The sequence below is a fragment of the Oryctolagus cuniculus genome, chromosome 12 (assembly GCF_051225735.1).
Source record: "Oryctolagus cuniculus isolate XC-2025 breed Fujian yellow rabbit chromosome 12, ASM5122573v1, whole genome shotgun sequence".
In the NCBI taxonomy this organism is placed as follows: Eukaryota; Metazoa; Chordata; class Mammalia; order Lagomorpha; family Leporidae; genus Oryctolagus; species Oryctolagus cuniculus.
The window spans coordinates 30,436,218-30,508,306 of NC_142878.1; the positions used below are offsets into that span (position 1 = coordinate 30,436,218).

At 38.9% G+C, this 72,089-nt stretch overlaps 1 non-coding gene and 3 pseudogenes across 2 annotated transcripts; 3 read left to right on the forward strand and 1 right to left on the reverse strand.

The window, feature by feature from the left end:
- Positions 1 to 2,485: 2,485 nt before the first annotated feature.
- Positions 2,486 to 24,209, reverse strand: LOC103351246 (calcium uptake protein 2, mitochondrial-like; annotated as a pseudogene).
- A 1,863-nt stretch (positions 24,210 to 26,072) lies between these two features.
- Positions 26,073 to 27,286, forward strand: LOC100343746 (CYFIP-related Rac1 interactor B pseudogene; annotated as a pseudogene). The gene has a single exon (XR_016217347.1). The product of XR_016217347.1 is annotated as a CYFIP-related Rac1 interactor B pseudogene (transcript).
- A 2,267-nt stretch (positions 27,287 to 29,553) lies between these two features.
- LOC138844794 (large ribosomal subunit protein uL6 pseudogene) lies at positions 29,554 to 46,627 on the forward strand (annotated as a pseudogene).
- On the forward strand, positions 41,260 to 41,363 carry LOC127483881 (U6 spliceosomal RNA). Its single transcript, XR_007910673.1, has one exon. It is a non-coding gene; the product is annotated as a U6 spliceosomal RNA (small nuclear RNA).
- Positions 46,628 to 72,089: the final 25,462 nt, after the last annotated feature.

The window sequence follows — 72,089 nt, forward strand, 5'->3', positions numbered from 1 at the left end:
GAAAGTTTTCTGCTAGTATCCCACTAAAAAGGCCTTCTAATCCTTTCTCTCTCTCTATGCCTTCAAGAACTCCTAGAACCAAATGTTGAATTTTTTAATAGTATCCTGTAAATTTCCAACAATATTTTTAGAATTCTAATTTCCTCTTCTTTTCTTTGTTTTGACTGTATACTTTCCTGTGCTCTGTCTTCTAAATCCGATATTCTCTCTTCTGCCTCAGTGACACTGTTTTTAACGCTTTCAACTGTGTTCTTTATTTGTTCAATTGAATTCTTCATTTCATTTTGATTTATCTTCAATATCTCAATTTCATGTTCTACTAAATTCCTCATTTATTTTGATTCCTCCTTAAGATTTCATTTTCACGAGAGAGATTTTCTATCATGTCCTGCATGGATTTCAGTAGTTCATGCATTTGTTTTTGATAACTTCTAAATGCTTTTAACACAAATTTTTTTAAGTTCTGTTTCTTGCATTTCTTCTATCTCATCATCTTCATAATCTTAAATCGGAGTGCATTGTTCATTTTGGGCATCATAGTGTCTTCCTTGTTCTTGTTTCCTAGATTTCCATGTTTTTGTTTGGCATTGTGGAGATATTCTTTGGTTTCTCCTTCTCCTTCTCCTTCTCCTTCTCCTTCTCCTTCTCCTTCTCCTTCTCCTTCTCCTTCTTCTTCTTCTTCTGCTGTGGTGGCTTTTCTCACTAAACTATGACTCTAGATTAAGTGGACTGTCTGCTTTTGGTGAATCTCTAGAGGCTTGTGGCTGGTGTGGCCAGAGAGCTCTGTTCATTTCTCCTGGGTTAAGGGTGTGCCAAAGGTAACACACCCAGGTTTGGCATGGTAAATCTTTCTCTCTCTCTCTCTCTCTCTCTCTCTCTGTTTTTTTTATTCAGAAGGGAAGTAATTCTGCTCATCTGAGCTCTTCTCCTCGATTGCCATCAGGCCTGAGTGCTAGCCCCAGTGGGTATAATATTCATCTTCCTTCCCAAGGACCACACAAAGGATCTGTTCAGTCCTCAGTGTAAGCTCAGATTCCCCTGCAACGTCTCTCAACGGTAGCCAAGGCGGCCTGAGCTTGCAGCATCTTCCAATGAGACTACTCACATCTCAGCCATACTGTGAGTTCTCCCACACACTCTGTTGTTTTTTTTTTTTTTCACAGTCCCGGTTCATAAGCTCCACACATTCACTACATCTTAGTGTCCTGTTATTACTCCCCACCAGAGTCATGTATTTCTGCTTGATTGAGGGTGGTCGTAGCCCCCAGCTGGCACAGCTGTTACATATGTCCAAAATGGTGCCTGCTCTATTGCCTCGCTCACCTTTGTAAGGTGAGTGCAGAGACAGAATTGTGTCTGTACCATCCCTTTTTTCTCTCTCTCTCTCTCTTCTAGTTAGGCTGCTGTACTTTCCCCCATGGGACTTCAAGCCTTGTTTCCTCTAGGCTCTTCCTGTCCCTTTTTTGCCAGTGTCTTGGACTACTACAGTTTTGCCTCACCTCTCTTTCCAGTGCTAGTTTGGAGGAGACTCTCGGCAGCTGGGCTCCCAAGCTGTGGGCACTCATGCCCTCATGTAGATCCACCGTGTCCCTCTAATTCCAGCAGAGTTTCCTCTGCCATTTTGTTCTCTAACTCTTCCCTGAGACTACACTATCTCCACTTTTGTTAACTATCTTTTCCTGGACTATCAGTGAGCTCCCTCCCTATTCCATCATCTTGGAGGCAATCATACAACTACTTATTATTTTAAGGTAACTAATATATAGATAAATTAACTGACAAATTATATGAGAAAGTCATATATAAGATAAATGGAAAACTATGAAAAGGTTTTTAAATGTTTATTTATTCATTTTTTATTATAAAGGGAAAGTGACAGAAAGAGACAAATCTTCCATCTGCTGTTCACTCCTCAAATGCCCACAACAACCAGGGTTGGACCAGACTGTAGCCAGGAGGCCAGGAACTCCATCTAGGTCTCCCATGTCAAGTGGCAAAAACTCGAGTACTTGTGCCATTATATGCTGCCTCCAAGTCACATTAGCAGGTTGCTGGATTGGAAGCAAAAGGGGGATTCAATCCCCAGCACTTCTATATGGGATGCAGGTTATCTCAATGGTAGCTAAACACACAGTTCCAAAATATTCACCTTGAATAAAAGGTTTTATATTTATTTATTTTCTTAGTAACATCACAACTTCTATAATTGATAAATGCCTTGTGTGTCAAGCACTTTTTTCCCTAAGTTCTTGTTTACCCTTCCAGAAAGTACAACATGCTCTTGTCTAAGAAATCACTGCATAGCTAGTCTTCTCATCCTACCAAAGCACAGAACATAACTTCAGCATCTTTATATTATAAAAGAAATCAATGAACACTTAAGAAAATCAGCTGTACTTAAAAAGTTCTGACATTCGGAGCAATATAGTTACCATATTATATTTTTTAAAAAAATTTTCTTTTTCAGCTTGTCATGAGATTTGTCTTACATATTTGATGCTTTCTTTTTTTTAGAATATTCCCAATATTCCTGCATACTTTGTTGGTGTGGTACTCCAAACCCTCAAAACATCCTATTCTTTAACACTCTAGGAAATACTCCGTAAGACATTTATCACTTACCAAATCACAAATCTGGCAGATGGTGTCCAAAATATTGTCTGAGAGCTCCTGTCCTGTTGCTCTCTTTTTAAAGTTTTTTAACCAAAAAAATTAGTTGACATATAGTAATATATTCATTTATGAGAAACAGATGACATTTCAATACATGGATACTGTGTAATTATCAGATCAGAATAATTGGCATATCTATCACCAAAGAAATTTATCATTTCTATGTGATGGGAACATTCAAAATCTGCTCTACTAGCTATTTTGAAATAGCTGATTAACTTTGTCAAGCATAGTTATCCTACTGCTCCATAGAACATTAGAAGTTATTGCTCTAAACAACTGTCCCCGTACCCATTAACCAGCCTCTCTACATGGAATATTTTCTTTCTTTAAAAAAAAAAAAAAAAAAAAAAACCACTCCACTAACCTAACCTGGGCAAAGAGCTAAACTAAACATTTGCATGGTAATAGCAAAGTCTTCCAATGGGGTGATAAAGTGGCAAATGACTTTAACTCATCCAAACTAATGTTCTCTCCTGCTGACAACTTCTCTCTGACATTTTTCAATTAAACGCCTTTATTTGTAGGGTTAGTAAAAAAGAGCCATTTTAAAAAGACTACTTTTCTCATGAAATGAGCCTTTAGAAAACTGAAAAAAGTCCATTTTGTGAACCTTCATTTATAAATTTTCCATAAATCTTCCATACATTTTCCATAAATTATTTATAATTATATTTCTTTTCACCTCTTTTTTCAAAGAAATTAATCTGAAAGTTTGTATTTACTCAAGTTCCTTCACTGTTCCTGACAATCTGTTTCATTAGTCTTCATTGTCTTCAAGTCATCTTGTTTATTTATGATCCCTGCAGCTTAAAAATATTCCTTTTTCTCAATCATCAAATTACCATCTGCATCAGCATTTTAAAATCAACATGAAACCCAGTATGGGGCTTGATGAGGATTCTAAACAAGAAAAGATACCCAGTATAGGAAACCAGCTTTTTAAAGCCAAGATCTGTAGGACATACACATAAAAAGTTGATTTAAGACTCCTGCCTGTGTATCCACCATATCCTTTTCAATTTCTTGTTTAAAATTTTACACTCTATTTGCTAATGTCACATGAGATTCTTCCTTCATGATCTAGTGAAAAAATGATATGAACCACCGCTTCAGAAGAAACAACTCCCTATCACTCCAGTCAACGTTCTTCTGTGCTGACAATGAGGTACTCTTTTAGTGGCAACAAGCAGCTCCAGCTCCTGCTGTCAAAGGCTCAGGGCCAAGCAAAGTGTCAACAGGACCCTCTTCAGATCCAGGAACTCCCATCTTTGCCAACGTGCTGCAGTACCACTACCTCCTAAGACATTAATAAATAACTTCTAATTAGTGAATTAATTCTTGCTTTTGGAATTATAAATAACATTCCAAGAGGTTGTTTCTCCTGTATGTAAAAAGGTAGAAGGGGAGGTAATTCAATAAAGCAAGAAAAATATGGTCACTTCTCTCTAGAACAAAGTTATTCTACATTCATCATCTCCTGGCCTCTTTGTTTTACATGCCTTTTCATTCATTTCATACAGCATCTAATGTGTGAATGGCACCTATAACATGAAGTGCCTTTCTTTTTTTTTTTATTTCTTTTTTTTTTTTTTTTTTTTGACAGGCAGAGTTAGACAGTGAGAGAGAGAGAGACAGAGAGAAAGATCTTCCTGTTTCCATTAGTTCACCCCCTGAGTGGCCGCTATGGCCAGCGCACTGCACTGATCCGAAGCCAGGAGCCAGGTGCTTCTTCCTGGTCTCTCATGCGGGTGCAGGGCCCATGCACTTGGGCCATCCTCCACTGCACTCCCGGGCCACAGCAGAGAGCTGGCCTGGAAGAGGAGCAACTGGGACAGAATCTGGCACCCCAACCCGGGACTAGAACCTGGGGTGCCAGTGCCGCAGGCAGAGGATTAGCCTAGTGAGCCACAGCACCAGCCATGAATTACCTTTCATAAACACTCTAATTTAATGCTGTCTCTTCCAAGATTTACATGGGTCCTCAATCAAATCATAAATGTCACTTGCCATTCTCTGGTTGCTAACAAATGCAAACAGAGAAGTCAAACAGTTTCATAAAATTATAAAGCAGGCCTATTTATCTTTAGTATTTCTCTACTTCCTCTATCAGAATACTTTTCATCATCTATCATAATAACATGGTCATCAAAGCTTACCTTGGTTACCTAAGACAGGTCAACATCTTAACCAAGCCTGATCAGATTTCACAGAAGTCACCTATGCCCATAACATCAATAAATATTATACTCCATGAATTTTAGCATTCTTAAAATTACACCAGGAAGGAGTATATATAGCTCACCCTCCTCACCCAGTTTGCATAATACTGAGCCTGTCACAAAAAGATCTTTTCTCATTAAGCTGATCCAAGTACAGCACAAGTTTTCTGACTAAACCTGTTACTTAGAGTACTATAAAACAAGGATACATGAAATTATATTACCAGCTTCTGATTAACCTCCATTCTGGTGATTCGCAACAACCATCATATTTCTCTAAGAGGAGATAATAATTTTTAAATGCTTATGACTGCTACTTTTATGCTGCAGTCTGTCTTGCAAATGAAACTTCCAACTTCAGTGAAACATTGTACATCATCTTTGACAATGCATAAACAATTCCATTTCAAATAGTCAAATATTAGAGAAGTAACATCAAATTGTAAGTTATCTAGAGCAAACACATGGACTCAATTCTCTTTGCAATTAATTTTGCCAATACAATTTTTAAATGCTAAGTAAATTCTTCAATATGATGAGGCAGTTTCCATTAAAACAAAATACTGAGCTAGTTGCAGTGGGAAACAAACGTAAGCATCCAACTTACAGAGGAAGAACACTTTGCCCTAACATTTAACGATTGTTGAGAAAATAAAAGCTCTTATACACACTAAGAAAGGAGTTTGTGTTTTGGTAAAGTTTTTGTATGCATTACAAAACAAATAAATAGAAAATGTTAAGGTGAAAAATAGTGGAGGAGTGGTTCAAACTATTGGGTATGGAATGGTTTTAAAATTCATTTCTAGGGGCCAATGCTGTGGCATAGCTGGTATAGCCTACAGTGCCAGCATCTCATATGGGTGCCAGCTGGAGTCCCAGCTGCCCTACTTCCAATCCAGCTCCCTGTTACGTGCCTGGGAAAGCAGCAGAAGATGGCCCAAGTCCTTGGGATCCTGCACCCATGTGGGAAACCCTGAAGAAACTCCTGTATCCTGGCTCCTGGCTTCGGATTGGCCCAGTTCCAGCTGTTGTGGCCATTTGGGGAGTGAACCAGTGGATGGAAGATCTCTCTCTCTCTGTGCCTCTGCCTCTCTGTAATTCTGCCTTTCAAATAAACAAATAAATCTTTTAAAAAATTCTTTTCTAAAAGAACTGATTCTTGAAAGCATTAAAAATGGATAAGTTAGAAGCCCAAAACGTAAACTATAATTTTTAATAGCTGAGTTGTTTTACAAAAATACTGTATCCCAATAGATTAGGCTATAGATATTGAACATTATCACATAAAGTGTCACATATCACCAAAAGAATTGAAAGGCAGAAAGAGATCCACTCAGTTAGCTCATTTGATAAAAAAGGACATTTTAATTTCATTTGATAGTTTTGATAGTTAACTTCTGGAAGACTTAAAAGTTAGGAATCAGGCCAGCACCGCGGCTCAATAGGCTAATCCTCCGCCTGTGGCGCCGGCACACCAGGTTCTAGTCCCGACTCGGGCACCAGATTCTGTCCCGGTTGCCCCTCTTCCAGGCCAGCTCTCTGCTGTGGCCCGGGAGTGCAGTGGAGGATGGCCCAAGTGTATGGGCCCTGCACCCACATGGGAGACCAGGAGAAGCACCTGGCTCCTGGCTTCAGATCAGCACAGTGTGCTGGCCACAGCACGCCGGCTGCAGTGGCCATTGGAGGGTGAACCAACAGCAAAAGGAAGACCTTTCTCTCTGTCTCTCTCTCTCACTGTTCACTCTGCCTGTCAAAAAAAAAAAAGTTAGGGATCAAATCTGCATAGTTTTCTTTACACAATAATGAATAAATTTAGTACCTGATTTATAAATACTTTCGATGCTGCTTTTCTTTTAGTATACAGTAATATGTCATAATAATGAAGTTTGTACATACTGTTCATGAATAACTAGCTATGAGGACTAAAGGTGCCCTAATATATTCCTGCTTCAGATAAAAGAATCCTAAAGAACTTTTTGTAATTCCTTCATTCCATCTACTACTCAATAAATAGTAATGGGTACCAGACTAGGTTCTGATCTTAGCTCTGCCACTTAGTAGCTACATATCATGACTGAAGTTACTTCTCTGTATTTCAGGTTCTTCATTTGCAAAGTAGGTGCATTAATATTATCTACTTAATAAGGTTGTTTACCACAACTAACCCTTCAAAGCACAGATGACACTGTATACCAACAAGCCTCAGGAAATTCCAGGGATGAGGGGCCAGAGCTATGGCATAGGTTAAGCTTCCGCCTATGGATGCCAGCATCACATAAAGATGCCAGTTCAAGTTCTGTCTGCTCCATTTTCAAACCAGAACCCTGCTAATGGTGTGGAAAAGCAGTGGAAAATGGCCAAAATGCTGGGCACCTGCACCCATGTGGGAGGCCTGGAAGATATTTCTGGTTCCTGGCTTTGGATACAGCTCTGGCTATTACGACCACATGGGGTACTCATTTTGGCAGCACATATACTAAAATTGGAACGACCATATGGGGAATGAACTAGTGGTGGATGGAAGACCTCTCTCTCTGTCTCTTCCTCTGTCTGCCTGAAACTCTGCCTCTCAAATTAAAAAAAATAAATAAATCTTAAAAAAAAGAAAGATCCATGAACTCACTCAAAAAGCGAAATATGGTACCAGAAACCAATCATTTAGGAACTGAAATTTCCAAATGCTCATTTAGACAAAGATTTTAAAATAGTTCTTTTAAAGCTCATTGAAATTTAAGGCACCACAGAGATATGATTCAATATTATAACAGAGAGATTTTCCAGAAAGGTATATTAAACAAAAAGTAATTAAACAAAAATGAGAATGTTTCATTTGAAAAGTACACTAAGTGAAATTTAAAATGTGATAGAAAGCATCTTAGAAAGCAAAGATAAAACAGAAAAAAGTTAATGAGTTTGAAGAGAGACTATTGGATAATACACAGCTGGCAGAGAAAAAAAGAAAAAAGAATCAAAGGAAATGAAAAAAAACTTACAGGAAATATGGGATAGCATGAAAAGAACAAATATTTGAGTTGTTGGGCTTCAAAAGAGATTGGAGAATGCCAAAAGGGTATAATGCATATTAGGAGAGAGAATGACAGAAAACTGTTCCAACCAAGAGGAAGATACAATTATACAAGTACAGAAAAGTCAAAGGTCACCAGTCAGATTCAACTCAACCAAATCTACCCCCAAGACATATTATAATCGAGTTCTCCAAAATTAAAAATAAAGAGATGATTTTCAAACTTACAAGAGAAAAACAAGTATCACATACAGGGGTCTGAATTCTCCTGACTGCAGATTTCTCAACAGAAACATTATAGGCCAGTTGGGTTGGAATTAGACTTTTACAATTCTGAAGGGAAAAAAATTGTCAATAATACTTTACCCAGCAAATCTATCCTTCAGATATTCTCAAACAAAAGTTGAGAGAATTTGGCCGGCGCCGTGGCTCAATAGGCTAATCCTCCACCTTGCGGCGCCGGCACACCGGGTTCTAGTCCCGGTCGGGGCGCCGGATTCTGTCCCGGTTGCCCCTCTTCCAGGCCAGCTCTCTGCTATGGCCAGGGAGTGCAGTGGAGGATGGCCCAGGTGCTTGGGCCCTGCACCCCATGGGAGACCAGGAAAAGCACCTGGCTCCTGGCTCCTGCCAGGATCAGCGCGGTGCGCCGGCTGCAGCGGCGGCCATTGGAGGGTGAACCAACGGCAAAGGAAGACCTTTCTCTCTCTGTCTCTCTCTCTCTCACTGTCCACTCTGCCTGTCAAAAAAAAAAAAAAAAAAAAAAAAGTTGAGAGAATTTACCACCACTAGACCTGCCTTACAAAATATGCAAAAGAGAGTCCTTCAAACTAAAAGAAAGAGACATGAACAAGTAAAAAGGAAATAACAGAATATAGGAAACTCACTAGTTAAATTAACTAAACAAATTCAGAATGTTCTAATACTGTAAATATGATATGTAAATCTTTATATCTTTACTGTGAAGACTTTAAAAATTACAATTACTGAATTAAACTGTTAACAGGCAATACTAAAGAGGCTAAATGTAACATCAAAAATTCAAAATGGGGGGGTGGAACACAAATGCAGTGCTTTGTTAGGATTTTCTCTCTTTGCTTTTTATATTTTTCTTTCCATATCTGTATAATCAATGTTGCTATTATTTCAAGAAAGCTTGTTATAGCCAAAAGAAGTTTTTTTTGTAACACTCAAAGTAACCACAAAGTAACCAAAAAATAAAATCGATATATACATGAATCAAAGTACACCAATACAGAAAACCACTTATACAAAAATGAAGATTGTAATAGAAGGAAAGGAAAAAAAGGAACTAACAATAAAAATACAAAACAAATGTCAAAATAGTGACAGTAAGACTTTATCAATAATTTCCTTAAATGTCAATGGACTAAATTCTCCAATTAAAAGACATAGAGTGACCAAATGGATTAAAAAACAGAATTTAACTGTATGCTGCTTCCAAGAAACTCACTTCATTTCTAATGATATACATAGACTGAAACTAAAAGGATAGACATTGATGGTCCATGAAAACAGAACTCAAAAGAAAGCAGGAGTAGACAATATCTATCTTCTATCAGTTAAGACAGATGTTAAATCAAAAGCAGTAAAAAGAGACCAATAAGGTCATTATGTAATGATAAAGGGTTCAATCCAGAAAAAGGAAATAACTGCTGTAAGCATATATGTATCAAATATTCCGGTACCCAAATACATAAAGCAAATATTAATAGACCCAAGTGGAGAGATAGACTCCAATAATAGTAGACCTTAACACTCCAGTGTCAGATCATTTAGACAGAAAATCAACAATGAAAAAACAGAATTTAAAAAAAATGCACTCTAGATCAATTGGACTTAACAGGTATCTAAGAACTTTCCACCCAATAGCTGCTACTTTCAAGGACAGGTTATGTGGTAGATCACAAAAGAGGTTTAAACAAATTTAAAAGAATAGAAATCACATCAAGTATCTTTTCTAGGGAGTTGTCACTGTGTCATAGCTGGCTCCTAGTTTTGGATCAGTGCAGTTCTGGCCATTGTGGTCACTCTGCCTCTCTAATGAATAAGTAAATCTAAAAAAAAAGCCTTCCATAAAAGAAAAGCTTGAAATAATTTGCTTCACTGCTGAATTCTACCAAACTTTTAAGGAAGAATAAAAAACAATTTTCTTAAATTATTTCAAAAAATTGAAGAGGAAAGAATTCTTCCAAGTTAATTATATGAGGTCAGTATTGCCTTGATACCAAAATGAGACAAAGACAAAACAAAAAAGGAAATACAGGCCAATATATTTTATAAAAATAGATGCAAAAAATCCTCAACAAAATGTTATCAAATATAATCATATAATCCAACAACATATTAAAAAGATTAATCACCATGCTCAAGTGGGATTCATCCTAGGGATGCAATGATGATTCAGGTATTCAAGTCACTAAATATGAATCACATCAACAGAATGAAGGGCAAAACATATATGATCATCTCAATAGATGCAGAAAAAGACTTTGATAAAATTCAACAAAAACTGAACAAATCCTCTTTTCCCAGCCTCTTCCTAACAAGAACTGAACAAATTAAGTATAGAAGGAACATACCCCAACATAATAAAAGCCATATATAACAAATCAATAGCTAATATAATGTTCAACAGAGAAAAGCTGAAGTATTTCTCTCTTCTGGCACACGACAAGGATGCCCACTTTCATCATTTTTATTCAACACAGCTCTGGAAATCCTAGCTAGGGAAATAAGGCAACATAAAAAAATAAATGGTATCCAGATTGAAAAAGAGTAAGTCAAATTGTCACTGTTGGCAGATAATATGTTCTTATATATTGTAAATCCCAAAGACTCAACCAAAAAGTTATTATAACTAATAAACAAATTCAGCAAACTTGCAGAATAAAAAGTCAATGTACAAAATTAGTAGCATTGCTATAGTCCAATAGCGAATCATCTAAAAAAGTCTAAGAGTCAAAGGAATCACACAAACAAGACTAGTGTCTGCTAATACTAACGGATAGAATCAAAAAGGGAGAGTATGATCCATCATGGGAAGTGGGATACATAGCAGACTCGTAGAATAGCAGACGTCCTAAACAGCACTCTGGCCTCAGAATCAGCCCTTAAGGCATTTGGATCTGGCTGAAGAGCCCATGAGAGTATTTTAGGCATGGAAAGCCAAGACACTCTGGGGGGAAAAAAAAGAACACCTAAATGAAAGATCTCTGCGAGTGAGATCTCAGTGGAAAGAACGGGGCCATCAAAGGAGCAGGGACCTTTCTCTGAAGGGAGGAGAGAACTTCCACTTTGACTATGACCCTCTCAGAATAAGATTGAAGTCGGCGAACTCAAAAGGCTTCCATAGCCTTGGCAACTCATGACTAGAGCCTAGGGAGATTACTGACGCCATAAACAAGAGTGTCACATTGTTAAGTCAACAACAGGAGTCACTATGTGCTTACTTCTCATGTGGGATCTGTCCTCAATGTGTTGTCCAATGTGAAATAATGCTATAACTAGTACTGAAACAGTATTTTACACTTTGTGTTTCTGAGTGGGTGCAACCTGTTGAAATCTTTACTTAATATATACTAAATCGATCTTCTGTATATAACGAGAATTGAAAATGAATCTTGATGTGAATGGAATGGGAGAGGGAGTGGGAGATGGGAGGGGTGCGAGTGGGAGGGAAATAATTGGGGGGGCATTGTAATCCATAAACTGTACTTTGGAAATTTATATTTACTAAATAAAAAATTATTAAAAAATAATTAATAATAATATAAAAGATAAAAAAAGAAAACAAAAAAATAATAAAGAGAATTGTCTCAAAAAAAAAAGAAATCAAGGAAGCAATCTCAATTCTAATAGCTACAAAAAAAAAAATCCCCTGGAATAAATTTAACCAAAGAGGTCATTATGTTAAGTGAAATAAGCCAAGCACACAAAGACAAATAGCACATGATATCACTCAGATGTGGAGTCTAAAAAAATTGGTGGATCTCAGAAAAGTTAAAAATATATCAGAGCCAGTGCTGTGGCTCAGCAAGTTGAGCTGTTATCTTCATTGCCAACATCACTTATGTGTACTGGTTCAAGTCTCAGATGCTCCACTTCTGATCCAGTTCTCTGCTAATAATCCTGGGAAAGCAGCAGAAGATGGCCCAAGTACTCCAGCCCCTGCCACACAAGTGGAAAACCCAGATGGAATTCCAAGCTCCTGGCCATGGTCTAGATCAGCCCCAGTCATTGCACACATTGGGAAGTGAACTAGCAGGTAGATCAATCATTCTTTCTCTCTGTGTATCTTCTGAATAAATAAATAAATCTTTTTTTAGGAAATGTTAAAAATATAATGATAGTTACCACAGGCTGGGGAAAGAGGATTAGGGAAAGGTTTAATTTTGACTACTAAGTTATAGCTATATAGGAGTAAGAAGTCCTGGGGTTCAATTGCACAGTAGGGTGACTACGATAATTTTTTTTGACAGGCAGAGTTAGACAGTGAGAGAGCAGAGAGAAAGGTTTTCCTGTTTCCACTGGTTCACCCCCTGAGTGGCCGCTAAGGCCAGCGCGCTGTGCTGATCCGAAGCCAGGAGCAAGGTGCTTCCTCCTGGTCTCCCATGCAGGTGCAGGGCCCATGCACTTGGGCCATCCTCCACTGCACTCCCGGGCCACAGCAGAGAGCTGGACTGGAAGTGGAGCAACTGGGACAGAATCCGGTGCCCCAACCAGGAATAGAACACATGGTGCCAGTGCCACAGGCAGAGGATTAGCCAAGTGAGCTGCAGTGCCGGCCTGACTATGACAATTTTAACAAATTTTACATTTTTCTATGAAAAAACTAGAAGAAAGGATTTTGGATGTTTTCATATAAAGAACTGTGAAATGCTTAAAAGGATAAGTAACGAATCATCACATATGCAAATTTTTAAGGCTGCGCTAGTTATTTTTTTTAACTTTTATTTAATGAATATGATTTCCAAAGTATAGCTTATGGATTACAATGGCTTCCCCCCCCATAACTTCCCTCCCCACCGCTCTCTCTCCCCTTGCATTAACATCAAGATTCATTTTCAGTTCTCTTTATACACAGAAGATCGATTTAGTATATATTAAGTAAAGATTTCAACAGGTTGCACCCACTCAGAAACACAAAGTGTAAAATACTGTTTCAGTACTAGTTATAGCATTAAATCACAATGTACAGCACATTAAGGACAGAAATCCTACATAAGAAGTAAGCACATAGTGACTCCTGTTGTTGACTTAACAATGTGACACTCTTGTTTATGGCGTCAGTAATCTCCCTAGGCTCTAGTCATGAGTTGCCAAGGCTATGGAAGCCTTTTGAGTTCGCCGACTTCGATCTTATTCTGAGAGGGTCATAGTCAAAGTGGAAGTTCTCTCCTCCCTTCAGAGAAAGGTCCCTGCTTCTTTGATGGCCCTGTTCTTTCCACTGGGATCTCACTCGCAGACATCTTCCATTTAGGTCTTTTTTTTTTCCCCCCCAGAGTGTCTTGGCTTTCCATGCCTAAAATACTCTCATGGGCTCTTCAGCCAGATCCAAATGCCTTAAGGGCTGATTCTGAGGCCAGAGTGCTGTTTAGGACATCTGCCATTCTATGAGTCTGCTATGTATCCCACTTCCCATGTTATATCATTCTCTCCATTTTTTATTCTATCAATTAGTATATTCACACACTATTCTTGTTTATGTGATCCCTTTGACTCTTAGTCCTATCATTATGATCAATTATGAACAGAAATTGATCACTTGGACTAGTGAGATGGCATTGGTACATGCCACCTTGATGGGATTGAATTGGAATCTCCTGGTATGTTTCTAACTCCACCATTTGGGGCAAGTCCGATTGAGCATGTCCCAAATTGTACATCTCTTCCCTCTCTACAGCAGTAAAAAAACAATGAAATCTGGTCATTTGCAACAAAATGAAGGAATCGAAAACATCATGCTGAGTGAAATAAACCAGTCCCATTGGCACAAATATCATATGCTCTCCTTGATTGGTGACAACTAACCAAGCACCAAAAAGGAAACCTGTTAAAGTGAAATGGACACTATGAGAAACAGTGACTTGCCCTGACTATTGATGAGCAACTTAATATTTTATCCCTTTTAGTATTTTTTTCTGTTTGTTCTACATAATACTATTTGTTCAATTCTGTAATTAATACACAATTATTCTTAAGTGTTGAAACTTAAAAGAAAAGTGATCGCTGTTAAATATAAGAGTGGGAATAAGAGAGGGAAGAGATGTACACATATGCAATTTAAAATAAAATAAGAATCTGATCCAGACATAGAAGTTGTCTAGAGTAAATGAGACCCAAAATGAGTAGGAGTTAATTAGATATTTGGGTTTTTTATTTTTATATTTGTTGGATAGAGGAGGAAGGAGAAAGGTATCCTGGTATCTGAGTATCTTTGTGGATATGGCGACTCAAGTACTTGAGCTATCATCAGCTGCCTGTTAGAGTTAATATTAGCAAGAAACTGGGACCAGGAGTGGAGCTAAAATTAAAACCCTGGGACTCAGGAATCCAAGCAGCATTTTAATGACTAGGGTAAATGTCTGCCCCTTTATGTTGCTTTATAAGGAGAGAAAAAGAAATCCTTCCAGGATGAAAACAATCATGTACAGTGACTCTATAGTAAACAGCTTCAATAAAAATAAGTAATAAAACGCATCACAGAAAGAAGGTAATTATTAATTCCAAGGAGAAAAGTAATATCTCTGCTTAGCTACGTATATTTACAAAATCTAAACACTGAATACATGTCTAACCAAAGGTTATGCAAATATGATAGGAAAATAAAGGAGGATAAATGGTTGTTAGGGGAGGAGTGGTTGAGGCATATGTAAGTGAGCTAAAATTCATCTTTCATAATAGGAATTCAGAAGCTAATGTGTACAATGAAAAATTTTATAAATAGCAGTTTATGAATGTCATTTAGAAACTTGAAAACACCAGAAGAAATAGCTAAAAGAATTAAAAGTCTTGGCTAGGGGAACAGAATTAGATAAGAGTAGGAATGGGCATCGACTATTATTTTCACTGTTAGATTGTAGTGCTACTTTATTTTTAAGCTGTGTACATGTATAACTAAGGCTGTCATGGCAGTGTACCACTAACATCTTCTTCAAAAGAACCTGCTGTGGAGTTAACAGCCCCTAGCTGCTGCTCCCACGAGTACAGTTGGGTTCACACGCCAACTGGTCCTGGCTTCAAATGTGAGTTCTCTGATGGGCAATTTGACAAAGAACTTCCCCATGACTTGGCTGAAATGTCATCAGAACTGTACTGAGCTCTGATCTTAGGCTCCTATTGACAGTATTTAACAATAGTCACAGTGAATGTAAATGGTCTCAACTCTACAGTCAAAAGACACAGACTAGCTGAATGGATTAAAAAAGAAAACCTATCTATCTGTTGCCTTCAGGAATCACATCTCACCAGCAAAGATGCATGCAGACTGAAAGTGAAAGGATGGAAAAAGATATTCCAAGTTAACAGAAACCAAAAAAGAGCTGGTGTGGCCATCCTAATATCAGACAAAATAGACTTTAACACAAAAGCTATTAAAAGAGATGAAGATGATTAAAGGATCAATCCAACACAAAGCCATTACTATTATAAATGTATATGCACCTAATTACAGGGTGCCTGGCTACTTGAAAGAATTATTAAAGGACTTAAAGGGAGATAAAGACCCAAATACAATAGTAACAGGGGACTTCAATACCCCACTTTCACCAATGGACAGATCAACCAGACAGAAAACCAACAAGGAAACAAAAGAGATAATTGACACTATGAATTAAATAGACCTAGTAGATTTCTACAGAGCCTTCCACCCCACAGCCATAGAGTACACGTATTTCTTCCCGGTACATGGAATTTACTCTAGGATTGATCATATGCTAAGCCATAAAGGGAGCCTCAGCAAATTCAGAAAAATTGAAATTATACTATGCATCTTCTCAGACCACAATACAAAGAAACTCAAAATCAACAACTCAAGAATCTCTGCATCATATGGAAACACACGGAGAATGAACAACATGATTATGAATGAACAGTAGGCCATAGAAGAAAACAAAAGAGAAATCAAAAAATTTCTAGAAACAAAGGAAAATGGCAATACAACATATCAAAACTTATGGGATACAGCAAAAGCAGTGCTAAGAGGAAAGTTTATAGCAATTGTTGCCTACATCAAGAAACTGGAAAGGTACCAAATAAATGACCTCTCTATGCACCACAAGGATCTAGAAAAGCGGCAGCAAACCAAACCCAAATACAGCAGAAGAAAAAAAATACTAAAGATTAGAGAAGAAATAAACAGAATTGAAGCCAAAAACACAATACAAAAGATCAGCAAAACCAAGAGATGGTTCTTTGAAAAAAATAAACAAAATAGACACACCATTGGCCCAACTACCCAAAAAAGGAGAGAAGACTCAAATCAGTAAAATTAAAGATGGTAATGGAAATGTAACAACAGACACAACAGAAATAAAAAGAATCATCAGAAACCACTACAAAGAGTGGTATGCCAACAAATTGGGAAACCTAGAAGAAATGGATAGATTCCTGTACACACACAACCTTCAGAAACTGAGCCATGAACACATAGAAAATCTAAACAGGAGCACTTTCTTAACCAAAGTAGAAGCAGAAAGTAAAGTCATAATTGTTCTCTTATGTATGCATTAGGAATTCTGTTGTTCTCTTTGACAGTTTTTCCTTTCCTGTCCATAAAAAAATCAATTAATTGCTAACAACTCAAACAAAACAATTCTAGAAAGTTTAGAAGTGGGAGAGAGCGGCAAGATGGTGGAATAGGAAGGGAGCACACTGATAGTCCAGGAAGAGACAGTTTAATAAAAGTGGAGATACTGCAGGTTCAAGGAAGAGTAGGGGAAGAAACAGCAGAGGAAACTCTTCCAGAACTAGTAATTCACAGTGGACCTTCATGGAGAGCATGGGAGCCCACAGTTCGGGACACCAGTGGCAGAATCAACACACCAGCGCTGGAACGCGAGGTGAGCTGAACCTCAATAGTCCGAGACACCAGTGGGCAAGTGGAAAGAGGAGACCAGAGGGAACGAGGCTTGAAACCCTGTGGGGAAAAGATCACCAGGCTAACTAGAAGAGAGAGGAAAAAAAAGTGACTGATACGGACACGAGTTTGTCTCTCTCCGCTCACCTCTCAAAGGTGAGCAAGACAAAGAGCAGGTGCCATTTTGGACATACATCATAAGCAGGGTGACCTCAGGTCTGCACCGGCCCTCAGCTTGGCAGAAAAACCTGACTCTGGGCAGGGGTGGGGGGGTGGGGGGAGCAATAACAGGAGATTAGGACCTAGTGAATGTGTGGTGGTAATGAACTGAGACTGTGAAAAAAGAGATGGTGGGGGAGAGAACTCATGGAATTCACTTGAATACTCTCCAGAGATGCTACAGTTCGTAACCTTGGCAACACAGTGGGAGACTGCAGGAGAATTTGAGCCCACACTGAGGGCAACAAAGATTCCCTGTGTGGTCCTTGGGAAAGAGCTTCCCATCTCTGGATCCTGTGGGTATATCACTCGCCTGCTAACTACCTCCAATTCCTTTCAGCTGTACAGAATTACTTCCCTTCTGAATCAAAAAAAGAAAGAAAGAAAGAGAGAGAGAGATTTACCATGCCTAACCTGGGAGTGTCACCTTTGGCATACCCTTAACCCTGAGGAACCAAACAGAGCTCTCAGGCCACACCTATCTCAAGCCTCTAAGGCTCCATCAAAAGCAGACAGTCCACTTAATACAGTCACAGTATAACAAGAAAAAACACCACAGCAAGGGAAGAGGAATCCAAAGATATCTCCACAATGCCAAGCAACAAACGCAAAAACCGAGGAAACAAGAACAAGGAAGACATTATGACACCCCCAAATGAACAAGACACCCCAAGCCAAGATTATGAAAATAATGAGATGGAAGAAATGAAAGATACGGATTTCAAAAAATTTGTGATAAGAACATTTAGGAGTTTTCAAAAACAAATGCCTGAGGTACAAAATTCCTTACTGGACAAGATAGAAAATCTCCTTTGAGAAAATGAAATCTTAAGGAGGAATCAAAATGAAACGCAGAAACTAGTAGAACAGGAAAATGTGATAGTGAAGAGAAATCAAAAAGAAATGAAGAACTCAACAGATCAAATGGCAAACACATTAGAGAGCCTTAAAAACAGAGTCAGTGAAACAGAAGAGAGAATATTGGACTTAGAAGACAGAGAGGAAAGGATACAGTCAAACCAAAGAAAAGAAGAGGAAATTAGAAATCTAAAAAATATTGTTGGGAATCTACAGGATACTATTAAAAAACCCAACATTCGGCTTCTAGGAGTTCCTGAAGGCATGGAGAGAGAGAAAGGATTAGAAGGTTTTTTTAGTGAGATACTTGCAGAGAACTTCCCGGGTTTGGAGAAGGACAGAGACATCCTAGTACAGGAAGCTCATAGAACCCCTGGTAAACATGACCAAAAGAGATGCTCACCATGACATGTTGTAATCAAACTCACCACAGTGAAACATAAAGAAAAGATTCTAAAATGTGCAAGAGAGAAATGTCAGATTACTCTCAGAGGATCTCCAATTAGACTCACAGCAGATTTCTCATCAGAAACCCTACAAGCTAGGAGGGAATGGCAAGATATAGCCCAGGTACTAAGAGAGAAATCTGCCAACCCAGAATATTATATCCTGCAAAGTTTTAATTTGAGAATGAAGGTGAAATAAAGACCTTTCATAGCAAACAAAAATGAAAGAATTTGTCGCCACTCGTCCAGACTTGCAAAAGATGCTTAAAGATGTGTTACACACAGGAACACAGAAACACAGTCATCAATATGAAAGAAGGTAAAGTAAGGAAACCTCACAGCAAAAGATCACAGGGAACTCAAACCATATATTAGAAAATATATATAGAGGCCAGCGCCATGGCTCACTAGGCTAATCCTCTGCCTTGCGGCACCAGCACACCGGGTTCTAGTCCCAGTCGGGGCACCAGATTCTGTCCCAGTTGCCCCTCTTCCAGGCCAGCTCTCTGCTGTGGCCAGGGAGTACAGTGGAGGATGGCCCAAGTGCTTGGATCCTGCACCCCATGGGAGACAAGGAGAAGTACCTGGCTCCTGCCATGGGATCAGCGTGGTGCACCGGCCGTAGCGCACCGGCCACGGCAGCCGTTGGAGGGTGAAACAATGGCAAAGGAAGACCTTTCTCTAGTCTCTCTCTCTCATTGTCCACTCTGCCTGTCAAAAAAAAGAAAAAAAGGAAAAAGAAAATATATATAGAAAATTTATTAGAAAATCATTAGAAAAAATGATGCTGAAATTCATATGGAGACACAGGAGACCTCGAATAGTTAAAGCAATCTTGGACAACAAAAACAAAGCCAGAGGCATCATAAATACCAGATTTCAGGACATACTACAGGGCAGTTGTAATCAAAACAGCATGGTACTGGTACAGAAACAGATGGATAGACCAATGGAACAGAATTGAAACACCAGAAATCAACCCAAACATCTACAGCCAACTCATATTTAATCAAGGATCCAAAACCAATCCCTGGAGTAAGGCCAGTCTATTCAATAAATGGTGCTGGGAAAATTGGATTTCCATGTGCAGAAGTATGAAGCAAAACCCCTACCTTTCACCTTACACAAAAATTCACTCAACATGGATTAAAGACTTAAATCTATGACCTGACACCATCAAATTATTAGAGAGCATTGGAAAAACCCTGCAAGATATAGGTACTGGCAAAGACTTCTTGGAAAACACCCCAGAAGCACAGGCAGTCAAAACCAAAATTAACATTTGGGATTGTATCAAATTGAGAATTTTCTGTACTGCAAAAGAAACAGTCAGGAGAGTGAAGAGGCAACCGACAGAATGGGAAAAAATATTTGCAAACTATGCAACAGATAAAGGGTTGATCACCAGAATCTACAAAGAGATCAAAAAACTCCACAACATCAAAACAAACAACCCACTTAAGAGATGGGCCAACGGCCTAAACAGACATTTTTCAAAAGAGGAAATCCAAATGGCCAACAGGCACATGAAAAAATGTTCAAGATCACTAGCAATCAGGGAAATGCAAATCAAAACCACAATGAGGTTTCACCTCACCCCAGTTAGAATGGCTCACATTCAGAAATCTACCGACAATAGATGCTGGAGAGGATGTGGGGAAAAGGGACACTAACCCACTGTTGGCGGGAATGCAAACTGGTTAAGCCACTATGGAAGACAGTTTGGAGATTCCTCAGAAACCTGAATATAACCCTACCATTCAACCCAGCCATCCCACTCCTTGGAATTTACCCAAAGGAAATTAAATTGGCAACCAAAAGAGCTGTCTGCACATTAATGTTTATGGCAGCTCAATTCACAATAGCTAAGACCTGGAACCAACCCAAATGCCCATCAACAGTAGACTGGATAAAGAAATTATAGGACATGTGCTCTATAGAATACTATACAGCAGTCAAAAACAATGAAACCCGGTCATTTGCAACAAGATGGAGGAATCTTGAAAACATTATGCTGACTGAAATAAGCCAGTCCCAAAGGGATAAATATCATGTGTTCTCCCTGATTGATGACAACTAACTGAGCACCAAAGGGGAAACCTCTTGAAGTGAAATGAACACTATGAGAAACAGCGACTTGATCAGCTCTTGTCCTGACTGTTGATGTACAATGTAATACTTTATCCCTTTTAGTATTTTTTCTTTCTTTTGTGCTAGTACTATTGGTTGAACTCTGTAATTAACACACAATTATTCTTAGGTGTTTAAATTTTAACTGAAAAGTGATCCCTGTTAAATGTAAGAGTGGGAATAAGAGAGGGAGAAGATGTACAATTTGGGACATGATCAATCGGACTTACCCCAAATGGTAGAGTTAGAAACATACCAGGGATTACAATACAATCCCATCAAGGTGGCATGTACCAATGCCATCTCACTAGTCCAAGTGATCAATTTCAGTTCACAATTGATCACACTGATAGGTCTAAGAGTCAAAGGGATCACACAAACAAGACTAGTGTCTGCTAATACTAACTGATAGAATCAAAATGGAGAGAACGATCCAACATGGGAAGCAGGATACACAGCAGACTCGTAGAATGGTAGATGTCCTAAATAGCACTCTGGCCTCAGAATCCGCCCTTAAGGCATTTGGATCTGGCTGAAGAGCCCATGAGAGTATTTTAGGCATGGAAAGCCAAGACACTCTGGAAAAAAAAAAAAAAGACCTAAATGGAAGATGTCTGTGAGTGAGATCCCAGTGGAAAGAACAGGGCCATCAAAGAAGCAGGGACCTTTCTCTGAAGGGAGGAGAGAACTTCCACTTTGACTATGACCCTCTCAGAATAAGATCGAAGTCGGCGAACTCAAAAGGCTTCCATAGCCTTGGCAACTCATGACTAGAGCCTAGGGAGATTACTGACGCCATAAACAAGAGTGTCAAATTGTTAAGTCAACAACAGGATCACTGTGCACTTACTTCTCATGTGGGATCTGTCCTTAGTGTGTTGTCCAATGTGAAGTAATGCTATAATTAGTACTGAAACAGTATTTTACACTTTGTGTTTCTGAGTGGGTGCAAAATGATGAAATCTTTACTTAATATATACTAAATCGATCTTCTGTGTATAAAGAGAACTGAAAATGAATCTTGATGTGAATGGAATGGGAGAGGAAGCGGGAGATGGGAGGGGTGCGAGTGGGAGGGAAATTATCGGGGGGGGAAGCCATTGTAATCCATAAACTGTACTTTGGAAATTTATATTTACTAAATAAAAAAATTTAAAAAATTAAAATTAAAATTAAAAAAAGAAAATCTAAACAGATCCATAACCATGAAAAAAATTGAATCAGTAATAAACGCGCTACTAAAAGAAGAGTCGGATGGCTTCACTGTTGAATTCTACCAGACATTTAAAGAACAACTAATCCCAGTTCTTCTCAAATTATTCAAAACAATTGACAGGGAAGGATCCTCCCAAATTCTTTCTATGAAGCCAGCATCACCTTAATTCCTAAACCCAGAAAATAAACAACAGAGAAAGAAAACTACAGACCTAGTTCCCTGATGAAGATAGATGCAAAAATACTCAACGAAATCATGGCCAACTGAATCCAACTACAAATCAGAAAGATCATTCACCAAGTAGGATTTATCCCTGGTATGCAGGGATGGTTCAATATTCGAAAGTCAATCAATGTGATACATCACATTAACAAATTGAGAAACAAAAATCATATGATCATCTCAATAGATGCAGAGAAAGCATTTGATAAAATACAACACCCTTTCATGATGAAAACTGTAAGCAAATTGGGTTTAGAAGGAACATTCCTCAACACAGTTAAGGCAATTTAGGACAAACCCATTGCCAGCATTATATAGAATGGGGAAAAGTTGGAGGCATTTCCATTGAAAACTGACACCAGACAAGGATGTCCACTCTCACCATTGCTATTCAATTTGGTCCTAGAACTTTTAGCCAGAGCCATCAAGCAAGAAAAAGAAATTAAAGGGATACAAATGGGAAAGGAGGAAGTTAAACTATACCTATTTGCAGATGATATGATTCTTAATTTAGGGGATCCAAAATATTCCTCTAAGAGACTATTGGAACTCATAAAAGAGTTTGGTAAAGTAGCAGGATACAAAGTCAATGCACAGAAATCAATAGCCTTTGTATACACATGGCCGAGAAACAACTTCTAAGATCAATCCCATTAACAATAGCCACAAAATCAATCAAGTACCTTGGGATAAATTTAACCAAGGATGTCAAAGATCTCTATGACAAAAATTACAAAATATTAAAGAAAGAAATAGAAGAATACACAAAAAAATGAAAAATCTGCCATGTTCATGGATTGGAAGAATTAATATCATCAAAATGTCCATTTTCCCAAAAGCAATTTCTAGATTCAATGTGATACCAATCAAAATACCAAAGACATTCTTCTCAGATCTGGAAAAAATTATGCTTAAATTCATATGGAGGACAGGAGACCAAGAATAGCTAAAGCAACCCTATACAGTAAAAGCAAAACCAGAGGCATCACAATTCCAGACTTCAAGACATACTATAGGGCAGTTATAATCAAAAAAGCCTGGTACTGGTACAAAAGCAAATGGATAGACCAATGAAACAGAATAGAAACACCAGAAATTAATGCAAACATCTATAACCAACTCATATTCAACAAAGGAGCTAAAAGCAACTCCTGGAACAGGGACAGCTTCTTCAATAAATGGTAGTCAAATCCAAAATGAATAATTGGGATTATCTCAAATTAAGAAGTTTCTTTACAGCAAAAGAAACAGTCAGGAAAGTGAAGGGGCAACTGACAGAATAGGAGAAATTATTTGCAAACTACACAACTGATAAAGAATTAGCAACCAGAATCTATAAAATAATCAAGAAACTCCACAGCAACAAAGCAAACAATCCAATAAAAAGATGGGCCAAGGACCTTAACAGACATTTTTCAAAAGAGGAAATCCAAATGTCCAACAGACACATGAAAAAATGCTCAGGATCTCTAGCCATAAGGGAAATACAAATCAAAACCACAATGAGGCTTCACCTCACCCCAGTTAGAGTGGCCCTCATACAGAAATCAACAAACAACAAATGCTGGAGAGAATGCTGGGAAAAGGGCACCCTAACCCATTATTGGTGGGAATGTAATAAAGCCACTGTGGAAAACAGTATGGAGATACCTCAAACACCTGAATATAGACCTACCATATGACCCAGCCATTTCATTACCGGGAATTTACCCAAGGGAAATGAAATCAGTAAACAAAAGAACTATCTGCACCTCCAAGTTTATCGCAGCTCAATTCACAATAGCTAAGACATGGAAGCAACCTAAATGTCCATCAACCGAAGACTGGATAAAAAAAATTGTGGGAAATGTACACTATGGAATGCTACACAGAAGTAAAAAAAAAAAATGAAATCGGGTCCTTTTCAACAAAATGGAGCAAGCTGGAAAACCTCATACTTAGTGAAATAACCCAGTCCCAAAGAGACAAACACCATATGTTCTCCCTGATTTGGGAGAAATAATAGTGCAGCTAAAATGAGAGCTAAAGAAGCAAAATACTCACTTTTAAGACCAATGTCCTCAAGAATCCTTGATCTGATTGTCGAGAGACAGTAAACCATTGTTACCTTTTACTGTATATATCATTTTTGTTTTGTTTTGTCAGTTGTTTTTTTTTTCTGTTTTATTTCTCTCTCTCTCATCTCTCTACTTCACACTATATGCTGAACTCTCTATGTAACTCAGAGTTAATTATATGTATTTTAAAGCAATTGGAAAAAGATCCCAGTTAAAAACAAGGGAGGGAATAAGAGATGGAAGAGGTAGTCTAAAACTGTGAGACAGTATAGTTCTGCATACAGGCATATATACTTACCTCTCAGGGTACAGCCTAAGAACTAATCATAGGGCTCCAAACCCATTAGAATCAGTGGTATAAACACCATTTTCACTGTTACAATGGTCATATTAAATGTTACAGGCAACAGATAGTCCAGTCTAAGTTTAAAAGGAAGGAAGGACCAACATGGGAAGCAGTCCACACAGCAGACTCCTAGAATGACTTTCCCAGTAAATAACACTCTAACCTCAGAATCAAGCCATAAGGCTTCCTGGTCGGGCTGAAAGGCCTGCAAGAGTATCTCAAGCGTGGAAAGACAAGACTATGTGGGAAAAAAATCCTACACAGAGAATCTCTGTGAGACCTCAGAGGAAAGGAAGGGTCATCAAAGAAGGAGACACTCTTCTCTGAAGGGAGAGGAGAACATCCTCTTTGCTTATGGCCATGTCCAAATACCGATGGAGTCTATGGTCACAAAAGGCCTCCACAGCCCTACCAGCCCACAATAAGAGCCTCAGATGATCACTGGCATCACAAAAAAGAGTGTTAATTGTTAAAGGAAAAATAGTCACTGTGCACTTGCTCCCCAGGTAGGACCTCTGTCCCTATTTAATTGTGATATGAGAATCAACTGCAAATTATCTCCCCAAACTGTACTCTATATTTTGTGTGTGGGCATGGGGCAAATTGTTGAAATATATGATTAGCATAGAGTTGGTCCTCTGTATATAAAGTCATACTAAAAATGAGCCATAATGAAGAAGGAGATGGAAGAGGGAATGGGAGGTGGGATGGGAGCGGGGTGGTGGGTATGGAGGAAAGAACCACTGTATTCTTAAAGTTTTATCTATGTATAAATTTATTTTATACATTTATGTATTACATTAAAAAAAGATATATGTATAAAGAGTGGCATTGTGTTTGTCTTACCAATTCCATTCGCAGATACCTAAACTAAGGAAATAAATAGAAATACAGCAAGATTTATGAATAAATACATTTATTATTAATCTATTATAATCTAAACACCATTAGAAACAATTGAAATAAACACATGCAAAAGTAGATAGATTAAAATATTCAAAATATGAGTGAAATATATTTCACAAGCTTTAGAAAATATTTGAAATTTTTCTATTAATTTAATAAAATACTAAGTGAAAAAAGTCATGTGTATATGTTCTAATTTTACAAAGTGCTTGTTTTATAAATTTCATGGTATGGAAAACAATGTCAAATTGCATATTGTTTGTATTTATGTTATATGGTAGAAGGAAAGGAAGAAATAGAGAAAGAGAGAAAGAGAATGTCTCAAATGCCAAATGTTAACAGAACATATATTTGAGTTGCCAGATTATGAATCATCTTGCTTTCCTTAAATTAAGAAAATAAAAAAATCAGAATGGTATGAAAATGTGCTAATGCCATTAGCCAAAAGTTTACCATTGAATATATACTTCATATACAGAAAGAGAATTTCAAAATACTAGTTCTCGCAGCCTCCTCCGGGCCCGCGGTGACTCGCCCAAGGTCGCCGAGCCCCGCCGCGGGTTTTGGGGTGGGGGCCGGCTCGGGCGGTCCCCGGGCGCGGCGCGCGCTGACGCCCGGCCCCCGCGATGCGGCGGGGCCGGGCGGGGGGGAGGCGCGTAGGCGGCAGCGTCCTCCTTTTGTGCGAGCGCTGGTTAGGCTTCTCGAAGGAAAAGAAACTGAGGCGTGGAGTTTGAATAACACGTTCAAGGTAACCGAGTTGATAGGACAATGACAGAATCACCAGCACTGGCTGAAGGTACCTTAACATGGGGAATCTTCTTAAAGTTTTGACATGCACAGACCTTGAGCAGGGGCCAAATTTTTTTCCTTGATTTTGAAAATGCCCAGCCTACAGAGTCTGAGAAGGAAATTTATAATCAGGTGAATGTAGTCTTAAAAGATGCAGAAGGCATCTTGGAAGACTTGCAGTCATACAGAGGAGCTGGCCATGAAATACGTGAGGCAATCCAGCATCCAGCAGATGAGAAGTTGCAAGAGAAGGCATGGGGTGCCGTTGTTCCACTAGTAGGCAAATTAAAGAAATTTTATGAATTTTCTCAGAGGTTAGAAGCAGCACTACGAGGTCTTTTGGGAGCCTTGACAAGTACCCCGTACTCTCCCACCCAGCATTTAGAGCAAGAGCAGGCTCTTGCTAAACAGTTTGCAGAAATTCTTCATTTTACACTCCGGTTTGATGAACTCAAGATGACGAATCCTGCCATACAGAACGATTTCAGTTATTACAGAAGAATGTTGAGTCGGATGAGGATTAATAATGTTCCAGCAGAAGGAGAAAATGAAGTAAATAATGAATTGGCAAATCGAATGTCTTTGTTTTATGCTGAGGCAACCCCAATGCTGAAAACATTAAGTGATGCCATGACAAAATTTGTCTCAGAGAATAAAAATTTACCAATAGAAAATACCACAGATTGTCTAAGCACCATGGCTAGTGTTTGCAGAGTCATGCTTGAAACACCAGAATACAGAAGCAGGTTTACAAATGAAGAAACAGTATCCTTCTGCTTGAGAGTAATGGTGGGTCTTATCATCCTCTATGACCATGTGCATCCAGTAGGAGCATTTGCCAAAACCTCCAAAATTGATATGAAAGGTTGTATCAAAGTTCTTAAGGACCAGCCTCCCAACAGTGTAGAAGGTCTTCTAAATGCTCTCAGGTACACAACAAAACATTTGAATGATGAGACTACCTCCAAGCAAATTAAATCCATGCTGCAGTAACAGTCCTGGAGTGGGCCCTGCTGTGGACAGAAGACAGTGTTCTGCAATGACTGAGAATGCACAGTTTTTTAGTGATTGCAATTACTATCTCATTTATTCTTGCTTTTATTTCTCTTCCCTCTTTTTTAATCATGTTCTTGTTCTTAAGACTTCTTTTCTGTGCCAAAATCAGTAAAGTTACACTCTGAAGGGATATTGTCCTTTCAAAAAGGCCATCTAAGGCAGCTAATTATGCATTGCATTGGGGTCTCTACTGAGAAAAATTCTGTGACTTGAACTAAATATTTTTAAATGTGGATTTTTTTTGAAAACTAATATTTAATATTGCTTCTCCTGCATGGCAAAACTGCCTATTCTGCTATTTAAAAGCCCTCAACAACTTTATTTTCTACTGCCGCTTTTTTCATGTGCAGCCAAAATGAAAATGTTTAAATTAATTGTGTTGTACAAATGGTACCCAACACAAACGTTTTTTAAATTAGTAAGACTTTTGTTTAAAGTTTTAATTTTGCATTTTGACTTTTTTTGTAAGGATGTATGTTGTGTGTTTAACCTTTATTAACTAACGTTAAAAACTGTGATGTGTGCGTAGAATATTACGTATGCATGTTCATGTTTAAAGAATGGCTGTTGATGATAAAATAAAAATCAGCTTTCATTTTTCTAAAAAAAAAAAAATACTAGTTCTCCACAGCAAATCTGTCACATAGAAAACCACACAGGATAAGAAGCTGGTAGGCAGTGTCAAAAGCATCAAAATACCATGATTAAGAACTGTAATTTATCATGATTGAGAGAAGAAAGGATGAGAGAAAAGAGAAATTAAAGTAGAAAATAAGAGATTTAAGACAGTAGATTAGAGTGGTAAACATGCATTCCTTCCAAATTCTACTTCTACACTTAGATAGGTAATTTATAATCCTCACTATATAGCATCAAAGCTACTTTAAATTTCTGTTTGACAGCTGAATAGACAGTTTTCATCACAGCTAACCAGTTAGTGCATAGAGTACTGTTTTATTGAAATAAATAGCAGCCATTACAGATAGTGTTCTCCAACTTTTTGTTTCTATCAAATCAGAGACAAATTGAAGATACTACAAGCAAGGAATTAAAGACAGAGTCAGGTTGAATGGAGGCCTTCAAAATTCAGCTTGAAAGAGCTGCTTTCTGTGATCTACTCGTGCAGAAATTCTCCAGATTCTTCGCTGATCCATCTTCCATTTTCTAATTGATCATCTTCAAATAGGTTATGGCATTAAAGCAGCCATCTGGGATGCAAATCTGGAAGTAGTACTTTAAAAACCCTGGTGTAATGTTTTAAATGTGGTGGTTTTTTTTTTTTTTTTGGCAAAGTATTCCTTGTATAATGATGCATTCAATGTGTCAACTGCCATAGGCTTCTAAAATCCTTTCTCATTTAGTTATCATAACCTTATCTGAGGCAGAAGTTATCCTGATTTAACAGACAAGGACATCAAGATAAAGAAATGCCCACAATCACAGAAAAGAAACTGAAAAATCTGGAATGAGAACCCTGCTGATCTGAGTCCAGACCTTCACTCTTTATTAGATTCTTTATATCTTAATCTCATTCAAGGGAGTGGACTACACTACATAAATGTCAAAGTAGTATTGAATGAATCTGGCCTCCTAATGTTTACCCTTATATAGGCAGGGTGTAGGGACTGCTTCTTCTGAGATTTTGGTACAGAAAGATGGTGGCTTTCGCTTTTGCCAATCTGAGGAGTTGGTAGAAGATATGAATTTACTCATGGAAGCTGGAGTAGAGCTAAAATTTTCTATGTTGGAAAAAACAAAAAGATTGAGAAGCTTCAAAGGGAAAAAACCAGAAGCAATGAAAGAAGAGAAAATGTGTTACAAGACAAAGAAAAGAAATTTGAAGAGGTACTAGCAATGGAGATTTTTCTAGAGAAACGTTGAGCATTCCAACTCTCCCATCCTTTCCTACCAAATGACAACTAAATTCTCTTTCTTCAATAGTTTTCTTATGAGAGTAGTTTCTTTAATGGATGCCTCTAAGAAGCAGACAAGGGAAAAGCTGACAAAAAAAAGGTTAAAAATAAAGAGCTAAAAAATACTTAACTATATAACATATAACCTTGCCCTCAAATTTCCTCCTCAATAAAATGGAGAAAAAAATGTTACCTATCAAGATCCAAGATGGCTGAATAGAGAGGCCCTGCCCTCACCTCCATCACAGAGAAGAACCAGAGTCACAAAGGAAGTCTGAACCACTATAGAAATAAAAATATGCCAAGAGATTGACTGAAGGAAAACTTCAGGAAAAAAAGTGACAGGAACACTAAACAACACAGACTTGAAAAGCTAGCATGGGAAGAGGAAAAAAAAGCACACACCACAGCTCCATTCTGGCTCCCCAGCTAGGGGAGCTCCATTTTGCAAGGAAAAGGTAAGCAGAAAGATCCAAAACTTGCACCGTCACTGCAGATGGGTAGTCCTGATTACAGGAGAATCCCACAGTCCCCAGCGTCTGTAAGTCCAGTCCAGAAAGATGGCTGGGTTTTAGAGATTGCTTTGCTTCAAAATAGGAACCCCCATTGCCTCCTTATCAAAGTCCCAGATCCAAGTTGCGGCAGCACAGCTGCTGATGAACTTTGTTCTGTATTAGGTACTGAAGTTGCCACCAGAAGCTCCCAAAGCCAGGGCACTTCAGAGAACAGACAGCAAGCCTCTGTGAATCCTGAAGCTTTGGGACTGCTCAGCACAAGCTCCAGACTCACTCTATAAGACCTAGTGACATTCCCTGTGTTTCTTGGGGCTCTGCACCAACAGAAGCCAATGCACAATTCCAGATGACCAGGCTTGAGGGAGTCCCCTTCCTCAGGGTGCTGGGTGGCCAGACTGCAAGTTTCAGTGTCACTCATGCATGCCATGAGGGAACTGGGAGCATTCTCATCAAGTTCTGCAGCACTTCCCTAAGATCTGGAATAATATAAGGACATTCATTTTCTTTTTTTTTTTTTTATCTTTTATTTAATGAATATAAATTTCCAAAGTACGACTCATGTGTTACAATGGCTTCCCCCCCATACCGTCCCTCCCACCCACAACCCTCCCCTTTCCCACTCCCTCTCCCCTTTCATTCACATCAAGATTCATTTTCGATTATCTTAATATACAGAAGATCAGCTTAGTATACCTTAAGTAAGTATTTCAACAGTTTGCAAGGACATTCATTTTCAATACTCTTTTTCAATATACAATTAGAAACACTATTAAAAGCAATTGGGTAAGAAAATTAAATAAAGAACATCAAAATTGGAAAGAAGATAGTCTAATTATCCATATTTGCATATGACATGATTTTGTACATAGAAAAAATCAAACATTTCACCAAAAAGCTACTAGAACTGATAAATCAATTCAGTAAAGTCATAGCATACAACATCAACATACAAAAAAAGTAGCATTTTTATACACCAGTAATCATCTTGCTGAAAGGGAAATCAAGACAGAAATCCCATTCATAATAGCTACAAAACTTAAATATTTAGGAGTAAATGTAATCAAAGAAATCTACAAATCTCTACAATGATATTTTTAAAACACTGATAAAAAATCATTAAGAGGACACAAAAATTAGACAGATATTCCTTATTCATGGAGTAAAAGAATTAATATTATTAAAAGATCTGGCCGGCGCCGCGGCTCAGTAGGCTAGTCTTCCGCCTTGCGGCGACAGCACACCGGGTTCTAGTCTCGGTCAGGGCGCCGGATTCTGTCCCAGTTGCCCCTCTTCCAGGCCAGCTCTCTGCTGTGGCCCGGGGAGTGCAGTGGAGGATGGCCCAAGTGCTTGGGCTCTGCACCCCATGGGAGACCAGAATAAGTACCTGGCTCCTGCCATCGGATCAGCGCGGTGTGCTGGCCGCAGCGCGCCGGCCGCGGTACCATTGGAGGGTGAACCAATGGCAAAGGAAGACCTTTCTCCCTGTCTCTCTCTCTCACTGTCCACTCTGTCTGTCAAAAAAATAAATAAATAATTAAAAAATAAAAATAAAAGATCCATACAACCTAAACAAATCTATTCATCTATCACAATCTCTTGTAAAATACCAATGATATTCTCTATATAATTAGAAAAACAGTTTTCTATAATTCTGGTATGGCCTTACTGCTGGCAGAGTAACTGATGACACAGGCATCATATGGCAAGCGACAGGGAGTGCATTTGTCTGTGTCTGTCTCTTCTAAGTTTATTCCCTCTTCTTATTAAGCTATCAGAAATCAATCAAGTGGGCTGTACTTTAGTGAATTTACCTATTCCCAATCAATTCTGGAAGATCCCTTCTGTAAACACTATGGTCAGATTAAGTTTCCACTCTATTTCGCAATGGGAATCAAACTGCAATACATGCAACCTTAGGGTGCATATAAACCACAGCAATTGTTATGAAAATTAAATGAGTATGCCGGTGCCACGGCTCACTAGGCTAATCCTCCGCCTAGCGGCACCGGCACACCAGGTTCTAGTCCCGGTCGGGGTGACGGATTCTGTCCCGGTTGCTCCTCTTCCAGGCCAGCTCTCTACTGTGGCCTGGGAGTGCAGTGGAGGAGGGCCCAAGTGCTTGGGCCCTGCACCTGCATGGGAGACCAGGAGAAGCACCTGGCTCCTGCCTTCGAATCAGCGCGGTGCGCCAGCCACAGCTCACTGGCCACAGAGGCCATTGGAGGGTGAACCAACGGCAAAGGAAGACCTTTCTCTCTGTCTCTCTCTCTCACTGTCCACTCTGCCTGTCAAAAAAAAAAAAAAAAAAAAAAAGAAAATTAAATGAGTAAACACTGTGAAGAGGTTGTAATAATGCCTACCAAATAGTGAAAACTTCTGTTATCATTATTAAAAATAGAAATTACTCCCTGATTCCCAAAATATATGTTAAACAAATAGTTAAAGGACATTGATGTAAAGGGACCTCAATTTTTAGTCCACTCAAAATGCATATACTCTCTCTATAACCCCAAAGCAGCTCTCAATTGTGCCAGCACTTTCCTTTCTTCTCCCTCCTTGCTGAACCTCCCTACTTGCATATTCAGCTAAATTGCCTTCAACTGTTAAAAAGGACATTCAGACTTGTTCTCTTAAATGACCTGTTTTTCTTAACCCTTCACACTTTGCACAAGTCTCATTCAGGAATTCTGAGTTCCATTTTTGAACAGCTGTTCTTTGGTGTATTGTCAGTATATTTTGGAGAGATTTTTCCCTTTCATGACCCAAAACTCCTAAGACTCATCTTGAACCAGAGCAAACAGGGACAGTCTAATAACACACACCTCTTCTTTGTTATAAAAATTCTAATGCATTCACCTAATCCCTCAGATTTTTGCTTGATTGTTTCCTATTGTTAGAATTTTTATATTTAGCCCTTTAGGTTTTAATCTTTCATCCACAGGTTGCAATAGCAGGGTAGATAAATCCCAAGTCAAAATGCATTACACACAAAAAAGAGATAAGATAGTTTGAGAAAAGATACAGCTTATACTAAAATAATTAAAAATAAAAGTAACCTGAATTATTTATTGGCAATAGTGTTATCTGACTGCATAGTGTACTTCTTAATGAGTCATACTTTTAACATTTTAATACCAAGGGTATTTATTCTGAACTTTACTCTTTGAACCATTTAAAAAGATGTTCTTGTTGAACTTTGAATGACAAAAAATAATCCTCTGTGCTCTCAGAAGAGGAAGGTTTCCATTCAGGGAATAAAGAAAAGCTGTATTCTTCTGCTTACTTTCCATCTTGATTCTCTCTTACCCACCCCCATTCTTGCCCTTAAGAATTGTTAATTGGTTTAATCACATCCCTGAATGCTTTCTGGTTATGTGAAAGGACATCACACTTCAATCATTTTTGTATCTTTACTTTCTTTCCAAGCTACTGGATTTGTAAATGGAGCCTGGACCACCTACGATCTGGCCGGTATACTCGCTATTCTTTGTTCCCTCAAGCACCTGATGTAGTTATTGTTTCAGGTTTGGCAGCTGACTTGAGTTAAGATGGAACTTAGGGCTGGAAAGACAAACTGTGTTTGAATCTCAAGGATAAGCCACATGCACATCTTGCCAGGCATTTGCTCAACTAAAACTGTACAGTTTTTCCCATGTACTGATGTCCCTTTTGTGTATATTTTAGAGGCCTCTCCAAGAAAAGATTATATCTACTTGAGATTCATGTCTTCTTGTACTAACTTTCAGCATATATGAAATAAAATTTTGCACCAAAATAAACATCTTTTAATTTCTTTTTTCTGGGAATATTTTGAAGTATTCTCATATATGCTAAGTAAAAGTTTATATAAAACATCAAGAACTGTGACCACCTGTATATATTACTATTAGAACTAAGAAATTAGACACACATGGTCAACATGACCGAGCTATTTGCCAAAAAAGGTAGGGTTATAAACCAACAAATAAACTTTACTGCTTGAAATCCCTGGAAATCAATATCTGAAACAACATCCTATTCACTTGGGCAGACAGCTCACTTATCAAGCAACAGTTTACTTATGAACTCCCCCTTCAAAGCCTACACTATGCTCTTTCCATCAAGCCAAGGCTATTATGTCATAAAATCTGACCAGTCAACCTGCCTACCATCTGTGAGGCCCATCTTAAAGTCACCTAGGCAACCTCTATAAAACTGACTTCAAATAATTGAAAAGAACTTGTCATAATCATTGAAGTAGCGGCAAAACAGATTTTGCTGAACAGTTATTTTTTTTTCCTTTGGTTTGTTAGCATCCTTAAATGTACAACTGATTAGAATAAAAAATATTTCAGTATAAAGTTTTAGGTAAACTAGTTATTTAGTCTGTTAAATGTACAATATTTGGGGGCCAGCATTGTGGCTCAGTGGGTTATACCACTGCCTACAATGTTGGAAGCCCATTTGGGCTCAAATTCAAATCCCAGCTATTAAGTTTCCAATCCAACTCCCTGCTAATGTGCCTGGGAAAGCAATGGAAGATGATGGCCCAAATACTTCAGCCCCCACACCGACATGAGAGACGTGGAAGAAGTTCCTCACTCCTGGCTTCAGCTTGGCCCAGCCCCAGCCATTGTAGCTATTTGGGGAGTGTATCAGCAGATAGAAGATTCTCTCTTTCTCTTCCCTCTCTCTCTCTGTAATTCTGTCTTCCAAATAAATAAATTAAAAAAGAGACTCTAGTTATCGCAAGTGTGCTAATATTTTGTTGATTTGACAGAAAAAGAAAATAAAAACTATTTCTCATTGCCTAATATTTATAATCCCAAAATGTATTTTTGCATAATTTTTCATCTTTGAAGAACTCTATTTTCAAAATAAATTTATCTTTCAAGATTTCACACTACAAATTTTCTAATGCTGCTATAAATGGAATTTTTTTAGTTAGTATTTGATTATCATACACTTTCAAAAGATTTTCAACACAATTGAAAAATATGTCTGATCACCTACTGTACTATGTTCAGCCTTCTAACAGTGAGAATCATTACCATGGTATAGCAGTAAAAGGGGGATGCCTAGGAGGTGGTGATTATTTTGTTATCCCTGAGGTGTCTTCTATTCATATAAATATACTATTAAAAATATCAGAATTAAATCATCCTGACCTTCTCATTTAAGGAGTGTCCACAATGAATTTATCTGTTAATCATGCTGTCATGTTGAGATTTTCCCCTAAGTATACAATATAGATGGTTATTCTGAACTCAGTAACAATCAGATTGAAGTAACCCATTAAAACATCTGACAAATCTACTGCTAGGAAAATCTACTTTAAATAGAGATAAATATTAAAATTTCCCTTCAGGGGCTGGTCCGGTGGTGCAGCAGGTTAAAGCCTCGCCCTGCAGCACATCATTCCATATGGTTGCCAGTTCAAGTCCCGGCTGCTCCATAGAGGAGTCAGGGGCTTCTTCCAGGTCTCCCATGTGAGTGCTGGGCCCAAGCCCCTGGTCCATCTTCTACTTCTCTCCCAAGTGATAGCAGAGAGCTGGATAGGAAGATAAGCAGCAGGGACTAGAATAGGCATCCATATGGCATGCTGGCACTGCAGGCAGAAGATTAACCTACTGCACCATAGCACCATAGCACCAGCCCCTAAAGTGTCTAATTCTAATAGTTGTTCTGGGGAGCAATCCGGACTGGACTAAGTTACTGAAATTAAGACTTATTCTATGCATCTGCTCTCCCACAATATGGCGCTGGGAGAGAAGTAAACAGCTTCCGCACAGCTGCCTCCAGTTCAACTAATAAACTGTAGGACTTGCTCCTGATTGGAGGAGAGCAGCGTACTCGGCGTGTGGGCAGCCGAGTTAGGATTGGCGGAGGAGGACTATAAAGGAGGAGAGAGACGGCATGCACCAGGAACATCTATGGGGAACATCTAAGGGAACCCGTGCAGCCCCCGAGAGAGCCGGCCGGCGGTGTGCCGCTCCCCTGCGGAAGTGGGGAATGCGGCCAGGGGGAACTGCCCTTCCACGGAGGTGGAAGGGATAGTAGCCAACCCGGGAAGAACCAGCAGCAAACCCGGGGAGGGCCGAGCAGACGAAAGAACAGCGTAGGGTCCTGTGTCGTTCCTCCACGAAGAGGGGGAGCGACATAATGGTGCCGTGACTCGGACAGGAAACCTAGCTCGGATAAGAAACGTGACTCGGATAGGAAACCTAGGACGGATAGCAAACTTAGGAGGGAAGAAACGGGAAGAATTGGGAAAATATCGGAGAGAGAGACTAGCAAACAGCCTAGGGAAAATACCGGAGAGAGAGACTAGCAAACAGCCTAGGGAAAAGCGGGACGAGAAAGGTGCCGGAAGAAGCTATTGAAAGCCTAGGCATAGACTTGGATATGGACTGTGGGAAAGAAGTCAGGATTTGAAAGAGAAAGTGAAAGCTTTCATAGATTCGGATGCGGACTATGGCGGGGAAGCTAGGAGACTGAAAGCGAAAGTGAAACCTGGAGGAGGCTTGGACTCGGATACGGACTGTGGGGAGTAGCCAGGAGAAATGAGAGGAATATTGTTGGAAGAAAACTTAAGGAAACATACCGGGTAGAGAAAAATGTTAGGGAGGATGAAGCCGCGAGTGCAGGCCAAGGCGGAGACATAAGCCACCTTGGAATTCTTCAAGTCACTCCGGGGAGCAAGAGGCGAAGATCTGGAACCAGAAGCAGAGACGTGGGCCGCCAGGTTGAAATTCGCCAGGTTAGTCCGGGGAACTTGGACTGAATGCCGGTGGTGGCGGAAACATTCGCGGAAGCCGCCTTGTGCAGAGAGAGCACGGGGCGTGAATAAATAGGGAACGGGGCTGGCGTAGGCCGTGGTTCAGACGCGAAAGGGTTAAGCGTGGAGACCGCGGAGCGCGCGAAGCCGAGCCGCGCAAAGCTGGGAAGCTGCGCAGATGAGAGAGGCGCGCGGGCTGAAGCGGCGCAGAGCCGGGAACCCGCCGGCGGGGCGAGGTGCCGGAAAGCCGCAGGGATAAGAGAAACAGAAGTTTAGAAGTGAAGTGAGAAATAGGAATGCTGGAAGATAGAAGTAAAATGGGAGAAATAGGAATGCCCGGAGATAGAGAAATAGAGAAATAAAAAGGCCTCCCTACAACACTGCAATGTGAGAGCTTGGATTCGGTCTGCCTAATTAAGTGAGGCGATGAGCACCTGCGGGCAGCTACCAGCTTATGTGCCGCAGGTCACCGAAGACAGGCACGAATTAACATCAGTAAGGCCTCCCCACAAAAAGGCAATGAGAAGGCTTGGATTCGGTTTGCCTGATAGGTTTTGTAAGCCCCTGCGGGCAGAGCAGAGCATGCGCTGCAGGGCACCGAACACAGGCACGCATCAGCGCCTAAAAACCTCCTCACAATGGCGAAGAGAGGACCCGGATTCGTTTGCCTGATTGATAGGACTTGTAAGAGCCTGTGGCAACTCTAGCAAGTAGAGCAGAGTGTGTGCCGCGGGACACCGAAGACAGGCGCATATCAACGCCAAAAATAAAAAGAAAGGGGGATCTCTGGGGAGCAATCCGGACTGGACTAAGTTACTGAAATTAAGACTTATTCTATGCATCTGCTCTCCCACAATATGGCGCTGGGAGAGAAGTAAACAGCTTCCGCACAGCTGCCTCCAGTTCAACCAATAAACAGCAGGACTTGCTCCTGATTGGAGGAGAGCAGCGTACTCGGCGTGTGGGCAGCCGAGTTAGGATTGGCGGAGGAGGACTATAAAGGAGGAGAGAGACGGCATGCACCAGGAACATCTATGGGGAACATCTAAGGGAACCCGTGCAGCCCCCGAAGAGAGCCGGCCGGCGGTGTGCCGCTCCCCTGCGGAAGTGGGGAATGTGGCCAGGGGGAACTGCCCTTCCACGGAGGTGGAAGGGATAGTAGCCAACCCGGGAAGAACCAGCAGCAAACCCGGGGAGGGCCGAGCAGACGAAAGAACAGCGTAGGGTCCTGTGTCGTTCCTCCACGAAGAGGGGGAGCGACAGTTGTAAAATGATAAAAATTATCACTTATTCCAGGCCTAAAAGTCTATAAATACCCATCTTTAATTTCACCCATTTTGAGCATTGCCAAATTTCTGTGAAGGTGGTAGCTTTCCTACCACAATAGGTTTGTTTGTCGGGGCCAGCGTTGTGGCGCAGCAGGCTAGAGCCCTGGCCTGAAGCGCCAGCATCCCATATGGGCATCGGTTCTAGTCCTGGCTGCTCCACTTCCTATCCAGCTCTCTGCTATGGCCTGGGTGAGCAGTAGAAGATGGCCCAAGTCCTTGGGCCCCTACACCTACATGGGAGACCCAGAGGAAGCTCCTGGCTCCTGGCTTTGGACTGGTGCAGCTCTAGCCATTGCCATCAATTGGGGAGTGAATCAGCAGATGGAAGACCTCTCTCTCTGTCTCTACCTCTCTCTGTAACTCTGTCTTTCAAATAAATAAAATATATATTAAAAAGGGTGAGGGGGCTTGTTTGTAGTTGTTTAAGAATCATTGTGAATATACATAATTTGTATTCAAATTTACTATAATCTTTTATTATATCATTTTTATTGTTATTATTTTTATTCATGAGTAACTTTAGAAAGTTAATGAAATCTAATCTTTTGAAGAGAACTGATTAAACAAATTCACCATGAATTATTCAGCTCACTAGGATACTTACCCATATTGGCCTAATAAGAAAATGGGTACTTATGACATTCATGTTGAGGTGGAGTGAAAGCAATGAGGTCCAATTCCAAACTTGATATTTTAGCAGCTATTCTATTCTATATAAGACACATCACTATATTTTAATACTTCCAAACCCCTTGAAAAACTCTCAAGGCTCTGACTCTTGGGCCGGCGTTGTAGCAACGAATAAGACTGTTGCCTGCAGTGCCGGCATCCCATATGGGCGCTGGTTCAAATCCTGGCTGCTTTACTTCCAATCCAGCTCTCTGATATGGCCTGGGAAAGCATTAGAAGATGGCCCAGATGCTTGGGTCCCTTCACCCATACAGGAGACGCTGAAGAAGCTCCTGGCTCCTGATTGCGGATTGGCTCAGCTCCAGCCATTGCAGCCATCTAGGGAGTGAACTAGCAGATGGAAGACCTCTCTCTCTTTCTCTCACTCTCTCTCTCTCTCTCTCTCTCTCTCTGCCTCTGCCTCTCTGTAACTCCTCCTTTCAAATAAATAAAAATAACTCTTAAAAAATAAAAAAAAAAGAATCGAGATTTTCACAAATGCTCAAGCCTGTGAGACTTCCTGGCATCAGAACTTCAAAGATTATCTCTTGGCATCCCCTTTAAGACTTTCACTTACAATAAAAAATTAACTTAGGTAACTAAAATGCATATTTGTACACAAAGATATTAAGTTCCTGGGATATACTTTTAAGTATTTAAATGTAATCATAATTTTAAGGCAATAGCAATTTATCAAAGAGCAAAATGAGCTTATCCAAAAAATCAAGGTTCTGAGAACAATGTAAATATTTATTAAGTACATCTATAATATACATTAATTTTGAACTAATAATTCTATTTCTAAGGTCTTACATGGGAAAAAATGTAAAATGTTTATAAGATATATTTACAAATTACATCTATAAAATCTGCAAATTTAGAATAGAAAGAAATTTCAAACTGTTAACTAACAGTGGTTTTCTATGAAGCATAATGTTTCCTTCAATAATTTTCTATAGTTTACAAGTTCCCCTTGCCTTGAATTTATTAATTTTTTTTTTTTTGACAGGCAGAGTGGACAGTGAGAGAGAGACAGAGAGAAAGGTCTTGCTTTTGCCATCGGTTCACCCTCCAATGGCCGTCGCGGCCGGCGCACCGCGCTGATCCGATGGCAGGAGCCAGGAGCCAGGTGCTTTTTCCTGGTCTCCCATGGGGTGCAGGGCCCAAGCACTTGGGCCATCCTCCACTGCACTCCCTGGCCACAGCAGAGAGCTGGCCTGGAAGAGGAGCAACTGGGACAGAATCCGGCGCCCCGACCGGGACTAGAACCTGGTGTGCTGGCGCCGCTAGGTGGAGGATTAGCCTAGTGAGCCGCGGCGCCAGCCGACAAATTTATTAATTTTATAATCAGAATATGTAAGGTGGGAGAGGGGAGATTCCAAATAAATGAAACCACATATTCAGGGCCAAAAGTTCCTTTCTTCCCACTCCCTATCCTGTCTATTAATTATTAGTCTTGGCACTTTGATAATGTTAAACTTAAATTGTAAAACATAAACAGAATCTCCAGATAAATGTTCCAAAAAATCATAAATCATAGATTTGGCAGGCACATCTTGTCTTACAGGGAAAAGATGCAGAAAAAAATATATTCAGGTCCATATCATGCCAAAATGTGGAATGCTTTCTCAATACATGTGTTAAGCCATGCTGAGTATGTTCAGCATTGTATATTTCAGGCTTGTATATTTCATTTACATAAGCCATCTTTTTCATGTTTTAGAAAAGTACAAAAATGCAAGATAGCTACTATTAACAAAGCAATGCTGTGAATTCAGTGGAAGCTTTATTATTCTCACTTACTACATTATTCTTGAGATCAAAATTTGTTATCATCTTTTCTATGATGACATGTCTGTCCAATAGTCCTCTTGCTCAATAACTTCCATTTAAAATTTTCTCTGCATCCAAATGAAAGGAAATATTGAGGTGCAGATGTGATTCTGAAGATCTAAGACTCCAAATACTTTGAGACTTCAGAAGTGCAACTATACACAACCACAGAGGACTACAAAGCAGGATGAAATATTAGCCATGGCCCTTGTCTAGATATAGCCAAAGGAGTGCATTTGGCTTGATGTACTCAATAATTTATTACTGTTGAACTAATCTCCAACATGAGTACTGCAGTATCTCTGGAAAAGATTTTAGAAACATATGTATGTTTCAAGTATAAGAGAGAGAAAGAGAGAAAGAGAGAGAGAGAGAGAGACTGAATTAACATACAGACTGAGTCTATCATCATCAGTAATACCATAAAAGCATAGTGTAAAATATTTCCAAATCCCCTCTGGTTAGTAAGAAAGCTCAGAGTCTGAGCTCATAAGTTCCTAATGTCCTGATTTACTATCATTGTTTTCAACATTTTGGTCACTTGTTCATAATAAAGTTGAAATCATCATGGTCCTTTTCCATTTAGAAATAGTTCTATTTCAACGCTTCCTAGTTCAGGAAACAAAAATTGCTAGAGAAACATTGTGTTGGGTATATGGCTTTGTAGTAGGAAAGCAAATACAGAGGATATGGCAATAAAATATTTCTGATACATCAAACCTTGCTACTGGTAGAAAAAAAAAGCTACTGCTTTCGCACAGTTATCTTAATAATGAAATCTCTAACCACTGAAGGGGTTAATATCATAACGACTTCTTTAGGAATATATGCTTTACTGATGCTAATAGGACTTAACATCCATTTTATTTTTCTTCATTGGTACTTTATGTTACCTAATTTTGGGACATCACATCAATAATTTAACATCTTCTAGATTCATTGGGGGAAAAAGCAAATCAAAAGGAATAAGAAATCGGCTTTTGTGCTCACTTCTGCAGCACATATACTAAAATTGGAATGCACAGAACATGAGCAAGGCCCCTGCACAAGGATGACATGCAAATTCGTAAAGTGTTCCATATTTTAAAAAAATAGAAAAAAAAATAAATTGGCTTTGATTTCTCCAAGATGATTCTATTAAAGTATCTTTTATCAAGAGAACTTTACTAAGTATCCATAAACAGAAACTTTGTTCATTTGGTCACATCCATTCATCACATAATTATGGAACATCTGTTATGTTCATGGCCTTGTTGTAGGCCCTAGAGATGCAAGAATGAAGAAGAGAGGGGGCCAGTCCTGTGTCATAGCAGGTAAAGCAGCCACCTGCAATGCCAGCCACCCATATGGGCGCTGGTTCAAGTCTTGGCTGCTCACTTCTGATCCAGCTCCCTGCTGTTTTGCCTTGAAAAGCAGTGAAAGATGATCCAAGTTCTTGGATCCTTGCCACCCAGATGGGAGACCTGGAAGAAGCTCCTGGCTCCTGGCTTCAAATCAGCCCAGCTCCAGCTGTTGCGGCCATTTGAGGAATGAACCAGTGGATAGAAGACTGATCTCTCTCTCGATCTCTCTCTCTCTCTCTCTTGCTATCTCGTTCACTCTCTCTTTTCAAATAAAATAAATAAATCTTTAAAAAAAGAATAAAGAAGAGAGATTCAGATAATAGAGTTGTCAATAGTATCTTTAGCTACATTTTAAGATTATGGGGCTGACGCTGTAGTGCAGCAGGTAAAGTCACTGCCTGAAGTGCCAGCATCCCATATAGGTGCCAGTTTGAGTCCCAGTTGCTCCACTTCCCATCTAGCTCTCTGCTGTGGCCTGGGAAGGCAGAAGAAGATGGCCCAAGTCCTTGGGCTCCTGCCCCTGGAAGAAGCGCCTGGCTCCTGGTTTCAGATTGGCGGTGCAGCTTCAGCCACTGCAACCATTTGGGGAGTGAACCAGCAGATTGAAGACCTCTCTCTCTCTTTCTACCTCTGCCTCTCTGTAACTCCGCCTTTCAAATAAATAATCTTTTTTTTTTTTTTTTGACAGGCAGAGTGGACAGTGAGAGAGAGAGAGACAGAGAGAAAGGTCTTCCTTTGCCGTTGGTTCACCCTCCAATAGCTGCCACGGCCGGCGCACCGCGCTGATCCGGTGGCAGGAGCCAGGAGCCAAGTGCTTTTCCTGGTCTCCCATGGGGTGCAGGGCCCAAGCACTTGGGCCATCCTCCACTGCACTCCCTGGCCACAGCAGAGAGCTGGCCTGGAAGAGGGGCAACCGGGACAGAATCCGGCGCCCCGACCGGGACTAGAACCCGGTGTGCCGGCGCCGCTAGGCGGAGGATTAGCCTAGTGAGCCACGGCGCCGGCCCCAAATAAATAATCTTTTAAAAAAATTTAAGAGTATTACAATGATTTTTAAAAATTACTCAGATTTTGTAATGATTCTATTAAACTAAGATTTTTAAACATCCAGAAGATAATGGGACACACACTGTGATTCAGTGGGTTAAGCCATCACTTAAAATATCAGCATCTAATATCTAAGTGCCAGTTTGGGTCCCAGCTACTCTAATTCTGACTTAGCTTATTGCTAACACATCTGAGAAAGCAATAGAAGATGGCCCAAATACTTAGGTCCCTCCCAACCACTGCAGGAGACAGAGATAAAGTTTCTGACTCCTGGCTTCAGCCTGGTCCAGACCTAGCAGTTTTTGGCCAATTGAGGTGAACCAGCATATGGAAGATCTCTCTCTCTCTCTCTCCCTCTCTCTGTCGTGCACATGTGCATGCACACACTCTAACTCTGACTTTCAAATAAATTTTTACAAAAAAATTCTGAAGATAAAAAATTGCTTCCTAATAATACAAAAAAAGATTTATTTCCTATCACTGCATGTTAACTCCAAAGAGAATTTTTAATAAGATATTTTCCTAATATTAAGGAATAAAGTTTACTCCAGATAAGTAGCCATAAATAAAACTATCCAAAGTAATGTTGTAAGTATTAGATGCCGACAAAGAAGTCATGATTTTTTGTCACTTTGTAGACAAGACTGTCTACATATTAGTCCCCTAAACCAGTAACAACAAAGATAATTTATTTCCAAATCAACACCTTCCCTTCCATGTTCCAGAATAGAAAACCACTGCTAAAATCATAGGAACAAAAACAAACATTAATTTGCAAAATGCTGTTTATTAGATTCACAGCTGGAAAGCTAATAAACTTTGGAAAGATATTTTCCACTCTAGTCCAACTCAAATTATAGTGTCTACATCTTCATTTAACAGAAAATAAGTCTCAAAGACACAGATTAATTTCTAAATCCTTGCCATTCATCATCAAGGGCAAATTAGGTAGCTGCTTGCTTCTTATACCATCTCAATAATTCATGAGATTCTCCTGCAAAGGTTGCATCAGTTAAATCTCTGAGTAGTGTCTTAACAGCTGAATCCACCATGTGAGGTAGTTCAGATAACTGACTTTGACATCTCATGAACTAAGTAATACCTAATCTGAATGGGATGAAACCTCTTTCAAACCTCTTTTTTTGTGGAGTGATAAGGCTTTATTGGGGAAATGGCATCCATCAGAATGGAAGGGACAGAGAGAGGGTGCCTGGTCACTCGGAGTGGGGGAGAGCAAGGTTACATGGTTGAATGGAGAGAATAGACCTGGAGGCGGGGAGATAAGCTGAGAGCAGAGGACTGAGCGTCAAACCTCTTTCAACTATCAAATTCAATTCTGGCCAAAACTGAGAAGGAACTTTTGCTTTTGGAGTCTTCTCAAAGCCTTGTCTTTGACCTTTATTCACCTCCGCACTCACCTTTTCTCAGCTGCCTGGAGCCTGAACCATCCCTCTTCATGTCCAGAGACTGCACTACAGAGTTAATCCCTGTTCCCCTCATTGTATTGAGGACCCACATTATCAGAAAAGAGGCTGTCTGAGCTGATTTCCACTAAAATGTGACTAATAGTCAGGGTGTTTACTCTCTCAGGGGTATTTGCCATTGAAAGCAAATGGAAAAGAAACAGAAAAAGTTGTTAATACTAAATAGCCAGTATTATACTGTGGTAATTCTGGATTGTAACAAAACAAATTAAAGAATTTCAAGAAATTTGTGTAGGGCAGAAAATAATGGACTGAAATACTGCTCAGGTAAGATCTCATTCCAACCAGTTTGTCTTGCTCCAGGTTAGTAAGTAGAGCTAATCAGTCCCTCTATTTCTTTGGCACTCTAAAATTACCTGTTTCTTTACTCACCTATTGTAAAGTACTTCTTTTACCCATTTAATATTCAAATGCTTTTAAAAATGTATATTCTGTTCTAGACATTTTGGGGCCCCAAAGGTGCACTGGTGAAAGAACAATCAGCCTGCCCTCATGGAACCTACATTCTAGTGGTGAAAACCATATAGTATGGAAATAAAGAAATAAGTAAACATGATAATTTCATATTGTACAAAACCTATGGGGAAATTAAAAAGGTGTTGAAATAGATTGTGCCAAGGAGAGGCTCAAAAAGCAGCAAGTTGAGAGAAAAAGCAGTTTCTTGAGAAAAAGCAAGTTCTCTCTGAAAAGCTAACTTGACCTGAGATCTAAAGGGTGAGAATGAGCCATCCAGGCAAACTGCTAGGGGAAAAACATTTCAGGAAGAATGAATGGCAGGTGAAAAGATCCTATATGAGGTTGGAAAGACAGGCAGGAGCCAGACCCTAGGGATCTGGATTTTCTGTTCTGCACCAGTGGAAAGTCATGGAAAAGTTTATCAAGATGGCAGGGTCTGGGGCTGGAGCAGGGTGGGTGGGAGAGGAGGGCTGTCAATTTCCTTCACATCCCGCATGCAATTTATCAGTCATTTCTATCTTCAAAAATGTATATTCTAAATCCTACTATTTCTTACCACCTCCATTTTTAAGGCAGTGTATGCCCCCATTATCTCTCTCCTATGCTACTGTAGCTGCCCTTTAACATTTATTCTTTCATGTACTTTCAGCACCTACAGACTAGTCTTCACACAACAGAAAAGGTGATGTTTTAAAGGCAAACATCAAATCATATCATCGCCCTACTTAAAACTCTCAAACAGAATCCCATTGCAAAAAAAAAAAAAAATCCCATTGCAAACAGAATAAAATTCAACTTTCTTATCATGATCCATGAGACCATCATAACATGATCCCTGCCCATCCCTAGCTGAGATTCCTCTGGCTCCTTCATTCCTAGAAACATTCAAAACGTTCATATCTCAGAACTTCTCCATTGGCTGCTTCCCACTTCTACCCCTTGATCTTCAAAATCATTACTCAGTTGCTTTCTCTTCATTCAGTTCTCAACCTAAATGTCATGTCCACAGATAGTCCTTTCCTGATCACTTAAACTTCAATCCTGTCAGTCCAAAACAATAATCTCAAGATCTTTTTGTAATCTTAATTATTGAGAACTCCAAAGAGCATTATTTGTGTGGATTATATCAATATATAATTAAGAAATTAAAGTGAGATATTTTGAAATTACATGTTTTTGAGTCATTTTAAAATAATATTTAACCATACAAGTCTAAAATAATAAGACATTTTGTGGGAAAAAAAATCCCCCTGCCCAAAAACATTGCTACAATTAGAAGCTTTTGGCGCATCTGCTATTAGAATAAAGACCACTCTCCAACAATCAGACTGTTCAAATTCCAGAAAATGTCAACATCAATTTTAGGAGGCACATAAAGGAACCCTGTGGAGGCATTTCAATCATATCAAAGTATAACTCAGCCTCCTTGGAAGGAAAAAGAAGAGGCTCCATGTTGACAAATGGTGGTAAAATTGAAAGGGACTGGCAACTATTTGCACTATCTAATTCATGTATAGATTATGATCAAGAAGGTTACACCGGGCTTCTGTTTCAAGACGAGATATGTGTCTGCTCACTTACCCATCAATGTGGTTATTCAGGAGAATGGGTCTCTTGTTTAAATCTGAAATTTCTTAGGTGAAAGGAACATCCAGATAGTTCAGATGAGGCCAGATATTGCTTCCTCAGTATTTCTCTCAAGCCCAGAAAGATGAATTCATCCTTGAAGGAAATGACATTGAACTTGTTTCAAATTCAGCTGCTTTGATTTAGAAGGCAACAAGGGTTAAAAACAAGGATATCAGAAAATTTTGGGATGATATCTGTCTCTGAAAATAAAGCAGTTCAGCAGGCTGATGAATATGATTTAAAAGTTGTCCACCTATCAAAACAAGAACCAGATTCTAAGTCTAACTTGTGTTACTTTAATAATGCAATAAAAGATCTATTGATTTCAAAAAAGTTACAATTTGATGAGAAAGAAATTTTGCTTTTTTATTACAGAATAGAATACCTATAGATAACAATAATGTACTGTGGTTTTTAATCCAGAAGAGAGGATTTTGAATGTTTTCACCACAAAGAGAAGACAAATATTTGAGGAGACAGATAACTTGACCCTGATTTGAAATACATTTATATATGTAACAAGATATCACCTTATACCATAATTACAGGTATATATGAGAAAGTTGATGGAAAATGCAATTAGAAGATAAGTTTATATTGATGTAGAAAAATTCAAATCCATATACATAGAGGGTATTCAAAAATTTCATAAAAAATGCATATTATAAAAAACTATACATTGGGGCCAGAACTGTGGCATAGCAGGTAAAGCACCACCTGCAGTGCGGCACCCCACGTGGGTGCCAGTTTGACTCCTGGCTGCTCCATTTCTGATCCAGCTCTCTGCTATGTTCTGGGAAAGCAGTAGAAGATGGCCCAAGTCCTTGGGTCACGGCACCTGCATGGGGGATCCAAAAAAAGCTCCTGTCTCCTGGCTTCAGATAGGCCCAGCTCTGGCCATTGCAGTCACTTGGGGAGTGAACCAGCAGATAGAAGACCTCACTCTCTCTCTCTGTCTCTGTCCCTCTATAACTCTGCCTTTCAAATACATGAATCTTTTAAAAAAAATACATAGACAAAATTTTTAGCAAAATAAGTTTATCTTTTAAACCCATTTTTACAAAACTTTTCAATTATTTTTTATACAAATTTTATACAAAAAAGGCATAATTAATTTTAAAAACATGTGCAAATATTGGCACCTTTCTTACGTTTTTGAGAATGTCTTTAATATCTGGCTTAAGAGTCAGCTAGACTATCATACTTGCTTCTGCTGTCAATCTAATGAAAAAAATTTTTAGTTAATGTTTGTGAATAAAATCCAGCCTCACATGATATTCTGGGAAAAGGAGTACTCTAAAAGCTTTTCCAGATAACTGTACATACTCCTAGATACTATGACAAAATGGAACAAATAGAAGATCCTTAAAGGTTAATTGCTTTATGGAAGCTGAAACCACATCAAGAAGCCTCTCTGTTACACTGAAATTTCTTGGTCTATCTTGCACTTTGAATTTGATATTTTAACATCAATGCAAAATTCTAGTTCACTGAGTTACCCAAATCTAAATGTTGAAATATTTTATTATACAATAGACTCCCTTATTTGGGGAGGGGGGAAATACATTCAATGGATGCCAAAAACAGCAAATAGTAATGGCTTCAACGAGTTTGTGAGAAAAAAAATGGTATTAGAAAGCAAGCTTACTCTGTTGACAAAAAATTTGAAGCCAGTGAATACAAAAGAGCAAAAAAAGTTCATGCAAAATGCATTTTACAAAAAAACTATGTAAGAATTTCAAATTTTTGCAATATGATAAACATTTTTCCTTTTTAAAAATTTTTATTAATATAAAAAGAACAGTTGTATGCATTCCATAGGTAGAACTCCAAGAAGACAACCATTTTTCCTTCACCCCTGTGCTCACTCCCAATCCTCCTCACTCCCTCCCCTCTGGTTCTTAATCATGTAGTTGTTTCAACTCAAGGATCTTCAATATGCTGTTTGTACAATATTCATTATATAACTTTGGTCACTTAAATAACTTTTTTTAAAAATTTTTAAGATTTATTTATTTATTTGAAAGGCATTGTTACAGAGAGGTGGAGGCAGAGAGGAAAGGTCTTCCATCCACTGGTTCACTCCCCAGATGGCCAAAATGGCTGGAGCTGGGCTGATCCAAAGCCAGGAGCCAGGAGCTTCTTCTCAGTCTCCTATCTGGGTGTGGGGGCCCAAGCACTTGGGCCATCTTCTACTGCTTTCTCAGGCCACACCAGAGAGCTGAATCAGAAGTAGAGCAGCCAAGACTCAAACCAGCACTCATATGGAACACTGGCACTGTAGGCAGTGATTTTCTCTGCTACGCCACAGCACTGGCCCCACACCTAAATATCTTTAAAATGGGAATTATAACAGTCTGCAAATCACCAGTTTACCATGTAGATTAACAATTCATAATTATAATTAATATTACCAATTTAATATATACTAAATAATATTAGATAATTACATATATAACATATTAAATAATTAATTATATTACTATATTAACTTTATAATTTTCCTAAGTCCTTTTTTCCTAAGATTTTTGAAGTTCTCTTATCATTTGTTCTTACACATAAAGTTCACCAAGTTTAATTTTTTAATTAAGCACAGTAAGAGATAAACAACAAAAACTAATAATAAAATAGAGTAATTTTAACAATATACCATAATAAAAGTCACTTAAGACTTATGAATTTTTTTATTTCTGGAAATTTCTATTTAATATTTTCAGACCATGGTTGATGTCAAGTAACTGAAATTGTAAAAAACAAAATCAAAGATAAGAAGGAACTATTGTATGATAGCAAAAACTCACATTTTTAAATAAGACCACCAATCACTCCATAAAAAGTCTCTAAGAACTGGAAAACTGCCAATCTTATGATAGCATATAAAAGCTTTCATAAGACTACAATTTTTTTTTTACTTTTTTTTTAACTTTTATTAAATGAATATAAATTTCCAAAATACGGCTTATGGATTACAATGGCTTCCCCACCATATCGTCTCTCCCACCCGCATCCCTCCCCTTTCCCACTCCCTCTCCCCTTCCATTCACATGAGGATTCATTTTCGATTCTCTTTATATACAGAAGATCAGTTTAGCATACATTAAGTAAAGATTTCAACAGTTTGCTCCCACACAAACATAAAGTGAAAAATAATAGATGATTTTTTAAATGATGCTGAAATCAGATCAGACCTATTGTCATGTTTAATCCCAGTGAGAGTCAAGTTGGGAATTGATAATTTCTTTTTTTCTTTTTTTTTTTTTTTTTTTTTTTTTTTTTTTTTTACAGAGGATCAGTTTAGTATACATTAAGATTTCAACAGTTTGCACCCCCATAAAAACACAAAGTGAGATATATTGTTTGAGTACTCATTATAGCATTAAATCTCAATGCACAGCACATTAAGGACAGAGATCCTACATGAGGAGTAAGTGCACAGTGACTCCTGTTGTTGACTTTACCAATTGACACTCCTGTCTATGGCATCAGTAGTCTCCCTATGCTCCGGTCATGAGTTTCCAAGGCTATGGAAGCCCTCTGAGTTCTCCGACTCTTATCTTGTTTAGACAAGGTCATAGTCAAAGTGGAGGTTCTCTCCTCCCTTCAGAGAAAGGTACCTCCTTCTTTGAAGACCTGTTCTTTCCACTGGGATCTCACTCATAGAGATCTTTCATTTAGGGTGTTTTTTTTTTTTTCCAGAGTGTCTTGGCTTTCCATGCCTGAAATACTCTCATGGGCTTTTCAGCCAGATCGGAATGCCTTTAGGGCTGATTCTGAGGCCAGAGTTCTCTTTAGGACATCCACCATTCTATGAGTCTGCTGAGTATCTCGCTTCCCATGTTGGATCACTCTCCCCTCTATTTATTCTATCAGTTAGTATTAGCAGGTACTAGACTTGTTTATGTGCTTCCTTTGACTCTTAGTCCTTTCATTATGATCAATTGTGAACTGAAATTGATCACTTGGACTGGTGAGATGACATTGGTACAAGCCACCTTGATGGGATTAAATTGGAGTCCCCTGGTATGTTTCTAACTCTACCATTTGGGGCAAGTCAGCTTGAGCATGTCCCAAATTGTACATCTCTTCCCTCTCTTATTCCCACTCTTATGTTTAACAGGGATCACATTTCAGTTAAATTTCAACACTTAAGAATAACTGTGTATTAATTACAGAATTAAACCAGTCATATTAAGTAGAACAGACAAAAAAACTACTAAGAGGGATAATGTATTAAGTTGTTCATTAACAGTCAGGGCTATGCTGATCAAGTCACCGTTTCCCATAGTGTTCATTTCACTTCAGGAGGTTTCCTTTTTGGTGTTCAGTCAGTTGTCACCGATCAGGGAGAACATATGGTATTTGTCCCTTTGGGACTGGCTTATTTCACTCAGCATGATGTGTTCCAGATTCCTCCATTTTGTTGCAAATGACTGGATTTCGTTGTTTCTTACTGCGGTATAGTATTCTAAAGAATACATATCCCATAATTTCTTCATCCAGTCTACCGTTGATGGGCATTTAGGTTTGTTCCAGGTCTTGGCTATTGTGAATTGTGCTGAAATAAACATTAGGGTGCAGACCGCTTTTTTGTTTGCCAATTTCATTTCCTTTGGGTAAATTCCAAGGAGTGGGATGGCTGGGTCGAACGGTAGGGCTATCTTCAGGTTTCTGAGGAATCTCCAGACTGACTTCCATAGTGGCTTGACCAGTTTGCATTCCCACCAACAGTGGGTTAGTGTCCCTTTTTCCCCACATCCTCGCCAGCATCTGTTGTTGGTAGATTTCTGCATGTGAGCCATTCTAACCGGGGTGAGGTGAAACCTCATTGTGGTTTTGATTTGCATTTCCCTGATTGCTAATGACCTTGAACATTTTTTCATGTGCCTGTTGGCCATTTGGATTTCCTCTTTTGAAAAATGTCTATTGAGGTCCTTGGCCCATCTCTTAAGTGGGTTGTTGGTTTTGTTTTTGTGGAGTTTCTTGATCTCTTTGTAGATTCTGGTTATTAACCCTTTATCTGTTGCATAGTTTGCAAATATTTTTTCCCATTCTGTCGGTTGTCTCTTCACTCTCCTGACTGTTTCTTTTGCAGTACAGAAACTTCTCAATTTGATGCAATCCCAATAGTTAATTTTGGCTTTGACTGCCTGTGCCTCCCGGGTCTTTTCCAGAAACTCTTTTCCTGTGCCAATATCTTGAAGGGTTTCTCCAATGTTCTCTAGTAATTTGATGGTGTCAGGTCGTAGATTTAGGTCTTTAATCCATGTTGAGTGGATTTTTATGTAAGGCATAAGGTAGGGGTCTTGCTTCATGATTCTGCACGTGGAAATCCAATTTTCCCAGCACCATTTATTGAATAGACTGTCCTTGCTCCAGGAATTAGTTTTAGATCCTTGATCAAATATAAGTTGGCTGTAGATGTTTGGGTTGATTTCTGGTGTTTCAATTCTGTTCCATTGGTCTATCCATCTGTTTCTGTACCAGTACCACGCTGTTTTGATTACAACTGCCCTGTAGTATGTCCTGAAATCCGGTATTGTGATGCCTCCGGCTTTGTTTTTGCTGTGCAAGATTGCTTTAGCTATTCGAGGTCTCTTGTGCCTCCATATAAATTTCAGCACCATTTTTTCCAGATCTGAGAAGAAGGTCTTCGGTATCTTGATTGGTTTTGCATTGAATCTGTAAATTGCTTTTGGGAGAATGGACATTTTGATGATATTGATTCTTCCAATCCATGAGCATGGAAGATTTTTCCATTTCTTGGTATCCTCTTCTATTTCTTTCTTTAAGGTTTTGTAATTTTCATCGTAGAGATATTCAACGTCCTTGGTTAAGTTTATTCCAAGGTATTTGATTGTTTTTGTAGCTATTGTGAATGGGATTGATCTTAGAAGTTCTTCCTCAGCCATGGCATTGTCTGTGTATACAAAGGCTGTTGATTTTTGTGCATTGATTTTATACCCTGCTACTTTGCCAAACTCTTCTACGAGTTCCAATAGTCTCTTAGTAGAGTTCTTTGGGTCCCCTAAATAAAGAATCATGTCATCTGCAAAGAGGGATAGTTTGAGTTCTTCCTTCCCAATTTGTATCCCTTTCATTTCTTTTTCTTGCCTAATAGCTCTGGCTAGAACCTCCAGAACTATATTGAATAGCAGTGGTGAGAGTGGACATCCCTGTCTGGTACCAGATCTCAGTAGAAATGCTTCCAACTTTTCCCCATTCAATAGGATGTTGGCTGTGGGTTTTTCATAGATTGCTTTGATTGTATTGAGGAATGTTCCTTCCATACCCAGTTTGCTTAGAGTTTTCATCATGAACGGGTGTTGTATTTTATCAAATGCTTTCTCGGCATCTATTGAGATAATCATATGGTTTTTCTTCTGCAGTCTGTTAATGTGGTGTATCACATTGATTGTCTTGCGCACATTAAACCATCCCTGCATACCAGGGATAAATCCCACTTGGTCTGGGTGGATGATCTTTCTGATGTGTTGTTGCATTCTATTGGTGAGAATTTTATTGAGGATTTTTGCATCTATGTTCATCAGGGATATTGGTCTGTAATTCTCTTTCAGTGCTGCATCTTTTTCCGGCTTAGGAATTAAGGTGATGCTGGCTTCATAGAAAGAATTTGGGAGGATTCCCTCTTCTTCGATTGTTCTGAATAGTTTGAGAAGAATTGGAGTTAGTTCTTCTTTAAATGTCTGGTAGAATTCAGCAGTGAATCCATCTGGTCCTGGGCTTTTCTTTGTTGGGAGGGCCTTTATTACTGTTTCAATTTCTGTCTCAGTGATGGGTCTGTTTAGGTTTTCGATGTCTTCCTGGTTCAATTTAGGTAGGTTGCATGTGTCCAGGAATCTATCCATTTCTGATAGGTTTCCCTGTTTGCTGGCATACAAGTCCTTGTAGAAATTTCTGATGATTCTTTTTATTTCTGTGGTGTCTGTTGTTAGGTTTCCTTTTTCATCTGATTTTATTGATTTGGGTCTTTTCTCTTCTTTTTTTAGTTAGTTGGGCCAATGGGGTGTCAATTTTGTTTATTTTTTCAAAAAACCAGCTCCTCGTTTGGCTGATTTTTTGTAATGTTTTTTTTGGATTCAATCCTGTTGATTTCTTCTCTGATTTTAATTATTTCTCTTCTCCTACTAGATTTGGGTCTGGTTTGCTGTAGGTTTTCTAGATCCTTGAGGTGAATTGATAGCTCCTCTATTTGGTGCCTTTCCAATTTCTTGATGTAGGCACCTATTGATATAAACTTTCCTCTTAACACTGCTTTTGCTGCGTCCCATAAGTTTTGGTATGTTGTGCTGTTATCCTCATTTACTTCCAGAAAATTTTTGATTTCTCTTTTAATTTCTTCTATGACCCATTGTTCATTCAGGAGCATGTTGTTCAATCTCCATGTGTTTGCGTATGCTCTAGGGATTCCTGAGTTGCTAATTTCCAACTTCATTCCTTTATGGTCTGAGAAGCTGCATGGTATGATTCTAATTCTTTTGAATTTGCTGAGACTTGCTTTATGGCCTAGTATGTGGTCAATCCTAGAGAAGGTTCCATGTACTGCTGAGAAGAATGTAAAATCTTTAGCTGTAGGATTGAAAGTTCTGTATATATCTGTTAGATCCATTTGGGCTATAGTGTCGTTTAAATCTACTGTATCCTTGTTGATCTTCTGTCCTGTTGATCTGTCTATTTCTGAGAGTGGAGTATTGAAGTCCCCCAGTACTATTGTATTGGGGTCTAAGTCTCCCTTTAAGTCTGTTAACAAATCTTTTAGATAAACTGTAGTTAACTGTCTATTTCTGAGAGTGGAGTATTGAAGTCCCCCAGTACTATTGTATTGGGGTCTAAGTCTCCCTTTAAGTCTGTTAACAAATCTTTTAGATAAACTGTAGTTAGGTGCATATACATTGATAATTGTTATATCTTCTTGTTGTATTGATCCCTTAATCATTATGTAGTGCCCCTCTTTGTCTCTCTTAACAGTTTTTGTGGTTAAGTTTATGTTGTCCGATATTAAGATGGCTACGCCCGCTCTGTTTTCATTTCTGTTGGCATGGTATATCTTTTTCCAGCCTTTCACTTTCAGTCTGTATGGATCTTTGTGGGAAAGAAGTGTTTCTTGTAAGCAGCAAATAGATGGGTTTTGTTCCTTAACCCAATCAGCCAATCAGTGTCTTTTAACTGGACAGTTAGGCCATTAATGTTCAATGTGACTAATGAAAAGTGGTAACTTTGCCCTGCCATTTGCCAAAGATAAGTTCTAATATATGCTTTGAATTCCCTGTGATCTTTTGCTGTGAGCTTTCCTTCCTTTATCTTCTTTCATATTGATGACCGTGTTTCTGTGTTTCTGTGTGTAACACATCTTTAAGCATCTTTTGCAGGGCTGGACGAGTGGCAACAAATTCTTTCAATTTCTGTTTGCTATGAAAAGTCTTTATTTCACCTTCATTCACAAATGATAGCTTTGCAGGATATAATATTCTGGGCTGGCAGTTTTTCTCTCTTAGTACCTGGGCTATATCTCGCCATTCCCTCCTAGCTTTTAGAGTTTCTGATGAGAAGTCAGCTGCGAGTCTGATTGGAGATCCTCTGAGAGTAATCTGACGTTTCTCTCTTGCACATTTTAGGATCTTTTCTTTATGTTTCACTGTGGAGAGTTTAATTACAATGTGTCGTGGTGAGGATCTCTTTTGGTCGTGTTTATTAGGGGTTCTGTGAGCTTCCTGTACTAGGATTTCTCTGTCCTTCTCCAAACCTGGGAAATTTTCTGCTAATATCTCACTAAAAAGGCCTTCTAATCCTTTCTCCCTCTCCATGCCTTCAGGAACTCCTAGAACCCGAATGTTGGGTTTTTTAATAGTATCCTGAAGATTCCTGACAATATGTTTTAGATTTCTAATTTCCTCTTCTTTTCTTTGGTCTGACTGTATCCTTTCCTGTTCTCTGTCTTCTAAGTCCGATATTCTCTCTTCTGCTTCACCCATTCTGTTTGTAAGGCTCTCTATTGTGCTTTTCATTTGATCTATTGAATTCTTCACTTCAGTCACTATCACAGTTTCCTGTTGTACTAGTTGTTTCGTTTCATTTTGATTCCTCCTTAATATTTCATTTCACGAGAGAGATTTTCTATCTTGTCCATTAAGGATTTGTGTAGTTCCAGAATTTGTTTTTGAGAACTTCTTAATGTTCTTATCAATTTTTTGAGATCTGCTTCTTGCATTTCTTCTATGTCATCATCTTCATAATCTTGAATTGGGGTGTCTTTTTCATTTGAGGGCGTCATGGTGACTTCCTTGTTTTTATTACCTTGGTTTTTGCGTTTGTTATTTGGCATATTGGAGATATTTGGTTTCTTCACTGTGGTGCTTTTTCTTGTTATACTATGACTCTAGATTAAGTGGACTATCTGTTTTTGATGGAGCCTTAGGGCTTGAGATGGGTGTGGCCTGAGAGCTCTGTTTGGTGTGCCAAAGGTGACACTCCCAGGTTAGGTGTGGTAAATCTCTCTCTCTCTCTCTCTCTCTCTCTCTCTCTCTCTTTTTGATTCAAAAGGGAAGTAATTCCGCACAGCTGAATGAAGTTGGAGGTAGTTAGCAGGCGAATGATATACCCACAGGAGCCAGAGATTGGAAGCGCTTTCCCAAGGACCACACAGGGAATCTGTTTGGCCCTCAGAGTGGGCTCAAATTCTCCTTCAGTCTCCCACTGGGTTGCCAAAGTTACGGAATTGTAGCGTCTCTGGAGAGTGCTCACGTGAATTCCCTGAGTTCTCTCCCCCACCGTCTCTTTTTTCACAGTCTCAGTTCAGTAGCACCACAAATTTACTAGGTGCTAATCTCCTGTTAATTCGCCCCGCCCAGAGTCAGGTTTTTCTGCTAGGCTCAGGGCCGGTGCAGACCTGAGGTCACTCTGCTTATGACGTATGTCCAAGATGGTGCCTGCTCTTTGTCTTGCTCGCCCTTGAGAGGTGAGCGGAGAGAGAGAAACCCGTGTCCATACCAGTCACCTTTTTTTTTTTTCTCTCTCTCTCTCTCTTCCAGTTAGCCTGGTGAACTTTTCCCCCCTGGGGGGTCGTTCCCTCTAGTCTCCTCTCTCCGCTTGCCTGCCGGTGTCTTGGGCTATTGAGGTTCGGCTCACCTCGCGTTCCAGTGCTGGTGTGTTGAGTCTGCCGCTGGTGTCCCGAACTGTGGGATCCCACACTCTCCACGCAGGTCCGCTGTGAGTCACGCATTCTGGAAATGTTTCTTCTGCTGTTTTCTCCCCTACTCTTCCTTGAACCTGCAGTATCTCCACTTTTATTAAACTATCTCTCCCCGGACTATCAGTGTGCTCCCTTCCTATTCCGCCATCTTGCCTCCTCCCCACCAAGACTATAATTTTTTTAATGAGAGCTCAAATTTTATCCTTGGCAACAAAAACTGTCAATATTTCCTTGCTAGAGATAGAAACATTTTGCCCACAGTTGAGAAAATGTCTGCCAAATATGTATTTTCCTTTATCTGAGAAGATGCTTTAATTTTTTCCAGTATTTTGCCAATGTGTTGTCTATATGCACATCACAATTTAGGTCCAGCAGATTTGACCATCATTAAGCCCGCTGCACTTTCCTCAAGAAAATGCAGTGGTCTGATCATAGTTGCCAGGGTGCTAATCAGTGCTGGCCTTGTCCCAGAGCAGCTTTGTAGGTTTAACTCAGATTGCCCTCTGCAAAGGAGATGACCAACATTTCAGTTGTATGTCTTCCTGGATGGGCAGTGTCTGCTATATGTTCCTTGTCAGCATCAAAAGATTCCAGAGTAATTTGGACATATTTCACATCCCACTTGTGTAGCAAAAATTCAAGTGACAACCAAAGCTGCCACCTGCAGTGCTGACATCCCATAAGGGCTCCAGTTCAAGTCCCAGCTGCTCTACTTCTGATTCAGCTCTCTGCTATGGCCTGGGGAAGCAGTGGAAGATGGTCCAAATCCTTGGGCCCCTGAATCCACGTGGGAGACCAGGAAGAAGCTCCTGGCTCCTGGCTTCGGATGGGTGCAGCTCTGGCCATTTCAGCAAATTGGGGAGTGAACCAGCAGATGGAAGACTTTCTCTCTCTCTCTCTCTCTCTCTGTTTCAAACAAATAAATTTTTTTAAAAAATAAATTCCAGCACATGATAGAATTTTTTAAAAAAAGCACATTAGGAGCCGGCGCCGTGGCTCAATAGGCTAATCCTCCACCATGCGGCGCCGGCACACCGGGTTCTAGTCCCGGTCAGGGCGCCGGATTCTGTCCCGGTTGCCCCTCTTCCAGGCCAGCTCTCTGCTATGGCCAGGGAGTGCAGTGGAGGATGGCCCAGGTGCTTGGGCCCTGCACCCCATGGGAGACCAGGAAAAGCACCTGGCTCCTGGCTCCTGCCATCGGATCAGCGCGGTGCGCCGGCTGCAGCGGCGGCCATTGGAGGGTGATCCAACGGCAAAGGAAGACCTTTCTCTCTCTGTCTCTCTCTCACTGTCCACTCTGCCTGTCAAAAAAAAAAAAAAACACATTAGATGCCAGAATAATGTAGTTTTTCAAATATATTTGAAAAAATAACAAACAAAAAGGCTAGTTGAGCTAACAACTCAAATAACTGTACAAGTGTTTTTCTCAGAACAACCATCACACTTTGGTATGCAGCAGAACTTTCATTATGAGTGTCTTCCCTTTAGTTATAAGAATACTTAAAATACACACACTGAACACTCAGTATTTAATAAAATATGCTGTTCCATCAGTAAAGGAAAACTGGCTTTTTTTCCTGATAGTGTTCAGCAGTCAACTTAGTAGAACATTGCAAACCACTGCCTTGAAATGTGCTTAGACACAGCAGTTTCACTCATCATCACTAATGCACTACTATCATTGATAATAACAAAAGAGGGAAAACAAATTATTTCTTAGTATAATTATGAAAATAGTCTTAACCTGATTAGCTAGCCCCCTAAAAGTTATCAAGAATCTCCATGGGTCCATGAACAGCACTTCTACAATCACTACACCTGACTATGGAACTATAGGAACATTTTTGAGAAAAAATATACATTTATAAAGACATTCTTGAGTCAATAATAAAATATATTTAGATAACAGTATGGGTATTATACATTATTTTATTGTTAATTTTATTATATGTAATGATTACATTTCAGTTATGAGGGTAACTGTTTTTATTTGCAGAAGTATGTAAAGAAAAAATGGCCTGATGACTATAATTTATTTTCAGATGGTATGGAAAAAATTTATGTACATATATCTGTATTGGGGGAGTAGGAATGGAGCAAGGGAGGAAGGCAGGGAAGGAGAGATAGAAAACTGAATGGAAGGCAGACAGATTGGGAAAAAGAAAAAAAAAACAATTTGCTCCTCAACTTACAATGGATTGCATCTTGATAAACTTCTTTTCATTTGAAAAATGCATTTAATGCACCTAACCCACCAATCATCATAATGTAACCCAGCCTACCTTAAACATGCTTAGAACACCTATACAAGCCTACAGATGGACATGCAAGACAATGTGGTACTACATATTGCTGGCCTGGGAAAATACCAAAATTCAAAATCTGAAGTTTGGTTTCCACTGAATTGTGTCACTTTTGGACCACAGCAAAATTAAAGAATCATAAGTCAAACCATCATAAATCAGGGATCATCTATGTAGCAGACACTACAATTGCTGCATCTAGTCGGAGTTTTTATGGGTACCACTCTTTCTTTCAGATTTTCGAAGTTGGCGAACTCAAAAGGCTTCCATAGCCTTGGCAACTCATGACTAGAGCCTAGGGTGATTACTGATGCCATAAACAAGAGTGTCAAATTGTAAAGTCAACAACAGGAGTCACTATGTGCTTACTTCTCATGTGGGATCTGTCCTTAATGTGTTGTCCAATGTGAAATAATGCTATAACTAGTACTGAAACAGTATTTTACACTTTGTGTTTCTGTGTGGGTGCAAACTGATGAAATCTTTACTTAGTATACACTAAATCAATCTTCTGTATATGAAGATAATTGAAAATGAATCTTGATGTGAATGGAATGGGAGAGGGAGCAGGAGATGGGAGGGGTGTGAGTGGGAGGGAAATTATGGGGTGTGGGAAGCCATTGTAATCCATTAACTGTACTTTGGAAATTTATATTTACTAAATAAAAAAATTAATTAAAAAAAAGATTTTCCATAATATAAAATTAGGGGAAAAATATCAAGTCCTTGGTTAGTTTGTAGCATCCATTAGACACTAAAAGTTCTTCTGATTCTCCTCACCAAAGGCTGTAAATTATGAATCCTGACACAGAAAAATATAGTACCTGCTTGATCATTATCATTATTGTTGCCATTATTATTTCTAAATGTTAATATCTTTTGTTCTGTTCAGTATGTATGAAATATTTCAAACTTAAAATATAAAACATTTAAAAAGTAATGCAAAAAAAGAACCAAAACAATAGTAAGTGGTAAGTAAAAAATCACAAAGAGCAAATGAGTCCTTGAAGTGAAAATAAAATTTCTAGTGATTACCATATACATTAGTTCAAAAAGTATTACAAATGAAACAAGTTTGATTAAATATGATAATGTGTACTCTGTAAGACATTGGCAAAGACTTCTTGGAAAAGACCCCAGAAGCACAGGTAATCAAAGCCAAAATTGACAAATGGGTTTAAATCAAGCTGAACTGCAAAAGAAACACTCAGCAAAGTGAAGAGGCAACTGGCAGAATGGAAGAAAATATTTACAAACTACACAGCTGATAAAGGGTTAATATCCAGAATCTATGAAAGCTCAAGAAATTCAACAACAAAACAAACAATCAAGTTAAGAAATGGGCAAATAACTTGAACATACATTTTTCAAGAGCGGAAATTCAAATGGCCAATAGACACTTGAAAAAATGCTCAGGATCATTAGCCATCAGGAAAATGCAAATCAGAGGTTTCACCTCACTCCAGTTAGAATGGCTCTCATACAAAAATCAATAAACAACTAATGCTGGCAAAGATGGAGAAAAAGATCCACTAATTCATTGTTGGTGGGAATGTAAACTGGTGCAGCCACTGTGGAAGACTGTGAACATACCTCAGAAATCTGAATATAGAACTACTTTATGATCCAGCCATTCCACTGCTGGGAATTTACCCAAACCAAAAGAAATCAGAATAAGAAAAGAGTTATCCATACCCCCCATGTTTATTGCAGCTCAATTCACAATAGCTAAGATTTAATTCACAATAGCTAAGATATGGAATCAATCCAGATGTTCATCAACTATTGAATGGATAAAGAAATCATGGCCCATACACAATATGGAGTACTACTCAGCTGTAAAAAAATAAAATAAAATACTGTCTTTTGCAAAAAAATGTACACAATTTGAAACCATCAGTGAGATAAGTCAGTCCCCAAATGACAGGTACCATATATTTTCCCTGATCTGAGGTAACTAATACCTAATTGTAATGTATTGGAGTGAAATGGACATTTTAAGATTCAATGATTGTTTACAGCCTTGTAAAATTTAAAACTTAAAATTCAAAACAGACATCTCGAAACAACGATGACAATGAGACTGGAAGTTGCATAAAGAGTTTGAACAAAATAATTTTATAAAATCAGGAAAAATAATATTTTAAAACAAGTGATTTCAAACTTGTATATAACAAAATTAATTTTTAAAAAAATAGACTTCAGAAAATTTCTTCTGGATCCATGAAAATTTATATATTCACACTTCTATCTGAAATTACCTTTGTTTATGCATCTATAGTAAGGCCTTGTCAGCTAAGTCCTGAGACCTACTAACATAATTTAGTGGAAAACCCCTGAAAAGGGTACGAATCAAGTAAATTGGGGTATCTATATTATAGAATATTAAGCAGCCAATAAAACTCTGCAGAAATTCATATTTATTGGCATAGAAGGCCAAATAATGAAAAAGGAGAAAAATCAGGTCTACAGCATGTATAAGGCCATACTTAAAGTAGTTGTAAAATATAGAGATTTACAAAGAATCCCAGAAATGTCAAATGATTTATACATTTTTGCTTTTTCCATTTTATCAGCTTTTCAACAATCCTACATCATTTTATAAAACTGGTAAAAAAAATTTAAGATGAAAGAAAATCAATTATCTTTCAGATAACATATGAGGGGATTTACACAAAAGCTTATGTAAAAGTAGAATTAAAAGATGAGTTTAAAATGGTCCAAAAAGTTTTGAAATGATACATAGTTTTCTCAATATATATTTACCATGAACTTTTTCAAGCCTCTTCATACAGATTCCTAAGCAATCATAATTTCTCAATGATCGTGAAGCATGATGCTATGGTAAATATCCCTTACTTTAATTCCAATGGTCTTTATAATTGTGTTTACAACATCAAAGAGAAGAAAGAAAAAGAAAACTTTTCAAATCATAACAATCCACTGAAGAATATTTAAATGCATGAGATTCTGGCATTTCAGCCATGCATATACCATGACCCCTGCTTTGATGCTAGGCTCTCAAATAATCACAATTCAAGATAGGATGGGAAAGTGTCCTGTAAGGGAATTTGCATGCTAAAAAAATTCCAAAGACAAGATCACTTTCAACCTCATCAAGCAAAGGCATTTAAAGGAGGCTGCATTGTATGAGCCATGGTAGGAAGGATCAGAATTCCAGGATACTAAAATAGCCAAAGAAAAGAACTTCCAGCAGAAAAGAAACAAAGCCCAATCCACTTACTAGAATGCAACTTTCTATCTCAAGCCCTATGCTGTGGACTAACAGAAAGAACTTAGTCTTACCCTTTTACAAAGTTACATGAAGTCCAAAGCACCGAGCATTCTAGGTGTGGTGATTAATACAAAGTAGTCCAGCCCACACAAGTGGTTGTTAATGTGACACACAGTACCTCTGATGATACGGCCCCTTTAATTTTTATGGCTTTCTGCCATTTCCATGCACAATTTTAGGAGAGTAATTGTATATGATGCTGCACAGTTCCCACTTTCTCTTTAGGGACCTGCAGGTACTTTAATGTCACTGGCAGTGTGTGAGCCCCTGGTCTCTCTTTTCCTGGAACCCACAGGCCTCTGTCACTTTCCCGTTCCTACACTGAGGAAACTCTTCCAGGCTTCAGCACTCATTCTATCCTCATAAATTCCTCTTCACACAAAGATTTGGAATTTTGAAACAGAAAATTCAGAGACATGTACATGTGTATATATCTTGTACTGTTACATCCCTCCACTGAGGCAAAGAGTCCAAAATTGACTGGTTGAGTAGGAAGAAGGAAAGTTGGGCAGGGCCGGCAACTTCTTTTTTTTTTTTTTTTTTTTTTTCTTGACAGACAGAGTGGACAGTGAGAGAGAGAAAGACAGAGAGAAAGGTCTTCCTTTTCCATTGGTTCACCCCACAATGGCTGTTGCAGCCAGCGCACCGCACTGATCCGAAGCCAGGAGCCAGGTGCTTCTCCTGGTCTCCCATGCAGGTGCAGGACCCAAGCACTTGGACCATCCTCCACTGCTTCCCCAGGCCACAGCAGAGAGCTGGACTGGAAGAGGAGCAACTGGCACAGAATCCGGTGCCCCGACCGGGACTAGAACCCGGGGTACCGGCACCGCAGGCATAGGATTAGCCTAGTGAGCTGTGGCACCAGCGTGGGCCAGCAACTTCTAATCTAGCTCCCTACTAATGTACCTGGGAAACCAATGGAAGATGGCCCCCCAAAAAAGAAGGGGAGCCAGCATTATGTCATAATGGATTAAGCCATTGTCGGCATATGGGCCCCTAATCCCACATGGGAGATCCAGATGAAGCTCCTGGATCCTGGTTTTTGCCTGGCATTGGCCTGGCCTATCCCTGGCCATTGTTGCCATTTGGGGAGTAAACCAGATGATGGAAGATTTCTTCCTCCTCCTCCTCTCCCTCTTTTTCTCCTTCCCCCTCCCCCTTCCCCTCCTCCTCCTCCTCCTCTCTCCCTCTGAAACTAGTCTTCCAAATAAATAAAAATAAATGTTTTTAAAAAAGGCAAATGGGGAGGTGGGGTGGACACAATGAGGGAAAACATGGAAGACTGCTTAAAACACAATGCCAGCTATAACATTTAAAAGGTATTTTGGTCAAGTCTTTGTACCACAGTACAATTAAAATTCAACTATATATCAATAAACCTTCCCTAAAGGATTAACCTGAACTATTCTCTTCACCTGTGCAGTTGCCGTGGAATTCCACAGTACTCATCCATCTGAAAACAGAGACGGGAATTGCTCACAGACTGAAGTTATGTTTTACTTTTACAAATATTGAAGGGAGTTCAATAAATCATTAAGTCGAATTCTTTAGAAAGACTAAACATTAATTTGCTCTAAGAACCTGGGCTATATTAGTATTAAATCATTTAATCATGGAGATTCTAAAAGTAGGACCCCAGGATGGTCCCTGAGCAAATTCAACAGGAGAGAAATCCCCCAAGTTGAACCAGCTTTATGTAGAGAATGTACTGTTAGTGCCACCTAGTGGTAGCATTGAAAAAACCCTGGGGTTTAGGTCTGTCAGAGAAACAAGAGCAGTAACTGAGTTCCTGAGGATAGCACCCAGTACATTCCCACAGGTTTCAACCAGGGAAACCTGCTTCTTTCTAGGAAATTCTACAGCTTAATAGCCTAGAAATAGCACCAAGTATGATTTTCATCTTGTTTAAGTGTTAGAGTTTATTTCTCCATAAGTTTCCTTTGACTTCTTTTACTACTATACAACTTATATTCTTCACTTTAGTTTCACTCTCAAACTTACTCTGTTGTTCCCTTCAGTATTAAAGCTGATCAGTCAGAATCTCCTCCCCCATATCAACAACACTAATAGTGTCACGGATGAAGACAGTAGCACACTGGGCACATGTATATAAGACTAGACCTTGAGGAAAAATTTCTAGTTGGCAGGCCTCGGGTATCCCTCTTCCACTTTGCATTTGAATGCGGGGGACTATGGACAATAGTCATAGAAGTTTCTTCCTGGATGGCAGCCTATCACTCTATCAATGAGGAAACAAATCCCAAAAAAGCTTCCATAGGTCCAGTTCAACATGCCCAATTAGCGACAACTTGTAAACTAGAAGCTAAGCTTTTAAAATTACCAGTCTGGTATCCTTTCCATGTAATGCCCCAATGCCAAATTTCCCTCTGGAACATCTGCATGAAGAGCAGATTGGCCTAATGAAGTGAAACCAAGATTCAAAAAAAATTCCCATGACTCTTGGCCCGGATCCCAAATTAAGTTTGCAGAATGGAATAACATTTAATTTGTAATCAACAAAGCTTAACTCCTAATGAAGTTTTCATCATGAGCCAAGGTTTCACAATGTTTTTCATCCCTGCAGTTATTGGACCATTTACTGCCAAATCGAATTTGTTATGGTTTTATTAGTTTTATGGTGTACTCAGTTCCCAGGCATGTTCTCACAAGTATCCCTTCCTGTCCTGATCCCAACACACCCTATATCGGTGTATTCAATTGTTGTCAGGGATATTTTTCATAATAAGTCTTACTTCTTACTTCAGGGGAAAAAATTCTTTAAATGCAACTATTGCCTAATATCTTGTAGTTGGCATAATACAAAATCTTTTGTAGATAGAGAAAGCATCAAAACAAGAACAAAATTTGGTTAGTATCTTTATATTGTAACGATAAAGCTAAGGCAAAACTCTCATAAACTTATTAATGATATTTATTTTCTGGTATTCATTTTTCATCCTCTGAAATAAGAGTTCTCTAAAGGAAAATAATATTCTTACATACTTTTAAACTAGTTTCTCATAAATGTGAATGGTTTTTTAATGTATAAGAACAAAGCTGATTTTATTATTACATTTTAAATTTAAAATAACAAAAAATATTTTAAAAATCCATGTGGCCTTTTGCTTTTGATCTCAATTTTTTTCTACTCAATTTCTAATGAAACTTCTTAGATAACTAATACTAACTTTACCATTTTCGCCTCAGGTAAATTCCCTCATACTTCTCCTATTCTTTATTTTCTGTCTCTAGTAACCCAATCAGAAGAAAATATATAGTTGAAAAGAAAAATATTGAGTCCTACATTCCAATCACTTAAACCATCTGGAAAATAAATACTTTTCTCTGCTCTTTGTAACCTTGAGTACATGGCCTTTCACACCAAGGTGAAGGGTAAAAATTTACAAGTCACAGTTTTGTCAGCCATGAAGCTAGTGAGGGTGAGCATCCATGCTGATGTAAGCTAATCCACATGGAACTTTCCAATGGGAAAGAGCCAAGAATCATTATTAACTCTCAAATATTATGGCTAGAGACTTAATAGCTTCACCTAAAGCCATTTTTATTTCTTTGCCTAAACACAATTTGCTAGAATTCTTTCTGCTGCACAGAGAAATTGCTGATTAGCCAAATGGGACTTATGCCTTCATTTATCCAGAAAAAAAGGTTCCCAGGCTGTGTGCCACCCACCCTCTTAAACATTACTGGCCACAATTTCTTCCACATGAGGCATCACCTCTCCAAAGTCCCATACCAAGGCATGAAGATGAAGATAAGCTGAACTATTAATGAATATTATTATAAATTGATTATATATTTATATATTTTATTATATATTATATAATATATAACTATATATTATAGTTAGTTTTATGGTGTACTCAGTTCCCAGGCATGTTCTCACAAGTATCCCTTCCTGTCCTGATCCCAACACACCCTATATCGGTGTATTCAATTATATTAACTATTATAATTATAATGAATATTATTACTGAATGAGAAAACTTTTGGCTAAGTAAAACAAACTAGCTTTCTGTTTACCATGTTTTTTGCAATACATACTATCTGCTCCCAGATTAAGCTGCATAAATATAGTTGGGCCTTTCTACTCATGAGTTCTACATCCTTGTATTCAACCAATCAAGGACAGAAAATAGTCTTTAAAAAGCTGCATTTGTATATATATATATATTCCCTATATATATATATTCCCTATATATATATATATTCCCTAAACAATATATTATACTCACTATTTACATATCATCTACATTGTATTAGGTTTTATAAGTAATCTAAAGATAAAGTATGTAGGAGGATGAGCACAAGTTTAGGACCTCCCCACAACACACACACACAACAGATACCCAAATCCTGGGGTGTTCAAATCCTTTACTTGAAATGGTATAGTATCTGGCCGGCGCCGCGGCTCACTAGGCTAATCCTCCACCTAGCGGCGCCGGCACACAGGGTTCTAGTCCCGGTCGGGGCGCCGGATTCTGTCCCGCTTGCCCCTCTTCCAGGCCAGCTCTCTGCTGTGGCCAGGGAGTGCAGTGGAGGATGGCCCAAGTGCTTGGGACCTGCACCCCATGGGAAACCAGGAGAAGTACCTGGCTCCTGCCATCGGATCAGCGCGGTGCGCCGGCTGCAGCACGCTGGCTGTGGCGGCCATTGGAGGGTGAACCAACGGCAAAGGAAGACCTTTCTCTCTGTCTCTCTCTCTCAATGTCCACTCTGCCTGTCAAAAAAAAAAAATGGTATAGTATCTACATATAACATCTCCAGTAAAGTTTAAATCATCTCTATTTATAAAACCTAACACAGTATAAATGGTATGTAAACAGTTGGTATACTGCAATGTTTAGGGAATATTGACAAGAAAAAAAAAGTCTGTACATGTTCAATACAGAGGTATTTTTTTTTTCCCAAATATTTCAGCTACAGATGCAGAACCAGCAAATACAAAAGGCTGAATGTACTGATTTCATAAGGACTCTAGAAAGACTGAAGGGAGCGGCTGAGAGCCGCCGAGAGCCGCCTTAAAGGTGGCCTTGATAAGATAGAAAAACAGGAACTTCGACCCAGTACTTTTCCACTGACTATACTTCCTCACCGCTCAACGACCCCCTCCCCTTGTCCAAGCTTAACAAAGAAAGGCAAGGCACGTAAGGCACGTAAGGCACGTAGCCACCATTTCTCCTCCTCAACGACCCCCTCCCCTTGTAGTTGCCCAGTGAACTCACGCCACCCTATGGTATGTTAATTTTGTGGTTTTGCCCCTTAAAAGCTGTGTGAAATGATTGCTCAGGGATCCTCTTTCTTTCTCGCTGCTTGCGGCAGCAGAGGGCCCATTTGCGCAAATGAAATAAAACTGCCTCTTGCTTTTTTGCATCGCCTGATCTGGAGTCTGTGTTTCTGGGGTCGTCACAAAAGGGCACCACTTTTGGGGTCCTTCAAGACTAATAAAGCTATAAAAGACTTTCTTGGCTTTCTTTGCCTCTCCATCAACAACCTCTGCTAGCATCAGGTAAAATTCTGAAATATTCCATTTTTATCCCATTTGAAAAATGATTCGTATGATTAAATTTGCTTGATTTCTAGCTCCTGTTCATTTCCCACACAGACAAAAATAACTGTCAGAAAAGATTACAAATTTGGAAGACAATCTTTAGAAATTTCTTAGAAACAATGTTGGATCATGGAAGACAGGGAAAACATTACTAGAATTTCATTTCTGTCTCCATGGCAAAATAAATAGTTTCTGAATCAGTGGAGGAGCAGGAGGAGGAAGCTGGGCACAAAATTTCCTGTGCAGCTGATTCACCCATCGAATCAAAACATTGAGTACAGCTGATAACAAGAAACAACGGAAAGGACACATATGGTTCCAAACAAAAACACTACCTCTGGTTTCTGGCAATAAAAGAATTGCAAGAAATTTTCTGGCACAAAATCAGAACCTAGTTTGAATGCAAAGCAAAAATGTTCGAAAGAAAGATGCTTTGGGCTATATCTAGGAAATTCTTCCCAGGAAGCATATGTTCGTAGTTAATATAATCTATCAAAACAGGAGAGCTTGTTTCATCACAGGAGTGTCTTTTCTGATGACCCAGGAACCAAATTAGCAGAGAACACCTTTACTGATAATAGGGCAAGAAATTTTTGTGCTTATTCAGAAAAGAGATTCCTTGCCTCCATATCACTATCTCTGCAGACAATTTCTTCCCCTTTTTGCCTCTCTTTGTCTTTCACTGCCCCTTTGCATTTCTATACTTTGGGTTCTCTTTGAACTTTGATGAATATTCATCTGTCTCCATAGTGATTTGGCTGTACTATGATTAAGAACAGACTAAAGTACTTAATATAGCCTCTTCTGACAAAGGAAGCAGTTGGGTAGCAAATCATTCATGTTAATGAGGAACATTTTACTATAAGTAGTTACTAAAATTGTAGGTCTAGACCTACAGAAAAATTTTGATTGCCTTATCACAAATGACACATCCCATTCCTTAAATGTGTTTGGGTATTACAACTCAGTAACAATTCTCCTAAACTATTTGTCAGCTAATCAGGGGCAGTTACAGATCAAATATTTATTGAGTTTGGCTTTATACTAAGCACAGGATAAAACAGAAAATCAAGAATGAGCCTTACACTAAAAACTAAAGAAGTCTAGAGCAAATGCTTTCTATAGGTGATGTACAGCTGCTACAGAGCCTTGTGTTCATAGGCATCTACGAAAGCTCAGGCCACTCAAGCAGGATGACCAACCATGCATGATGCATGTTTTAGATGATGAGGAGGGGCTGAAATTCAGGTTGTACTCTGCTTTCCAAAATCTGCCCTGCTCAGAAGAGGCACCTTTTTAAAAAGCACTTAAAGGTAGCATCTGGAACCACAGCCCTGAATTAAAGCAATTTCTTCTTGCATAGGTGTTATAGCACCTTTTCTTCTCCAAAGGTTTCCCAGCAATACAGAGGCCATACCCACTTACCAGACCTCAGCCAGGGACCTATAGCCTAGTGCCAAGGTGAAGTAGTGTAACATAAGGGCAGAACATAAAAATCTATATACAATTGAGACCATAATAGCACACCCAGCCTGAGATTTCTTAAGAGGTTTTGATGTAAGCTACTGTTTCTTAGCTGTCATTTTATTTTATAGTCTCAGTCCAGCTTTTCTGAGTTAATAAGCACCCTGAAGTCCTGAGTTCTTTGTCCAGAGTCCCTTCACATTTATAACGTACTTTTTCCTTCATAATGAGGACAAGAGATTTTCTCCAACTGGTGCCTACTTTCCTAGACTTGTAATTAGTAAATATGCGAAAAAGCAAAGCATGAGCAATAGCTATGAGGGAAGCCAAGTTTGAGTGAATGATTTGCTGATAAAGATGTGGAATTTTATTAATACAGTTGATCTGCTACCAGCTAGTTCCACAGATTACAGTGAAAGAAAAAGGTATGTTTTGGTTGTGTATCTGTGCCTCTGTTACAAATATAAATCCTTAATTGGCAAGCCTTTAACATTTAATAGCATTTTATGTTTATGGTCTGATAGAAATAATCTGTCCAGGCTTTATGACAAAGCTATTTTGTAAATCCCTACTAATAATTGAGGAAATCTCTGAGAATGCATGTGTTCTTATTTTGTTATTAAGAATTTACACCAGCTTTATTCAAAACAAACTCTGTTCCTGTCACTTGTATTAGTTCCAATGTAAAAGGTTGGAGAGAAAGCTTTTAAAAGCCAGTTTTACATATAGCTATCAGACTGGTAACTTATTCCATCCAAGAATTACTTAAAATGCTTTAGACCATAAAGATTCCATCCCCAAAAAGCCAGAGTATTTTGTATTTTAACCCATGTGTTGGATTTACCTCCCACTGCCCTGTGATTGAAAAGCAACTAGAAGCTGTAACTGAATCTGGTTTTTGTCTATGATTAAGCACCAGTTTCAAGTAGATAAGCAAGCAGTAGTCAACACATGAATTAAATGGTGTCTAGTAATCATTAATCTGTATGATTCATTAATAAATTAACTTTGTAATTCTTTCAATACAGTTTTGTCTCACACCATGACAGGCTTCCAGTGATATCTAATGGTACTGTTCTTTCATTAAAAAAAAAAAAAAAAAAAAAAAAAAAAAAAAAAAAAAAAAAAAAACACCTTTCGTCAAATACAAAGAAGAGAATACTGAGAAGGATATAAACCAATAGCAGAGGTCACAGCTAAGTGTATTCACATTAGCTAGAGAGCCTATACAGCAGCCCTCTAAAGATGACACACTCCTCACCAATAAACCCAATAACAACCCTTCTAGTGACTCTTCAAACATCATCCAAGTTCTAAGCAGCCTCAAAGCATAGAAAAGCCTAGAAATCACCTGCTTCCCTTTCCTCAACAGATCCTATCTGACCAGTCCTTCAAGATTTGTCTGACACATCTTCTCCCAATACTTAATCTGATCCCAGCCTGAGTTAGGTATGGCCACATCTTACCACTTACATAGTATCATAAACATCTGTTTATTTATCTTTCTCTCCATTAGAATATGAGTTCCTTGAAGTAAACAACTGTGCATTTCAGTCTGTATTCATAGTGCCATCCATGCAGCTTGGACCATAACAAATGCTCCACAAATGTTTATTGAATGTAAGAAATAGGATCAGAAAAATGAAGCAGTAAATTTTCTCAAGAGAAAGATTGGATAGAATTACCTGCTGTATACACTTACTCTCTGAAGAACTAAACACCTCAATACAACAGCTGGGCTTCCCTTAAAAATTTCTATCACTTTCAACAACTCCCATAATTTAGTTATCTCCATTTCAAGGATTATCACATAGAAATGTGCTAAGTTCCTTTAGTTCATTCAACAGTTATACCTGTCACATAACAAGTCAGTCCAAAATAGCAAAGTTGGTACAGAATGTTTTTAATGAAGATAGCAAGAGGAATAGTTGATAATTAACTATTTATCAGTGAATTTCTCAAATTCTCAAAATTATTTTCTCTTTTTCTTAGCTTCTAAACTCTTTGTGCCCCAATTAACCTGCTTATTTACTTGACACATAGTCAAAGTTCTCATTGCTGTTTCTTAGTCATTCATACTAGTTAAAAGAATACTGGGTCAAAAAGATGTTCCCTGTCAGCTTGCTTTCATTTAACCACATGTAGCCTTACTTTGTTAAGCTCTTGAATGAGTTGGCAATTTAATACTGGAGCACAAATTTAATACCCGTACTCATGAAAATTGACTATCTTTATGCCCCAAAGTATTATGCTGTGACTTCTTTAATTGGAGAAGATACAAATATCTTTGATTAAACCACTTTTGTGTAAATTTATGGGAGAGGAAAAAGCTAAAAGGCTGGATCTAGATATGTCTGACTTCCAAACCTGTGCAGTTCTTTGATCTCTGGTTTGAATCACTAAGGTAAGCTGTTCATGAACTGAAACAGCAAGCATTGTGTCTCCATCTGTTGTGCAGCACTCTAGAGATGCCACAGCCCAAGGAAAGTAAAAGTGAGAAAGAGAAAGCACATTTCTCTGTTTGTTTTTGTTGTTTAATGCCTGGACCAAATCCAGCCCGACAATCTAGCTGCTAAGGGAAAAGGCAGAATCCATCAGCATTTCCATAGGAAATGGTGGGTCAGTAGTAAAGACACAGGAAGACACCCCTTCAAGAGAGAAAAGAGAAATAAAAGCAACTACAGACAAATTTTAAATCAGCATAATGGGTAGGTGGAGCAAAAGGATGGCTGAATTAATATGCTCCAATGGCAATCTCTCCACAGAGACATCATCTTGAAAAGCTACTCACATACCAAATCACCTTCACAAGGTTCTGAAAGCCATGTAAAAGACTACAAAGACTTATTTTAGTATAATAAGTAAATCCCCATTAAAGAAGACAGGAAGGAAAGAGTTGCCCATATCACCCCTCCTTCAGCTCCAAGAGCACAGCTTGAGAAAGATATCCCCACTTTTGGGAGAGGGAGTTAAATTCAGTTCTTATACTTGAATACCAGCGCCAGGCCAACTGTG